The following is a 72089-nucleotide window of genomic DNA, read 5'->3' as shown; positions in this document are numbered from 1 at the left end:
TCGGAATGAGAATGTTAACATGATATCAACAAATTCTGAAAAACCAATACCAGAAGTTGGGGAGGTTTTAGATGTAAGTAACAATGAAGAAGTTACACCACCACCACCACCCGAGTATGTAAAGCCAGTGGTGGCACCATACAGACCACCCATCCCGTTTCCAAGAAAAGGAGTTGAGTATGAGCAAGTAATAGGTAATAAAGTTTGTGATACCTCTGGAAAGAAGAAGAAGAAGAATAAAAAAGTGCAAGAAACAAAAACAGTAGAAGTAAACCCGGTGAAGACAGTTCCACCAAATCCTCCACCTAGGGTAGGTGATCCGGGTGAATTTATTGTTCCTTGTCTACTTAGTGACTGTGTCATGTATGATGCACTAGCAGATTTAGGTTCAAGTGTGAGTGTTATGCCTCTTTCATTATATAAGAGATTAGGTGTAGGTGAGTTAACTCCAACGGATATGAGTGTTCGACTCCTTGATCAAACCATTAAGCACCCAGTTGGAATTGCTGACAACCTACCCGTTCAAGTAGGTAATTTAACCTTTCTAGTCGAATTCATTGTCATTGACATAGAAGAGGACTCAAACGTTCCTCTAATTTTAGGTCGACTATTCTTAGCGTCCACCGGGGCGTTATTTGATGTAAGAAAGGGTAGAATGACACTTAGTAATGATGAGAAATCGATCACCTTTATGATTCGACAGTCTAAATCTCCACCAACCAAAACTGTTGAACCAGCGGAAACGATTGGTAAGAACCATGTTGTTTTACCAACTCCAACGGTAGTACTTAGCAATAATAAAACGCCTAAGTGTGGGGAAGATGAAGTAACACCTAATGATGACTTGATAACAAAGAACCCCGTTATTGATACGAAATTAAATGACCCCGTTATTAATAGTTCAATGAAGAAACTTATTAAACGGATTCGCGATGCTAGAACCAAGGGGAACTTTAAGTTATGTAACCGGTTAGTATCCAATCTATCACCTAAAGAAAAGGAGAAACTAGTTGAAATTGTGGATATTACACAGGAATCCGACCAATGGCTTAAAGAAAAAGTCACGGATATGCAAGTTGATTATGGACCAAGAGAAATTGACGATGAAGCTAATCACAATTTCGACACCACAGCTACCTAAGTGTGGGGAGATTTAAGTGTTCTAAAAAAATGCTATCTAGAATTAGTTGTTCTGTTCTCGTGTAGTTCCGAGAATGGAATCCGATTGGTCTTTTCCGCTAGCAGACACTAAAGAACTAGTTTTCTCCCTCCATTCTGAATTTTTGTTTTGTAGGTTTTTTATGAAATTAATATGCATTTTAATTTAAGTTTTTAAAAACAAAATTTACTTTAATTCATTAAGTTGAAAAAATGATTTCTAAAATTCGTCGTGAGTTGAAGACTAGGTCATTAAGCCGAAATTACTTTACCCGAGGGCGGGGCGACAAATTTTGTTATCATTATTTTTAATTTTATTGATTTAAAGTATGCCAAAAATATTATACTTTATAAATTTTTGAAAAGTGGGGTTATAAACCAAACTTCAAAAATATATATATATATATATATGTTTGTATTTTATCTTATGTACAAAACAGGGTAAAACAACGCACTTTCAAAGACTGTCATTAAAGTTCAGCAAAAGGTACTAATTTTGACGACAAGACGCAAAACAACAAATATGATATAACAAATGAAGGAATGAACGATGAGGCGCCATCTATCATTCGACGAGCTTTGTAATTACAAACTCGGTATTTTTAATCACTTTTCTACGCTAATCACCCTCATGAATTTAAATTATAGTCTGATTTCATGCAAATGAGGGCATTGCATGATCTTAAGTGTGGGGAAGGGTTATAAATTCTCTCAGGTTTATACTTGGTTTATTTGCCAAATTTTGTGAAAAATTGAAAATTTTTCAATTAAATGAAGTCAAAATCATGTTTATACATATTTATGAACGGTGAAAACTAGGTGATAATACCGAAATTATCGGAAAGGACATAAATTGAGAAACAACCTAAAACGCTTGAATTCATTTAAAATGGGATAGAAGAGAATAAAAAGGCAAAGAAAAGAATAAATAAAAGCTAAGTGTGGGGAGAATGTACCAAGTTATTCAATTAAAAACTATCTATCACATTTTTGTATAAGAATTATTGCAGGTACTTTTGCTTTGGACGATACTAATCAGTTTTACCCGGTTTACTGTAATATATTTTAAAGAAAGATGGATCTACACGATGAATCAATTCCATCATTAAAAGGAAGTAAAGTCTTCCGAAAAAGACACGCGCTTCTTGATTTAGGTCATGAAGTTGTCGTCCAGACCAGCTGTAGGTTGACGAAAAATCTAGAAAAGTCATCTCTAAAATCAGCAGGAAATCCACGGACCTCAGCATCAAACAGGGTCGCCATGTGGTCAGATTTATCCTAACCATGAGAAGGATTTATCTCGCATAATGGGGGGCACCGTGCAAATTAGCTTGATAAGACTAATGAATCAAATCCCCAGAAAGGATAATCTCCTTAAAGATCAAAAATCAGCTTTTAAGACTGATATTACTCAATCCTAGAGATTGACCTTAAAGATTGAGAATTACAAACTCATGGAATTCAATGATATCTAAACTCGAGCTTGAACGAGAAAATATTTTGATCAAAAATACAAACCGATTTATTTTCTGAAAAACCATTTTCAATGCGTTCATTACCATTGAACGTAAAATTCTAAGAAATTCACCTGAAATTCATTAGGTCACCTGAACCAAATCGGGTGTCAACCGTAAGAACGGTGGTTGCATAGCATGGTCGGAGACAGGACCTTGTGCCAGACCGAAAAATCATAGGATGATCTTTACTATCGCTCCTACCAAGGATAGTTCTAGCATCCGACACGTTAAAAGACCATAATCATCTGCATGTCACGGGACATTGCCTTAACAGTTTCTTGTTCATCGCTTTCCTTTACAACCGGACGGTAGTTTACCGAAAGGTAATATACGGAACAAGTAAACTGGATGTGTGCTTTCCGATACCGGGATAGCAGTGGATTACACGAACCTAAAAGTTTTAGCCAAAATATTGATCCACAAATATATTTTGCAACACCGATGATGGATCAAATCAGAAAACTTATCTAGGGTAAAAGCTAGAATGAATTTTCAAAAGATCAAATGTTTTCATAAAGATCCAATTTCCTTAATGGATCTAAATTTTTATAGTCATGTGGGACTGTAAACCATATCGTTACTACCATTGTTTATACCGCCATATCAAAATCACTGATGTACAAAGTGTGAAGAATAAAGAAGTGATTCTAGTATTTCAAGACTATATTGCTTGAGGACAAGCAACGCTCAAGTGTGGGGATATTGATAAGGCTAAAAAGGAACATATATTTCATAGCATTATCCCCCAAGAAAGACAAGATTTTAGTTGCAATTGTTCCATTTTCAAGTGATATTCGTTTATATTAAATAAGTGCGAAGACAAAAGGCAGATTCGACAAATTGAAGACAAAAAGGTCCAAAAAGCTCAAAAGTACAAGATACAATTAAAAAGGTTCAAATTATTGATGAAGAACGTCTAAAAATGACAAGAGTACAAGTTACAAAACGCAAAGTACACGATATAAAATAGTACGCAAGGACGTTCGAAAATCCGGAACCGGGACATGAACCAACTCTCAACGCTTGACGCAACGGTGTAAAAATTACGAGTCAACTATGCACAAGAATAAAATATAATATTTAAATAATTCATAATAAGAATAATATTAAATAATAAAAAGTTGTTAATTGAGCATAGTTCAGGGGTCGTAAATGAAAATTCAATTTCATATTTTGCCTATAAGGCGATGATTTACGATCAAAATGAGGGACGACCCTTTTCTATCAAAAATCTATCTTTCTATATTTCTATCGATCCATCTATCTATTATCAATATCAATTATCAATATCTATATTCTATATCTCTATCATAATGTTAACTTAATAAGATATAACAATAATCTTAATTTTAAGTTTAAATTATGATAATAATAAGATTTATGATAGAGATCGTTTGAGTGTGTAAGTCGAAATTTTGTCCGTGTAACGCTACGCTATTTTTAATCATTGTAAGTTATGTTCAACCTTTTTACATTAATGTATCGTAACTAAGTTATTATTATGCTTATTTGAGCCGAAGTAATCGTGATGTTGGGCTAAAATATTAAGAAGGGGTTATTGAACTTTGGACCATAATTAAGGTTTGGGCAAAAGACCGACACTTGTGGAAATTGAACTATTGACTATTAATAGATGGGGGGTATTGTCTAATTGAGTGACAACTCATTGGAGTCTGTCGAACCTATCTTCAAATTAATTAACCTAATAATTAATAATGATTATAGTTGTCCTATTTAGTGATGTTCATATGGAATCTGTTATAATCATTTAATTAATCAATTGGGTTGGGTAATTGATTATTCATTCTGATCAAGTGGATGAATTAATATTCATAAACTAATTAAAACAGGGGTGGATTACATACAGTGATAACTGGTGTAATTGTTGACAGAAGTGATAACTGCGTCACAGTTTAAATCCTTAATCAGTTGGAATATTTGACTTCGGGTATAAGGGTAATTTGACGAGGATACTCGCACTTTATATTTATGACCGATGGACTATTATGGACAAAAACCAGATAGACGTATCAAATAAACCAGGACAAAGGAAAATTAACCCATGGTAATAAATTAAAATCAACACGTCAAACATCATGATTACGGAAGTTTAAATAAGCATAATTCTTTTATTGTATTTCTCATCGTATCTTTATTTACTGTCATTTTATTACTCGCAATTTTATTTACTGTCATTTTATTTATTGTCATTATTTTACGCACTTTAATTATCGTCATTTATCTTTGCGCTTAAAATATAGAATCGACAAACTGGTCATTAAACGGTAAAACCCTCCTTTTATAATAATATTACTACTTATATAATTATATATATTTTGTATAAATATAGTTTTATAAAAATATAGTACGTAATCACTAGCTCCCTGTGGAACGAACCGGACTTACTAAAAACTACACTACTCTACGATTAGGTACACTGCCTATAGTGTTGTAGCAAGGTTTAGGTATATCCCATCCGTAAATTAATAAAACTTGTGTAAAATTTCGTCGAATTTCGTATTAAAAATAAACACTATTTCGTACCCCTCGTGACACACATCATAGATTAATGTTAGTTATGTAATAAAAAATTTCATATATATATATATATATATATATATATATATATATATATATATATATATATATATATATATATATATAAAGGTTCTAATGTAGGCTTTGATGATAAGGAAAATAGTAATAAACTGTTTCGTTTAAACAAACCCGTAATTTCACGGGTCATTTTACTAGTTAATTATAAAATTATAATGTAATAATGATAACTCTAATATATGTCTAGTGCAATAGAATAGAGGTTCTGGTTTGTTTACACATTCCTCTATTACATAATTGCGCCGTCGAATATTTTTATACAATTTGGGCTCTCTTTAATGTACTAACTGCTATAATAACTCTGTAAATTTTGGAGTATCTTTTATTTGGTTTTTTTGTTAAATGGAATGGGGTGAAGTTTAGAATTAATATAAAAAATCAACATCAATTACTGTATAATACTACATGCTAGCAAAAAATTCATTGGTATCAAATGACCCCATAGATTCACATGTGGCTCTGCCACTGCACATAACATCGTTCGTCGAGATCACACAGTGATATAGTGTCTAGACTGTTCATCGAATTCACTATATTTCGTACGTCGATAACATTGAGGTGGTTGGTTGTGACCAATTGTCGGTCCACTTAACATCGTGCGTCGCTGGTCGCCCCGGGGATATAGTGTTTGGGATCGTTTGTAGTGACCCGAACTTTTTCATGTTTATATATATTAAATGAAATTGTTATTTACATGATTAAGTGTTTCCAACATGATAAGCAATCAAACTTGTTAAGACTTGATTAATTAAAATAGGTTTCATATAGACAATTGACCACCCAAGTTGACCGGTTATTCACGAACGTTAAAACTTGTAAAAACTATATGAGGACATATATATGGATATATATATATAGTTAACATGATATTATGATAATTAAACATATCATTAAGTATATTAACAATGAACTACATATGTAAAAACAAGACTACTAACTTAATGATTTTGAAACAAGACATATATGTAACGATTATCGTTGTAACGACATTTAATGTATATATATCATATTAAGAGATATTCATACATCATAATATCATGATAATATAATAATTTAAAATCTCATTTTATATTATAAACATTGGGTTAACAACATTTAACAAGATCGTTAACCTAAAGGTTTCAAAACAACACTTACATGTAACGACTAACGATGACTTAACGACTCAGTTAAAATGTATATACATGTAGTGTTTTAATATGTATTCATACACTTTTGAAAGACTTCAAGACACTTATCAAAATACTTCTACTTAACAAAAATGCTTACAATTACATCCTCGTTCAGTTTCATCAACAATTCTACTCGTATGCACCCGTATTCGTACTCATACAATACACAGCTTTTAGATGTATGTACTATTGGTATATACACTCCAATGATCAGCTCTTAGCAGCCCATATGAGTCACCTAACACATGTGAGAACCATAATTTGGCAACTAGCATGAAATATCTCATAAAATTACAAAAATATGAGTAATCATTCATGACTTATTTACATGAAAACAAAATTACATATCCGTTATATCTAATCCATACAACAACGACCAAAAACACCTACAAACACTTTCATTCTTCAATTTTCTTCATCTAATTGATCTCTCTCAAGTTCTATCTTCAAGTTCTAAGTGTTCTTCATAAATTCTACAAGTTCTAGTTTCATAAAATCAAGAATACTTCCAAGTTTGCTAGCTTACTTCCAATCTTATAGACTGATCATCCAACCTCAAGAAATCTTTCTTATTTACAGTAAGATATCTTTCTAATACAAGGTAAGACTCATATTCAAACTTTGATTCAATTTCTATAACTATAACAATCTTATTTCGAGTGGAAATATTACTTGAACTTGTTTTCGTGTCATGATTCTACTTCAAGAACTTTCAAGCCATCCAGGATCCTTTGAAGCAAGATCCATTTGTCTCTTTTCCAGTAGGTTTATCCACAAAACTTGAGAGAGTTCATAACATCATTCGATTCATACATATAAAGCTATCTTATTCGAAGGTTTAAACTTGAAATCACTAGAACATAGTTATGGGTAAAACAAGATTGGATATTTTTTGATTTTTGTAGCTACGGGAAATATTAACAATTCTATACAAATCATATCCTAGCTAACTTATATTGTATTATACATGTATTCTAATATATTATGTAATCTTGGGATACCATAGACACGTATGCAAATGTTTTGACATATCATATCGACCCATGTGTATATATTATTTGGAACAACCATAGACACTCTATATGCAGTAATGTGGGAGTTAGCTATATAGGGTTGAGGTTGATTCCAAAAATATATATACTTTGAGTTGTGATCTAGCCTGAGACGTGTATACACTAGATCGTGGATTGATTCAAGATAATATATATCAATTTTTTTCTCTACATCTAACTTTGGACAACTAGTTGTAGGTTACTAACGAGGACAGCTGACTTAATAAACTTAAAACATCAAAATGTATTAAAAGTGTTGTAAATATATTTTGAATATACTTTGATATATATGTACATATTTGTTATAGGTTCGTGAATCGACCAGTGGCCAAGTCTTACTTCCCGACGAAGTAAAAATCTATGAAAGTGAGTTATAGTCCCACTTTTAAAATCTAATATTTTGGGATGAGAATACATGCAGTTTTTTAAATGTTTTACGAAATAGACACAAGTAATCGAAACTACATTATATGGTTGAATGATCGAAGCCGAATATGCCCCTTTTGCTTGGTAACCTAAGAATTAGTAAACCGATCTACTAATTGACGCGAATCCTAAAGATAGATCTATTGGGCCTAACGAACCCCATCCAAAGTACCGGATGCTTTAGTACTTCGAATTCGTTTTTATCATGTCCGAAGGATTTACCGGAATGATAGGGGATGTTCTTATATGCATCTTGTTAATGTCGGTTACCAGGTGTTCACCATATGATTGATTTTTATCTCTATGTATGGGATGTATATTGAAATATGAAATCTTGTGGTCTATTATTATGATTTGATAACATATAGGTTAAACCTATAACTCACCAACATTTTTGTTGACGTTTAAAGCATGTTTATTCTCAGGTGATTATTAAGAGCTTCCGCTGTTGTATGCTAGTATATGGACAAGATTTGGAGTCAGCATGCTTGTATAATATTGTTTAAAACTGCATTCGAAATTTACTTTGTTGTAACAAATTAATATTGTAAACCAATATGTATTGGTAGTGTGTAAGTGTGATATTTTTAGATTATCATTTCTGATAATCTAGGTGGTGTCCTTTTAACCTTGTCGATAAAATAAAGGTTATGGTTTGTTTTAAAAAAGAATGCAGTCTTTGAAAAAAAACGTCTCATATAGAGGTCAAAACCTCGCAACGAAATCAATTAATATGGAACGTTTATAATCAATATGAACGGGACATTTCAGTTGGTATCCGAGCGTTGGTCTTAGAGAACCAGAATTTTGCATTAGTGTGTCTTATCGAGTTTGTTAGGATGCATTAGTGAGTCTGGATTTCGACCGTGTTTACTTGAAAAATGATTGCTTAACAAATTTTGTTGGAAACTATATATTTTTAACATGTGAATATTATGTGATATATTAATCTCTTAACGTGTTTGATATTATGTGATAGATGTCTACCTCTAAAACAAGTCCCATTGACTCACCTAATAATAATGAAGAGTCAAATGCAAATTGGAATGATTCGCGAACTGATTCACAAGTTCCCGAAGAGGAACCGGAAGAAGAGTCGGAACCGGAAGAAGAATCAGAACCGGAAGAAGAAATAGAACCAGTGGGGGAAATAATAAAACGGTTAAGTAGAAGAAAATCCTCAACCAACCGACCAAAGTTAATTATGGTCAATGGTGTTTCCGCCAAGGAAGCAAAGTATTGGGAGGATTACCAATTCTCCGATGAATCGGATCCCGACAAGGATTCCGATGATGTTATAGAAATTACCCCAACACAATTTAATAAGGCAAAAGAGAACAATAAGGGAAAGGGCATAAAAATAGAGAAATTTGATTCCAAACCCGATGAACTTTATATGTATCGTCAACACCCGTATTTCTTAAGTTGTGACAATAACCCGGGAACCTCTAAACCACCAGGTTTTTCTAAACCAATGTGGAAAACGACGGCTCGTATTAGGGGAACATCATATATCCCTAGAAACTTGGCAAAACGAACCAAAACCGAAGAAGAAGAAACTAGCGAGTCCGAATAAGATAGTTGTATTCGTGTGGTGTAATATATGTAATATAGTGTGCTTATGCTTTATGATATATGTAAAAATTGCTTGTATTAATAAGTATTTTTTTATGAATCTAATCCTTATCTATTTTACAGTATAAAAACAAAATGGACGTTAAGGGTAGACAACTGAATATTTTAGAAGACCTACCAGAGGATATGATTGAGGAAATCCTGTCTAGAGTCGGTCAGAATTCATCAGCACATTTAGTTATGGCGAAATTAACTTGTCAAACATTTGAAAGACTTTCCGGAAATGCCATAGTTTATAAAAGGCTTTCCTTTGATAGGTGGGGTATATCACATTGGGGAGACCGTAAGTTACGCCGTATTTTCTTTAAAGCATTAAATGCGGGGAACCAAAATGCAATTTTACGCTACGTGTTAAGAACCTATTTTGACTCAACATATCCCAACATATGATTTCGTGAATTAGAAAGAGCTTCTAACATGCAACATAAAGAAGCATGTTATGCTTACGGGTTAGTGATGTTCGCTTCTTACCAAAGTGAGAAAAAGAATATCGAATTGCAACTTTTAAATAAAACCTTCCCACAAGTGACGGATTCAGTAGTTGGGGTGAGAAACAAGGTTTTTAGATTATTACGGGGCTGTTGGACATTACGAAACCCTCGTCCTTTTGACAACGTTACAACATGTTGCCTAGCCAATGGTCATAACAGTTATTTTCCACAAGACCAAGGATGGGAAGTCGTCTTAGTAAAACCAGAATGCATGACTTGTTTCTGGACTTATGAATTACGTGTCTTTATTTCCTTTGCTGAACAACTTGCGTATTAACTAGATTTATCTTCAAAACTGTCCTGTATCATAGTGTACTATATTTCATGTTATATGTAATATAGCGAAGTTGTAATTTGAAGAATATTTGTATGTGATATATTATTATAATCAGTTTATCATATGGAATTGTAGTAGTTGAATTGTATATTAGCTAAAAAGTATGAACTTAACGGGTAGGTAGTACCCGAATTTAAACTTATAAAACGCTAATATGAAGAAAAAGCTTTTATAAATGAGTTCATATTATGCTACGAAATACTATTGGCTACTCTTAATATTCTGTATGATTAACTCGATTTAGTTGTCTATTTTGAAGGAAATGGCACCGACTACTCGACACACCATGAATATGAATGAAGAGGAATTTCGTACCTTTCTTGCTGCAAACATAGCCGCAGTACAGGCTGCGCTACATACCAACAATAACGCTGAATCTAGCAATGCAGCTAAAGGCGCAAGAAATCGTGTAGGATGCACCTACAAAGAATTCACTGCCTGCAAACCTTTGGAATTTGATGGAACCGAAGGACCAATTGGATTGAAACGGTGGACCGAGAAAGTAGAATCGGTTTTTGCCATAAGTAAGTGTACTGAAGAGGACAAAGTTAAGTATGCTACGCATACCTTCACAGGTACTGCGTTAACGTGGTGGAACACCTATCTTGAACATGTAGGACAAAATGTTGTTTACGCACTACCGTGGTCGGCATTCAAGCAATTGATGAACGAGCAGTACCGTCCTAGAAACGAAGTCAATAAACTCAAGGCAGAACTTAGAGAGTTATGAACACAAGGGTTCGACATTACCACATATGAACGATGATTCACAGAGTTGTGCCTATTGTGCCCGGGAGCATTCGAAGATGAAGAAGAGAAGATCGACGCGTTTGTAAAAGGGTTACCAGTAAGGATTCAAGAAGATGTAAGTTCACACGAGCCCACTTCTATACAGAAGGCAAGTCAAATGGCTCATAAACTCATAAATCAGATTGAGGGAAGAATTAAAGAGTAGGTAGCCGAAGAAACCAACACGAAACAACTCAAGAGGAAGTGGGAGAAAAACGGTGACAAGAGTCACCAGTACAATAACAATAACAATTACAACCACAATCGCAACAACTATCCCAACAACTGCAACAACAATCGCAACAATAACCGCAATCCTAACAATAACTACAACAAACATCCCAACAACAACAACAACTACAACAACCGTTTCAACAACAATAACAATCCCAACAACAACCTCAATAACAACAACGGCAACAAAAACCAAAAACAGCCATGTCATAGGTGTAAAGAAAATCACCAGGAGTTTTGCACGACATTTTGCAACAGGTGTAAAAGAAATGGTCATAGCGCGACAAAGTGTGAGGTCTATGGACCAAAGTTTAACAGAACTAAGGGAGCAAATAATGCCGGAACAAGTAATGCCGAAACGAATAGTGTCGGAGCAAGTAATACCAACGCTGTTTGTTATAAATGTGGAAAACCGGGCCACATTATTAGAAATTTCCCGAATCAGGGGAATACTAATGGGCAGGGCCGTGGAAGAGTTTTCAATATTAATGCGGCAGAAGCACATGAAGACCCGGAGCTTGTTACAAGTACGTTTCTTATTGACGATAAATCTTCTTATGTTTTATTTGATTCGGGTGCGGATAGAAGCTATATGAGTAGAGAATTTTGTGCTAAATTAAGTTGCCCATTGACGCCTTTGGATAGTAAATTTTTACTCGAATTAGCAAATGGTAAATTAATTTCAGCAGATAATATATGTCGGAATCGAGAAATTAAACTGGTTAGCGAAACATTTAAGATTGACTTGATACCAGTAGAGTTAGGGAGTTTTGATGTGATAATCGGTATGGACTGGTTGAAAGAAGTGAAAGCAGAGATCGTTTGTTACAAAAATGCAATTCGCATTATACGAGAAAAAGGAAAACCCTTAATGGTGTACGGAGAAAAGAGCAACGCAAAGTTAAATCTTATTAGTAACCTGAAGGCACAAAAACTAATAAGAAAAGGTTGCTATGCTGTGCTAGCACATGTCGAGAAAGTCAATTCTGAAGAAAAGAACATCAATGATATTCCAGTCACAAAAGAATTTCCCGATGTATTTCTGAAAGAATTACCGGGACTACCTCCACACCGATCCGTTGAATTTCAAATAGACCTTGTACCGGGAGCTGCACCAATAGCTCGTGCTCCATACAGACTCACACCTAGCAAAATGAAGGAACTTCAGAGCCAATTACAAGAACTTTTAGAGCGTGGTTTCATTCGACCAAGCACATCACCGTGGGGAGCTCCTGTTTTGTTTGTCAAGAAGAAAGATGGTACATTCAGGTTGTGTATCGACTACTGAGAGTTGAACAAACTTACCATCAAGAACCGCTACCCACTACCGAGAATCACGACTTATTTGATCAACTACAAGGCTCGTATGTTTATTCGAAGATCGATTTACGTTCTGGATATCATCAAATGCGGGTGAAGGAGGATGATATTCCAAAGACTTCTTTTAGGACGCGTTACGGTCATTACGAGTTTATGGTTATGCCATTTGGATTGACTAACGCACCAGCTGTGTTCATGGACCTCATGAACCGAGTGTGTGGGCCATATCTTGATAAGTTTGTCATTGTTTTCATCGATGGCATACTTATTTACTCGAAGAATGATCAAGAGCACGAAGAACACTTGAGAAAAGTGCTAGAGTTGTTAAGGAAAGAAAAACAAGTTTTCAAAGTGTGCATTTTGGTTGGAAGAAGTTCAATTCCTCGGTCACATAGTGAACAAAGAAGGTATTCGGGTGGATCCAGCAAAGATTGAAACCGTTGAAAAGTGGGAAACCCCGAAAACTCCGAAACACATACGCCAGTTTTTAGGACTAGCTGGTTACTACAGAAGGTTCATCCAAGACTTTTTCAGAATAGCAAAACCCTTGACTGCATTAACGCATAAAGGGAAGAAATTTGAATGGAAGGATGAACAAGAGAAAGTGTTTCAGTTATTGAAGAAAAAGTTAACTACGGCACCTATATTGTCATTACCTGAAGGGAATGATGATTTTGTGATATATTGTGACGCCTCAAAGCAAGGTCTCGGTTGTGTATTAATGCAACGAACGAAAGTAATTGCTTATGCGTCTAGACAATTGAAGATTCACGAACAAAATTATACGACGCATGATTTGGAATTAGGCGTGGTTGTTTTTGCATTAAAGACTTGGAGGCACTACTTATATGGGGTCAAAAGTATTATATTTACCGACCACAAAAGTCTTCAACACATATTTAATCAGAAACAACTGAATATGAGGCAGCGTAGGTGGATTGAATTGTTGAATGATTACGACTTTGAGATTCGTTACCACCCGGGGAAGGCAAATGTGGTAGCTGACGCCTTGAGCAGGAAGGACAGAGAACCTATTCGAGTAAAATCTATGAATATAATGATTCACAATAACCTTACTACTCAAATAAAGGAGGCGCAACAAGGAGTTTTAAAAGAGGGAAATTTAAAGGATGAAATACCCAAAGGATCGGAGAAGCATCTTAATATTCGGGAAGACGGAACCCGGTATAGGGCTGAAAGGATTTGGGTACCAAAATTTGGAGATATGAGAGAAATGGTACTTAGAGAAGCTCATAAAACCAGATACTCAATATATCCTGGAACGAGGAAGATGTACAAGGATCTCAAGAAACATTTTTGGTGGCCGGGTATGAAAGCCGATGTTGCTAAATATGTAGGAGAATGTTTGACGTGTTCTAAGGTCAAAGCTGAGCATCAGAAACCATCAGGTCTACGTCAACAACCCGAAATCCCGGAATGGAAATGGGAAAACATTACCATGGATTTCATCACTAAATTGCCAAGGACTGCAAGTGGTTTTGATACTATTTGGGTAATAGTTGATCGTCTCACCAAATCAGCACACTTCCTGCCAATAAGAGAAGATGACAAGATGGAGAAGTTAGCACGACTGTATTTGAAGGAAGTCGTCTCCAGACATGGAATACCAATCTCTATTATCTCTGATAGGGATGGCAGATTTATTTCAAGATTCTGGCAGACATTACAGCAAGCATTAGGAACTCGTCTAGACATGAGTACTGCCTATCATCCACAAACTGATGGGCAGAGCGAAAGGACGATACAAACGCTTGAAGACATGCTACGAGCATGTGTTATTGATTTCGGAAACAGTTGGGATCGACATCTACCGTTAGCAGAATTTTCCTACAACAACAGCTACCATTCAAGCATTGAGATGGCGCCGTTTGAAGCACTTTATGGTAGAAAGTGCAGGTCTCTGATTTGTTGGAGTGAAGTGGGAGATAGACAGATTACGGGTCCAGAGATAATACAAGAAACTACCGAGAAGATCATCCAAATTCAACAACGGTTGAAAACCGCCCAAAGTCGACAAAAGAGCTACGCTGACATTAAAAGAAAAGATATAGAATTTGAAATTGGAGAGATGGTCATGCTTAAAGTTGCACCTTGGAAAGGCGTTGTTCGATTTGGTAAACGAGGGAAATTAAATCCAAGGTATATTGGACCATTCAAGATTATTGATCGTGTAGGACCAGTAGCTTACCGACTTGAGTTACCTCAACAACTCGCGGCTGTACATAACACTTTCCACGTCTCGAATTTGAAAAAATGTTTTACTAAAGAAGATCTCACTATTCCGTTAGATGAAATCCAAATCAACGAAAAACTTCAATTCATCGAAGAACCCGTCGAAATAATGGATCGTGAGGTTAAAAGACTTAAGCAAAACAAGATACCAATTGTTAAGGTTTGATGGAATGCTCGTAGAGGACCCGAGTTCACCTAGGAACGAGAAGATCAGATGAAGAAGAAATACCCGCATTTATTTCCAGAAGATACGTCAACACCTCCAACTACTTAAAATTTCGGGACGAAATTTATTTAACGGGTAGGTACTGTAGTGACCGGAACTTTTCCATATTTATATATATTAAATGAAATTGTTATTTACATGATTAAGTGTTTCCAACATGTTAAGCAATCAAACTTGTTAAGACTTGATTAATTGAAATAGGTTTCATATAGACAATTGACCACCCAAGTTGACCGGTGATTCACGAACGTTAAAACTTGTAAAAACTATATGAGGACATATATATGGATATATATATAGTTAACATGATATTGTGATAAGTAAACATATCATTAAGTATATTAACAATGAACCACATATGTAAAAACAAGACTACTAACTTAATGATTTTGAAACGAGACATATATGTAACGATTATCATTGTAACGACATTTAATGTGTATATATATATATATATATATATATATATATATATCATATTAAGAGATATTCATACATCATAATATCATGATAATATAATAATTTAAAATCTCATTTGATATTATAAACATTGGGTTAACAACATTTAACAAGATCGTTAACCTAAAGGTTTCAAAACAACACTTACATGTAACGACTAACGATGACTTAACGACTCAGTTAAAATGTATATACATGTAGTGTTTTAATATGTATTCATACACTTTTGAAAGACTTCAAGACACTTATCAAAATACTTCTACTTAACAAAAATGCTTACAATTACATCCTCGTTCAGTTTCATCAACAATTCTACTCGTATGCACCCGTATTCGTACTCGTACAATACACAGCTTTTAGATGTATGTACTATTGGTATATACACTCCAATGATAAGCTCTTAGCAGCCCATGTGAGTCACCTAACACATGTGGGAACCATCATTTGGCAACTAGCATGAAATATCTCATAAAATTACAAAAATATGAGTAATCATTCATGACTTATTTACATGAAAACAAAATTACATATCCTTTATATCTAATCCATACACCAACGACCAAAAACACCTACAAACACTTTCATTCTTCAATTTTCTTCATCTAATTGATCTCTCTCAAGTTCTATCTTCAAGTTCTAAGTGTTCTTCATAAATTCTACAAGTTCTAGTTTCATAAAATCATGAATACTTCCAAGTTTGCTAGCTTACTTTCAATCTTGTAGAGTGATCATCCAACCTCAAGAAATCTTTTTTATTTACAGTAAGATATCTTTCTAATACAAGGTAAGACTCATATTCAAACTTTGATTCAATTTCTATAACTATAACAATCTTATTTCGAGTGAAAATCTTACTTGAACTTGTTTTCGTGTCATGATTCTACTTCAAGAACTTTCAAGCCATCCAAGATCCTTTGAAGCTAGATCCATTTGTATCTTTTCTAATAGGTTTATCCACAAAACTTGAGGTAGTAATGATGTTCATAACATCATTCGATTCATACATATAAAGCAATCTTATTCGAAGGTTTAAACTTGAAATCACTAGAACATAGTTTAGTTAATTCTAAACTTGTTCGCAAACAAAAGTTAATCCTTCTAACTTGACTTTTAAAATCAATTAAACACATGTTATATATCTATATGATATGCTAACTTAATGATTTAAAACCTGGAAACACGAAAAACACCGTAAAACTGGACATACGCCGTCGTAGTAACACCGCGGGCTGTTTTGGGTTTGATAATTAAAAACTATGATAAACTTTGATTTAAAAGTTGTTCTTTTGGGAAAATGATTATTCTTCTGAACATGAAACTATATCCTAAAATCATGGTTAAACTCAAAGTGGAAGTATGTTTTTCAAAATGGTCATCAAGACGTCGTTCTTTCGACTGAAATGACTACCTCTTACAAAAACGACTTGTAACTTATATTTCCGACTATAAACCTATACTTTTTCTGTTTAGATTCATAAAATAGAGTTCAATATGAAACCATAGCAATTTGATTCACTCAAAACGGATTTAAAATGAAAAAGTTATGGGTAAAACAAGATTGGATATTTTTTGATTTTTGTAGCTACGGGAAATATTAACAATTCGATACAAATCATATCCTAGCTAACTTATATTGTATTATACATGTATTCTAATATATTATGTAATCTTGGGATACCATAGACACGTATGCAAATGTTTTGACATATCATATCGACCCATGTGTATATATTATTTGGAACAACCATAGACACTCTATATGCAGTAATGTGGGAGTTAGCTATACAGGGTTGAGGTTGATTCCAAAAATATATATACTTTGAGTTGTGATCTAGCCTGAGACGTGTATACACTGGGTCATGGATTGATTCAAGATAATATATATCAATTTTTTTCTGTACATCTAACTTTGGACAACTAGTTGTAGGTTACTAACGAGGACAGCTGACTTAATAAACTTAAAACATCAAAATGTATTAAAAGTGTTGTAAATATATTTTGAATATAATTTGATATATATGTACATATTTGTTATAGGTTCGTGAATCGACCAGTGGCCAAGTCTTACTTCCCGACGAAGTAAAAATCTGTGAAAGTGAGTTATAGTCCCACTTTTAAAATCTAATATTTTGGGATGAGAATACATGCAGTTTTTTAAATGTTTTACGAAATAGACACAAGTAATCGAAACTACATTATATGGTTGAATGATCGAAGCCGAATATGCCCCTTTTGCTTGGTAACCTAAGAATTAGTAAACCGATCTACTAATTGACGCGAATCCTAAAGATAGATCTATCGGGCCTAACGAACCCCATCCAAAGTACCGGATGCTTTAGTACTTCGAATTCGTTTTTATCATGTCTGAAGGATTTCCCGGAATGATAGGGGATATTCTTATATGCATCTTGTTAATCTCGGTTACCAGGTGTTCACCATATGAATGATTTTTATCTCTATGTATGGGATGTATATTGAAATATGAAATTTTGTGGTCTATTATTATGATTTGATAACATATAGGTTAAACCTATAACTCACCAACATTTTTGTTGACGTTTAAAGCATGTTTATTCTCAGGTGATTATTAAGAGCTTCCGCTGTTGCATGCTAGTATATGGACAAGATTTGAAGTCAGCATGCTTGTATAATATTGTTTAAAACTGCATTCGAAATTTACTTTGTTGTAACAAATTAATATTGTAAACCAATATGTATTAGTAGTGTGTAAGTGTGATATTTTTAGATTATCATTTCTGATAATCTAGGTGGTGTCCTTTTAACATTGTCGATAAAATAAAGGTTATGGTTTGTTTTAAAAACGAATGCAGTCTTTGAAAAAAAACGTCTCATATAGAGGTCAAAACCTCGCAACGAAATCAATTAATATGGAACGTTTATAATCAATATGAACGGGACATTTCATCGTTCGTCGAATTCACTATAGTGCCGTTCGTCAGCCGTCCACCACAGTTTATGGTTAACCATAAATGTCGTGTTGTTATGATTGTTGTAAGTAGTGTGTTCGTGTGCCAAGGTGATATATGATTGTGATATTATTCGTTGCTTATGTGATCAAATGTTCGGTTGTTGTATGCGGTAGTCATTTATCTGTATGTATGTATATAATCGTTACATCCACTAAGCGTAAGCTTACATCTCGTTGTTTACCTTTCATAGGTACCGGTTGATATGGCGAAGGTATCTAGTTGTTAAACTAGATGTTTATGTGTTGCTTGAGCTCATGGCAGGATAGCTTTTGGATATTCAGACTGTGTTGGGGGATAGATTAACCCTCATAATCATGCTCTTGGTATCGGTTTGGATCGTTGAGTCTTAAACCGGTGAATTTTTTTTATTTGGGTCGAAATTACACTATTTAAGTCATATAACGGGTTATAGGTCACGCGAGTAGTATTTTAACTTGGCTAAGTGTTGGATGTTATATTTTGAAGTGTTATTTGATATTAAACAGGTGTTAATCGAATTCTGCAATTTGGTGTCGATTACGTAACTGAAAATGGGTCAAAGAGGGGTTTTAAGGCTGAAATTGATGTTTCAGCAAGTGGCGCCGCACTTGAAAAGGTGCGCCGCACCATAATGTGGCATTTTGCTACTGAATTTGTGGTGTCAAAAATTAGTGTTAAGGTGCGCCGCACCAGTGTTGTGATGCGCCGAATCTGCAATATGGTGCGTCGCACCTGATGTTGTCTATTAAAAAATGGTCGTTTTTCGTAAACCGGTTTGAGTCGTTTCACCCACTCTGCCTCAACTTTTTTTATGTGGCGTTCAGCTCCACGTTTCATGTCAATTTTCCAAATGTAGACCTTAATTGAACAAAGTTTATGAACATTAATTTTCTTTTTTGATTATTGTTTGTTATTGTTATTTGTTACGGAGTATTAATTCACATTTATATTTATTTTTATATTTATATTTATATTTATATTTATATTTATATTTATATTTATATTTATATTTATAGACCTACTTTAAGACTTTTGACACATCGAAGTGAGACAGGTGTCGGGTTGATTTGGTTTTCAAAAGAAAGCTTGTAAAATTAATGAAGTGAGACAGGTGTCGAGTTGGTTTGATTGAAAGTTGGAATATGTGATGGGTTAGGCCCACTGTATGCTTTTGAATGGGGACAACACGCATTACCAAACAAAAAAGTACTTACTCAACCCATTTTTACTTTTCCAAACCATCAACGTGTCAATACGTCTTCAATGTCCGGGTTCGATTTCATAAACAAACCTTCTTTCTTTCTTTTATCTTCGATGTTGTCTTTCTTTTAATATTGAAAAAATGATGATAGGAAAAATGATTATCTTCTAAATCGTAACTTCACAAACCACATGTATATATATATATATATATATATAAACAATATATAAAGAAGCTTAATAATGTTGTAGCATACTAGTCTTTACAATAAGTTTCGAATTTAGACCTAACTAGCAACGTGCCAACGTATATATTTTGAGTGATTAGAAAATGTGTCGAAAATGATTAGTGTTTGGATTAGTGGCGGAATCAGAAATTTTTTTATTAATTTTTTTTCAAAAAAACGTAGTTAATTTTTTAAACAAAATATGGAGTTTTTTTTAACAAAATGTGAAACTTTTGAATAAAATATGAAAGTTTTTTGATCAAAATATGAAAGTTTTTGGTTAAAATAGAAGATTTTGGGAAAATAAAAAATCCACTAAAGTCAAATGAAAAAATTCAAAAACTTTGCACTAAAATTTTGAAATCGACCATTTAATCTAATTAGAAATAATTGCTCCTCTTGGACAATCTGAACACCATTTGTAGACAATCCGTTTTAACGAGAATTAAACCCTAGTTGTAGAAAAAGGATTTGGTAGGAAATATGAGAGAACTATTGTTTGTCAAAAAAGGTGTAACATGTTTGATGAGATGCTATATTCTCTCAACACGTCAATGCGAAAGTGATACTAATATATCGTCGTTATCTGCTTAAATACAAGGTAGGTAGTGTAGTCTCCTTTTTATTTTTAGCTTACACGACATGGGTTTGAACTTTGAATAGCAAATATATAGCAGAGTTGATTATTGCAATGTCTCTTCATGTTAATTTTAACTCGCAACTTATCAAAAATAATATCATTAATAAATTATTACTAATATTTAATTAATTAAATTACAAATATTTTAATATCTAATATAAATAGAATAATAAAATATAACTCTTTTATTAGCAAATTAATAATTGAAAATTCATAGTCCCTCATTCCATAATAAGTGTCGTGTTTGACTTTTCAAGGTCATACTTTTAAACTTTTGACTTCAAATATTATTGATAGTTGATTTAACTGTAGTTTCGATCGCATCATTTATTCTCGATAAATGCTCTATCAAGTCATGCACAGCCATTTTGTGGTTTCAACTGACTATTGTTGAGCTAGTTCATTTGGGTGCTAACACTTCGTTGAGCTATATGATTCGTTGAGCTGGTTCAACTTGAAGTTAGTTCTTTACAAGTTGGTCAACTTGGAGTTGGCTTTTTGTTGAGCTGGCTCTTCGATTGAGCTGATTAAACTTGGTGTTGACATTTCCTTAAACGAGGAGTTGGTGCTGCCTTTTAGTTGAGATGGTTCAATTGCTTTAGCTTCAGAGGCTAATTTCGTTAAACGGAATTCTTATTAAATGTCTTACACCTCCGTCCAATATTTATTGTTCAATATCTTTTTTCGAGATTTTCTAAATTTATTGTCAACTTCCATAAAGAGGTAAAAATTCATCAACACCCCCTAGTGCATAGGGATTACAATGACCGCCCTTTCCGGTAGATATCCATCTGATTCATGATGAATATGGATATATTCATGATGAATATGGATAATCTAAGTGGATATGAATACGGATATGGATGAATCTATGTAGATATGGATATGGATAAAAAGTTTCATTCATGCATATATCCATTATGTCACATTATATTTTTTTATATTACGTTTTTATTTTTTATCACATATTAGGAATATTATGCTAACATTTTTTGAATATCCAATAGATATTTATTAATCCGCTTAATCCACTGGATATAAATATGGATGCATAAGCTAGCTGTTGGAATATCATTATCTTCGCCACTCCGCATATAATCATGGCATTCATTAAGCGCTTCAGCATAAGTTGTTGACACTGTATGGCGCAGACGCCTTACCAGCGTTGGATGACGCTCTGTACTTATACCATGTATCAGCCCAGAAATCTGCTTTTCTGGCTTTAGGTCCGGTATGCGCAAGCACTCATTAGTATATCTCGTGAGAAATTCTCCCAAAGATTCCTTGGGTTTCTGCACAATATCGTGACATTCAATGTGAGTGCGTTTGCGCGGCCTTTGATTTTGATACTGCAACAAGAACTTCGTACGTAAATCCATGAACCCGGATATGCTATCTGCTGGAAGTATATTGAACCATTCACGCGCCATGCCCTGCAACGTCATGGGAAATATCTGACATGCAACTGGATCAACCCACCCTTGGGTGCGCATCGCGCCTTCGAAACGCTGCAGGAAATCATCTGGGTCAGTCAAGCCATTGTAGGTACCTAACGTGTGAGGTATCTTTGGTGCTGATGGAAACGGATACGTGGTTATATGCGGAGGAAACTTGTCAAAAGTGGTTGGTAGCTCAAAGGGCGGTTTAACAGGATCCCCTTTTAGTCCTGCGAAGAAACGCTTCATCATATCCTAACAAAATCAGGTTGCGAAAATAAGTGGACCATGTCAGGAGGTTCCGCCTGCATAAATTGGCTTGCGAGATTCGCCTGCCCCTGAATATTTTAACAAGGTTGCCCTGGCGTCTGCGGATATAGCCAAGGCTGCTGCGTTGGAAAAGAAGGCAGGCTTGACGGCGCATAGTATACGGGTAGCTGAAAAGGTGCCGAAACCTGTGGCGCAGATGCCTGCGAGACCTGAGGATATGCCGTTAAGAGCCCAATTGTATGCGCAGTACTTTGCTGTTGCGCAGTGATTGGCGTCCAATGAGAGTTTGCGTCTGGAATGACACCAAACCCCCAACTATTAAGTAATGCCTGCGCATCCGCAGGGGTCAGAAACTGCGATACTGGACGCGGCGGTTGCCAAGGTTGCAATGGTGTAAACGAAGAATTTTGCTGAACACTCTGCGTCTGCAGAGGGATTGAAACCGTGGTACTGTAAATAGGTACCTGGCCGCAGCATACCACATGCGGACCTACTGTTTCACCGCTAGTGCCTACCAAGATGACCCTTGGATCCACCGAGGGAAAATCCAGCCGCGTGGTTGTGACTGGTGAGTTTGCCCTTGGCGGTGTAATTCCATCCGGATATATCGGCTTGTACCTTTGGAAATGCTCGCCGGACACTGGTGGAGGGTAAGGCGTATATCCCGCCCCCGTAGTCATAGCTTGCGTCTGCTGATTACCAGACAGCGTGTTTTGATTGTCTGTTTGAGTACGTTCCGATGAGTCCCCGGAAGTCATGATACTGTAAAAGAGACAAAAAATTCAGAAATTTTGTGAATAATGAGCCTTATAATTCAAAACTTTTTAAAAGAAAAAACAATTAAACATGTCTTGAATTAAGTCGTCTCTCAATGAAAGCACCACTTGATCATGCATATATTTTCCATAGGGTTAATATGCATGTTCAATAAGCTAAGGGGGGTTTAAGGATCTTAGAACTTGGCTCTCCGGTCCAGCTACCGTGAATAACCCTGGCTGACATGATGATGTCGGCGGGGTGGCCAAGTGATTAAGTCCACCTTCGATAATGGTCGTTGATCAGAAGGCCCCATATAAGGTTGTAGGTGCTAGTTAATAAGGAACTAACCTGTAAACCTTGAGAAGATGAAAGATGATGCTTGTTACGTGAGATGTGTAGCAGACAATGGTTACGTGACGTGATCGTCTCTAGAATGATAATTAGGGTTAGTATATATAGGCAAACCTTAATTCTAGAACCGTCTAAGATTGTGATAATCCTGTCCATAACAAACTCCCCCGAATCTCGGTTGTAATTATGGAAAAGATATCGACTTGATGACCAAGTAACCGCCGTACCGGGAACAAAGGCATTCGATACATCACCGCATGCCGCATACAAAGTACACGCATACGCATGCTAGCGAGCGCCCGCATACGTATAGAATGCGCATGCGGGTTGCGGTATCATTAAATATGAATATGAATATGAATATGGGTGAACAAAAACGAAATGAGTATAGATATGGATGCGACATCATCCGATCCATTGTCATTACTACTAAGAGCACTGGGAGTGGTGACTGAGGTCAGTTGGCATGTCAGGCCTGACTTGCTGAGTCAGAAAAAGTGGGGAGTCGTGACCTATGTCAGTTAGGCATGTCAGTTTATATTTTATTATTATTTTAATGATTTTAAAAATAACATAAATTGATAAAATTATAAAAATTAACATAAATGGAAATAACTTTCATTAATAATAAAAATAAAAACATTACACGTTATTTCGATCATGTGACGATCGCTCCAAATCCATATGGACGAACACGTCATTCATTGATTTCATTGCGAGATATTTGACCTCTATGTGATACGTTTTGTAACATTGCATTCGTTTGAAAAGGTATTTCATAAATGAATATATAAATTCCAGGTTTTTTTACATCTGATGATTCCTACGTATAGACAATCACCATTTAAATGGTTTACAATAATACATCTGTTGACAATACAGTCAAAATAAGATACATGGTAATGGTTTGATGAATGCAAGTTTCTTGTATATAGCATGTATGACTCCAAGCACATAACTTGTATCACGTATGAGCAAACAGCAGAAGACTTCTAGAAACCTGAGAATAAACATGCTTCAAGTGTCAACACAAAGGTTGGTGAGTTCATAGTTTTAATATTACACATAATCCGTATATCAATGTGGATTACAAAAGTTCAGTTGTTTCATTCAAAACGTTTATCATTATGTTTTAAATAAAAGGTGGACCACAAGATTTCAGTTGTTTCATCCGAAACGTTTATCAATCGGTTCTACAAAATTGAGCACCCTGGTAACTAAACTTTAACGTTTATATAATTTGTACCCTCTGTATAATCATCTTAATAATACACTCAAACCAACGTGTACGCTTCTCAAATAGCATACGTCCGTTAAAAGGCTAGCGCTCTAGCTCGGACGGGGATGTCAAGCCCTATGGATCCATATACTACTACTCGCGCCCACCAGTTCTTATAACTGGCAGTTACTAGTTACCAAAGTTAAGGGATTTTCGGTTCAAACTCAGTGTAGAATTTAGTATGTACTTGTATCCATTGCGTTTAAAATAAAATGCATGTATTCTCAGCCCAAAAATATATTGCAAAAGCAATTAAAAAGGGATCAATGAAACTCACGCATATAAATATTGTATATCGGTTAATAAAACATTTGCATGTATTCTCAGTCCCAAAAATATAAAGAGTAAAAGGGAATCAAATGAACTCACTGTTTAATATTGATATACAATATTGCAGGAAAGCACGTAGACGCATCGGAGATGATAAACACGAGGTTTGATTCAGAAAAAAAAATACCCCCGAACATTACCCATAACCTCCTTGGCAATAACCCATAATTTCCTTAGCTCTAGCTTGCTCGAAAACTCATTTTGAAAATTACTTGGACAGCACTCCGTCGTAATATTTGATGTACATTATTATTTTTGTATCGCAAAAATAATAACACTAATAATAAAAAAAAAATAATAAGATTAATAATAATCTTATTAATAATAATAATAATAATATAAATAATAAATAAAATAACTACGGAGTAATATGTATGTGTGTGTTTTTTTTTCTTTCTTTACTCGGCAGAAAATGTTGCAATTTATAGAACCTGGCCTGAAATCTGGAGTCATGCGACTCGCATGGAAATGGCCTTCTGGCCATGCGACTCGCATGAGGACCAGGGACAGCTCACATTGTTTTGGCTCCTAGCTTGTCGACATAATATAAAATAAATATAAATATATAAATAATTAATATAATTATTTATATATTATATTTTATTCTTGTGCATAGTAGACTTGTAATTTTTGTTCCGATAAGTCGTACGTCATCACTCGACTTATGTCCCGGTTCCGGTTTCTCGAACGCATTTTCGTACGCTTAGAAAACTTGCATTTTACATTTCGTGACACGTACCTTTGTCAAAATATAGCCTTAAATTATCCCTTAATTATATCACTCAAAGTGTATCTTAAACTTTCGAGTGTTTTGGTCATTTACTTCTATAAATCATCGTCTCGCTATTTGTTAAAACACATTTTTATAATAGTGTTTTACTGTAGCAATTCACTGTAGCAAAGTCAAGTTGAAACACATTTTTATAATAGTGTTAAAACACATTTTTATAATAGTGTTTTAATGTGGCAAGTTGAAAACACTGTAACAAATTAGTGTTTAACTGGTTCATCTTAAACGCTTTAGTTAACTTATCTAAATATCAATTGAATCAATAAACGAATGTTACTATCGTTTATTATATATATGTATATATCTTTTTAATATACATAAATCAGTTTTTAAATACACATTGGAAGTTATTTATAAATAAATTTTAATAATAAATATTTCAACTTATCATATACATTCGAATAGATATTTAAACCAATAAGTTTAATGTACGGTATCAAACAATTAATACATTGTTACCTTTTCATGTTATAGTATATATGTATCTATTTACATATAATTGTTCGCGAATCGTCGAAAACAACCGAAGGGTATTTAAATATATAAAAGTAATTCAAAAATTTTGAGATTCAGTTTTACAGACTTTGCTTATCGTGTCGGAAATGTTAATCATACAAAGATTAAGTTTAAATTTAGTCGAAATTTCTGGGTCATCACAGTACCTACCCGTTAAAGAAATTTCGTCCCGAAATTTGAGTGAGGTCGTCATGGCTAACAATAAAAATGTTTTCATGACGAATATGAGTTGATAAATAGAATTTTATTACCATTGAGTAATATGGATAAAACAATCCAATTACTCAGAGCTTATAAGAGAAGTTATCGTAATTGAGTGAAATGGAGAATAGAGATGCGTCTTATCTCTTGATGTAGTAACGATTGATTTCCGGAATTTAAGGAATAGAAAATCTTCATTATCTAAATAAGATTTGATTCTTCGGGAATTAAGGAAATTATGATTTCCTTTGATTAAATGCGTAATCTACCTCGATTGCTATGTCTGATATTTCGCTATAAATTGACCTCTTCCGTTTCATTTATTTTCACCACTTCTACTTTCTTTCCCAATTAATACATTCAAAAGATTGTGAAAATGTTTAATCCAGTTCTGGTTCTTGACCTAATATTGACGTTTGCCACACTCATCCTTCTTTTCCAGCTCCCACCAGAAGAATCTGTTTATTTCTATTATGCTCTAGGGATAGTTGTATTTATCATTCTCCCGTGTCTTTATATTGCTATACGCATTGATATACACGGTTTGTAAATTTATGTGTTTTTATCTGGCTTTTATTTTCCATTATATTTCGGAGCTTCATGCTTTCGTTTTCTCTTCCCGACCTTAAGTCAAGCGGATACTGGTCCAGAATTCGTAGCTATACATTTCAGAATGAACATAGTTAATGTTCTAAGAAGGTAATCGTAATGGCACGATCTTGATTTGTCAAATTACCAGAATATCCGGAAAAGACCGAATCATCAAGAAAATATTTTCTTGATATGTTTAGAGGTTAAATAGAATAAAAGAGTTATGTAACATGGTTCATTATGAGGGTGGGATCTGTGAACCTTTATCACGTTCCATTAGAAACTCAGCATGACTTACTGTAATATAATCACGTTGATCAAGTGTCATTATATTATACTAGCTCATGCTTCAGTTCCCAACACTACTTCAAAAACATCCATTTTTCAAAATTTTCAGAAATTAGAAACTAAAATAGTTTCTTTTATGATGTAACACAGATAGCGTGAAGAGATAAATAATTTCGGATGATAATAGTTATGAAGATATCTTCAGAAATATCGAAGATATTTATAATGAAAGATATGATAATATCTTAGAATTTCTAATATCGAAGGATGATGAAGAATATTGTCCGTAGGGGTTTAGTATCAGGAGCAAGGTATTCGTTAATGACTTCAGCAGACACTGAATCATTTGTATTCTTTGAAGGCAGGTTTAGTCTTTGTGATTTATCCACAACCCTCCTTCATACTTTGCTCAATCCGTTTTCCAGTTTCAAACCTTCTCTTTTTCTCAGCTTTACCACCATATTATTCTTTATCATCAAACTTTTGACTGTTAAGGTCGTTTACAGTTTTTGCTGCTTCATCAGCATTGTTCCAATTTCAGAGAACTAGTTTCATAGTTTGGGGTGTTTTTCAAAAACTTCACATTCGAAGTATGTAATTCGAGGAGGTAGACGTTATATGTACACATATAACTGTTGGCGTAGACGTGCTGCAAGATTTCAAAATACTGATTGCAAATTCCCGATAGTTGGAATGGCAACTATTGTTACAAGATGTGGATGAGTACATGATAGGGTTTCAATGTATATATAGTGATTTCCGGAGAGTTTCAAATAGCAGAGTGACGGAGTCGCTGGTACATTTACTGCTAATATGGTGGAACATAAAAGGTTCCCCAGTAACAAAAACGTATATGCCAAAGTTATAAGTCTGAAAGGTCGTCGTTGACTAGTTGAATGGGTGATAATACTGGATACTTTTAAAAAGGAATTGCAAGGTTACTTTCAGTAATAATAATGCCGAAGGATTTATCACAGATACGTGTTAAAGTTTTACTTAGGTTTCGAGAGCTTTCCAGATATATGATTATAAGTACAAATCTTTCTTCTCGTAGATATCGTGTAGTTGGTTTGTCTTCTCGTTTGTTCATTAGTTGAAGTGTTTCCAAGAATTTCGATGGGTTTAAACGCAAAATATAATCATATGATGTTCTAGTACTGTTCTGAATTCAAAGCATGGGTTTCGAAGCATGGTTTTGAAAGATGTAGGAATCTAAGAGTGATGTTTTTCGTTTAATCTTGACTTGGATTCTGATCTATCGAAATTAGAATATGAAATTGAATGAAAATGGTTATTCTGCGATGAACAGATACGTATATCTATAGGTTTGAGCAGTATAGTTAATGATTGCTGAATCAGAATTGAAGAATGTATAGTGTAACATATTAATGTGGAATTTATATATTTCTAGGGTATTACCTACCCATTAAAATATTCTCATCATTAACAGTTTGTACAAAAGGATTTTCAATTACAATCTTTATGAAAATATATGTATGTATATTTCCTTCAGATGTAATATAGATTTAATGAGTTATTAAACTCATTTGATTTTCGGTTGGAACTAGAAACGAATAATCTCATCTATATTAAAGATTACATAATCGTCGCAGGATATTTCTCCAATGAAGTTATGAATTAATACTTCATCGTTTATGGTTATTAGTATTCTTCGGTGCCTACGGTGCGTATGAGGTTGATACTCGTGGGACAGATTGTGAGGTTAAGGTTTACGGTGCGGATGTTGTTGTTGGTGGTGCTGGTACTATTATTGGTTGTGCTGCTGGTTCTGGTGGTGCTACCGGTGCTGCCTGTGATGCCTGCAAATTGTGCATCATATTCTCCAAAGCCACAACTCGAGCGCGAAGCTCGTTAACTTCTTCTATTATTCCGGGATGATTGGCGGTTGGTACGAGAGGATGAATAAAGTTTAAAATTCTAGTTATCATATAATCGTTGCGAAATATCCTGGAAATTAGGGTAAAGATAGTGTTTCGAACGGGTTCGCCGGTAAGTGCCTCAGGTTCCTCACCAAGAGGTGAATTCGGTTGGTGGAAAGGATCGCCTTCCTCTTGTCTCCATTGATTAAGTTGATTACGAACTCATCCCCAATTCATCCAGAATTGGTGATGACTGATTGGTTGATTCATTCCGGTTACACTGCTTTCGGAACTCAGGTGAAAATTCATATCGGAATCCGAAGAACTCGAATTACTTGCAGAATTCATCTTACACGGTTAGATAAATAATTTTCGATGTGAAATGATTTTCGGATATCGGATGATATTTTAATTACATAGAATACCTTTATATAGTACAAAGGATCCGTAAATTATGGAGAAACTTTCGGAAACTGTCAAGTAAAGGTAACAGTAACAGATACGCTAAGATATTCATTTTGTATATACACTAGTCATGCAATCCATGCAATAAGGTGTGTCTAGACTACAAATGATAAGCAGGTAATTTTCCACACAAGGAATGATAAGCAGGTAATTTCTAACAAAAAAATTATAAGCAACAACTTTTATCATGCAGACATGGTCGAAGTTCAGACTCACTAATGTATCCTAACAATAACCAGTTAGACACACTAATGCAAATTCTGGTTCGCTAAGACCAACGCTCTGATACCAACTGTGACGATCGCTCCAAATCCATATGGACGAACACGTCATTCATTGATTTCATTGCGAGATATTTGACCTCTATGTGATACGTTTTGTAACATTGCATTCGTTTGAAAAGGTATTTCATAAATGAATATATAAATTCCAGGTTTTTTTTACATCTGATGATTCCTACGTATAGACAATCACCATTTAAATGGTTTACAATAATACATCTGTTGACAATACAGTCAAAATAAGATACATGGTAATGGTTTGATGAATGCAAGTTTCTTGTATATAGCATGTATGACTCCAAGCACATAACTTGTATCACGTATGAGCAAACAGCAGAAGACTTCTAGAAACCTGAGAATAAACATGCTTCAAGTGTCAACACAAAGGTTGGTGAGTTCATAGTTTTAATATTACACATAATCCGTATATCAATGTGGATTACAAAAGTTCAGTTGTTTCATTCAAAACGTTTATCATTATGTTTTAAATAAAAGGTGGACCACAAGATTTCAGTTGTTTCATCCGAAACGTTTATCAATCGGTTCTACAAAATTGAGCACCCTGGTAACTAAACTTTAACGTTTATATAATTTGTACCCTCTGTATAATCATCTTAATAATACACTCAAACCAACGTGTACGCTTCTCAAATAGCATACGTCCGTTAAAAGGCTAGCGCTCTAGCTCGGACGGGGATGTCAAGCCCTATGGATCCATATACTACTACTCGCGCCCACCAGTTCTTATAACTGGCAGTTACTAGTTACCAAAGTTAAGGGATTTTCGGTTCAAACTCAGTGTAGAATTTAGTATGTACTTGTATCCATTGCGTTTAAAATAAAGTGCATGTATTCTCAGCCCAAAAATATATTGCAAAAGCAATTAAAAAGGGATCAATGAAACTCACGCATATAAATATTGTATATCGGTTAATAAAACATTTGCATGTATTCTCAGTCCCAAAAATATAAAGAGTAAAAGGGAATCAAATGAACTCACTGTTTAATATTGATATACAATATTGCAGGAAAGCACGTAGACGCATCGGAGATGATAAACACGAGGTTTGATTCAGAAAAAAAAATACCCCCGAACATTACCCATAACCTCCTTGGCAATAACCCATAATTTCCTTAGCTCTAGCTTGCTCGAAAACTCATTTTGAAAATTACTTGGACAGCACTCCGTCGTAATATTTGATGTACATTATTATTTTTGTATCGCAAAAATAATAACACTAATAATAAAAAAAAAAATAATAAGATTAATAATAATCTTATTAATAATAATAATAATAATATAAATAATAAATAAAATAACTACGGAGTAATATGTATGTGTGTGTTTTTTTTTCTTTCTTTACTCGGCAGAAAATGTTGCAATTTATAGAACCTGGCCTGAAATCTGGAGTCATGCGACTCGCATGGAAATGGCCTTCTGGCCATGCGACTCGCATGAGGACCAGGGACAGCTCACATTGTTTTGGCTCCTAGCTTGTCGACATAATATAAAATAAATATAAATATATAAATAATTAATATAATTATTTATATATTATATTTTATTCTTGTGCATAGTAGACTTGTAATTTTTGTTCCGATAAGTCGTACGTCATCACTCGACTTATGTCCCGGTTCCGGTTTCTCGAACGCATTTTCGTACGCTTAGAAAACTTGCATTTTACATTTCGTGACACGTACCTTTGTCAAAATATAGCCTTAAATTATCCCTTAATTATATCACTCAAAGTGTATCTTAAACTTTCGAGTGTTTTGGTCATTTACTTCTATAAATCATCGTCTCGCTATTTGTTAAAACACATTTTTATAATAGTGTTTTACTGTAGCAATTCACTGTAGCAAAGTCAAGTTGAACTGTAGCAATTCACTGTAGCAAAGTCAATTTCACTGTAGCAAATAGTGATTTTCGAAAACACTGTAGCATTTTGAGTAATGTGGCAATTTGAAAACACTGTAACAAATTAGTGTTTAACTGGTTCATCTTAAACGCTTTAGTTAACTTAACTAAATATCAATTGAATCAATAAACGAATGTTACTATCGTTTATTATATATATGTATATATCTTTTTAATATACATAAATCAGTTTTTAAATACACATTGGAAGTTATTTATAAATAAATTTTAATAATAAATATTTCAACTTATCATATACATTCGAATAGATATTTAAACCAATAAGTTTAATGTACGGTATCAAACAATTAATACATTGTTACCTTTTCATGTTATAGTATATATGTATCTATTTACATATAATTGTTCGCGAATCGTCGAAAACAACCGAAGGGTATTTAAATATATAAAAGTAATTCAAAAATTTTGAGATTCAGTTTTACAGACTTTGCTTATCGTGTCGGAAATGTTAATCATACAAAGATTAAGTTTAAATTTAGTCGAAATTTCTGGGTCATCACAGATCACGACGAATGTAGCGACATTTTCGTCTTGAGCTTTGAGCCTCATTTTGTTCCTCGACCTCTCTACGTATTACCACGTTATTTCGATAAGCAAAAATACTTTTCATTGCGTTCACCAAACTTTCTTCGTCGGAACTACTTATTTTTAAAGAAATATTTTTATTTTGATGAGAGAATTTGGATTTGATTGTGTGATATGTTGAGTAAAATGGATGTATATATAGAATATTTAAAAAGAAAAAGAAACAACCAACGGCTAGAACATTGATTTAATTAATTTTTTTTTGTTGTAACGGTCGATTGTTGCGTCTCGGGGGCGACTGACCCGTAGCCGACGAGCCAGGGTGACGGGGTACGGGAGTGGGGGGACACGCGACGAGCAACCCGACGAGGCCGTGACTGACCTCCACTCCGGGTGCTCTAATGTATGTATGTAAGACAAAAAAATATAAGTAAAAAGTAAGGAGTAAAACTTCAAAGTACAAATGGTACAATATAATGATTAAATTTAGGAAGTTGTGTTTTTTATCATATGATAATTAATAAGGGACCGAGAGAGAATGTGTGTGTTAATCGTTTGTTAGAGAAATTTAAGTTTATGATCTTTGCGTGTTTACCAAAATCATATAGACACTTAAACCTGTGAGCATTATCAAAATGAAAAATTCTATTTGAACATAATGTTGGTATGTGATCAAGCATAATTTCGCCTAGGGCTAGAAACATACTTGAGTGCAATAGAAGGAGGGTTTTATTAGTTCAGCGGCGTTAACCTCCGGTCCGGATACCGTGATAACCCTAGCCGAGATGATGATCTCGGGAGGGTAGCCAAGGGCTGACCGCCGGCCAATGGATGGTGCTCCGATTGGCGGCGAGGGAAAAACCCTACCAGGAGTGGTAGGTAAAAACCCTAGAGTGGATTGTGTAGAAATCCCCCCTAATTGCTTAGATCACCCCTCTATTTATAAGAGGGAATTAGGGTTTATGAGGAAGACTTGACTGCGGCCCATGGACCAAGTCCAATTACTCGGCCCGATGGGCTCCGCACATCATCAAGTCCCCCAAGTTCGGTGTGACATAGTAATGTCATATCGAAGTTACAAATATGCCACCGCAAATAACTCATCACATAACCCGCACCGACTACGAAGTCAAGCGCAACGCATAATGAATAATAATGTGATGACGCGATGTAATAATTCCGCACGCCATGCGGTCGTGCGATGAGTAAGAATCCGTAGGGTGGAACCCTGCACAGTACGGCCCGCACATCATAACTATGCGCGACATAGCCCGCGCATTGAATTCATGCATGATACGACCAAATGTGACGCATGCATATTAACCACAGCTACTCGCGATGCGTCCTTGCGCTTAATGCAATGCAACGATGTGAGCATGCTAACTTCCACTACCACCCGCAGTGCACAAAGCAGCGATGTATAAAAAACAAAACTGAAGGGATACTGATAGTATACCATCACTCCCCCCAGTTTGGTATGAAATGTGAAAACATGTCATGGCGAACTGTAAATAAGACCACGTCAAAGTGACATCTTGAAACAACTAGCTGATCGGAACTTGTAGTATACAAGGCATCTCAGACTCGCGAAGTCCAATCTCAGAGTCATATTGAGGATCCTTACCACATATTTGTGAGGGGTATCAAGTAACCATGCGCTTACGTAGCGTAATCATGGATATTTATGCATTTGATTGTAATTGCCTATCATCGCGAATTAAGACAATTCACACAATGTGCGCAGAAGTTAACCAAAACTTATGCACAATTTCGGGCGCTGCGTAAAATAAACCAATATTTTAACAAAAAGCCCGTGTGCGAGTCTGCACGAAAAAAGTTTATACTCATAAGTTACAGCATCATTTGCTCTGTCACGTACTAGGGGTGCACTTCGTTGTGTGGTAAAGCAATGCTAACTAAAAACAAACCAATGTTTTTATACTTAAGAGTTTCCCCAAGTAAACCAATACTTAGGATAATTTAATATGCACAAGCAAACCAATGCTCGTATTTTAAGTCGACTTGGCAGCCTTCTAGTCTGCGTGGCGCTTGGCTAGGGGAAACCCAATTCCCTTCACCTGCCGTTATATTCTAGCCTTGTAACCAAACAGGCTTCTGCCGCGCGGGGGCTAGAGGACACCCCTTAAGTAGGCAGGAACCGCGCGTAAACTAATGAAAAAATATGCGCGAGTAATTTGGCATTTAAAGTGTTACATCCGCTACGAGTTAACGATTGTAGGCAAGGAAATAGGCAAGAAGCCATATGAAGAAGATGTGTATCATGATTGTAAAGAACATAAGCTAATAATTTGGGTGATCAAGTCCAACTAGCTATATATTACCTCTACTAAATGTCGTCCCATGCCAAATGAGGTGTTGCCATGGGTTTATGCGAAGCCATGGTCTTAAGCAATGTGTGCAATGCACAAATGAAATGCCGACATGGGCTTACGCGGAGCCGCCATGGCGCAATATAAAATGCGTAAAAGTGTTCTCGGCTTAGGGTCGTCGCCAGAGGAAACAAATATTCCCTATTAGTTAAAGCCATATATCATAGTATCCCCCATTTCAATATTACTAAGTATTTAGTGGTGTTAAAATCCAACATTAAGTTGACACCACCATCAAGGGTAATACATACACACATATGGAAACTTACGCAGATGGAATTCCAATAAAAAAGAAGCATGGAAGGCATCGCGTCAAGAACTTTGTTCAAATGAGCGCGCCAAAGGTCAGCCGAAAAGACCGCCAAAAGCATTGTGCGAAAGATTGCACATATCAATGCACAAATAACCGTTTAGAAACGTGCAAGGTGTGCCACATAAACTGCGGCCATAGGCTTATGTGGAGCCGTCATGGCGCAATGTGCATGAAGTATGAACAAAACTGCGGCCATGGACATACGCGGAGCTGCCATGGCGCAACGTAAGGCTGCGCTAAGCATGAATAAACGCAGAAATGAGCCGCGAGAAACGTGAATGGTGTTATGCGAGATTAATGCCATGAATGGAACTCAACGCGTAAAAGTTACAACAGAAAGATACCATATATTGCTGAAGCGTGTTGCTGAATATTTGCATCACAAATCTATGCCCTAACCATAAAGAAGGTAATGAACAAACTAGTATATAGTCAATGGCGACATTACGGAACAAAAACCAGGAGCGACCCGGTGCTATCCAGAGGCATAATGACGCTCCTCCAAAAGGGAGATAGTCCTGAGAAAATATATTGAGTAGACGGGCCCACCCAAAATAGGTTGCATGGCCGCGCATGACAATGGAACACGTCTTTCCCGTTAAGAACCTAGTATCAGGCTAGCCCCTATTTCAATACTACTAAAGCAGTTTGCGATGTGGAAATCCAACATGGAGTTGACACCACCTTTAGGGGCGATGAACGCGTATGAAAATGTAATAGAACTACCACAATTTAACATTGTAGAATAATAGGAATGTATAAAGGACCGCACAATGAACCGCGCGAGTGACCTTTAAAATATGCACTTAAATTAAGCGGGCCATGAATTATTATGTTAAGTTGCCATGAGCAAAACTTGAATAACTAATCAAAGCACATACGCATAACCCTTTATTATTATATAATTGATCAAATCGGCATATCTATGCCTCATAACCGTGCACATTAATCTTGCATGCATGCAAATAAAATATTAATGTTTCCTTTGAAGTGTTGTATTTACACATGCTTTAATCTCGCATATATGACATCAGATCAGCTCAACAAAAATAATAAGTGATTGCCAAAAACAACCACAAATGAAATGTGAATGGAACCTGAACAGGGTTGCAATTGAGCATGGGGGATGTGGCGAATAACATGTGTAAAAGGGCTGCGCAAAGGGCTGAACAAATTAGCCATGAAGGCTGTTATAAATTAACTGTGAAATATGTTGTGAATCAGTCGTGAAGGCTTCACTAAAACAACCGTGACGGTTTCCGCAAAACGTTGCGAAGGATACAACAAATCGGCTGCGAAGGCTATTGTACATCGCAAAAAACTATTACAGACCAGCCGCGAAGGCTGCAGCGAATCACGTACAAAGGCTGCCGTAAATAACCGCGTAAAGCGTATAGAGTGCGCAAATGTACTCCAATCATAAAACGTCAGCAATTTGGAGCTGGCCCAATATAACACTGTTGACAATTCGCGGATTGACCAAATCAACTATTGCCAAGCAAAAGACCACAACAATGTCCAAAGGATCATCTAAATGGACGCACAAAGATTCATGCAATGAACCATGCAAATTAACCACAAAAGTTGCTGCAAATTACCACAAGGCTCCCGCGAAGCAGCCACCAAAGCTGATGCAAATTTACAAAGACTGCTGCGAACCAAATGTGAAGATGCAATGAATTAGCATCCAAAGCTGATGCATATTTATTTTATAGTCTTGGGAATATAGCCTTGCGTATTTATTTTATATTAGTCTTAGTCAAGCAAATTTGTACTTGGCTAAACCCCAACCTAGTGGCATAGTACGTTAAATCAAATGAGCAAAAGCCCACGACCGATAACAGATTGAGTATCTCTACAATGATCCCACATGATAAAATTAAACATGTTTGTCCCACGCATGTATATTCAGCAGTGTGCTTAAGCCCATGTGAAACTCAAATCCTTTATGTAATCAACAAAACAAATATTGATTCCCACTACGTATGCCCGAGAAAAATGCAGGAAATTAAATCAAGAAAATAATTTTCCTTTTCGTACGTAGGATGCAATGTGCGCAAAGCACAAATAAACTGCGGATAATGCAAACGGAGATGCTTCACGAGTAACGCCGCATAATGGCACCGTGAAAAGATATTATATAGACATGGTGTGACGGATACCTTGTAGGTAAATACTTGGATAAAGGCCACGACTACAAGTTGCCGCGTATATGCTTGCAGTTATGATAACGGAGCTGTAAAGGAGCTACAACCGTTCATAAGATATGTTGAACTCTTTAACAGAATTGTGCGCAGGACGGCGCCAAGAGCTGCACAAAGGGCCTCGCAATGGGCTGCGCAAAAGGCGTGCAAAGAGCCGCAAAAGCTGTGATCGGGTATGAATGACGATAGCCAACCGAGCATGCACGTAGCACCAACGTGTAACAATACGACATATATTGTAACCACGTGTTGGTAATTAATATATACATGGTTTATATATGGTATATATCCGATAAATGAGTATGTATAGAAACAGATTTGGACGTGATTTATGGAATAACATCGAAACCCATCAAAGGTGAATATCCAACTTCCATCTAAACCACTGACGTAAACAATATCGTGCAAAAATAAATATCTCATTATCATTTTTACCCTATATCGGATCTTACACCTTTTAGGTGCAACAATGATACCCTGGATCCCGGAGTATCTTAACAGATCTGCCATAGGGGTTTAAGAGTCGATACGACATGCCGGGAGGCGATACGGCCTTGCCCGAAAGTGTTATGATCTGGTCGGGGTCGTTAAAATAGATCCGAAATTATATTCACGCAAGAACCCACCAAAAATTCCAACGGCCACGGTACTACTAAGACGTAAATGGTTGTAGGCAGATTAATATATTCCATGTCAAATAGCGACAAAGAAACGAATATTTAAGCGTATTGATTTCATCACTCAAGACCGGCAAATATTTAATCATGTACTTTTTTTTTTTTAAATAGAACATAATTATAAAGCAATTAAATATTTAATGCCTAAATATTGTTCCCACAATGTGATCACACACAGATTGAAAAAAGTCAGAGCGTTCACGTGTGTATTGTGTTTGTCAATTATTTAAATGATATCATAAAAGAAGACTTACACTATTAAGGGCGCCATAGGTTTGTAACCGCAACCTCTTTGAGAGCGTGAACACCAGACGATTCATCAAGTTTGAAATTAAGCAATATCAGTATTTAGCCACAAATATTAAACCACCCCGGACACGAGGCGAGTCATTCACAACTGAGCTCACACTGCAATAGATTTTGTTCCGTTGAATGCTAATGGTGATCGTAAGTTTATTACTTGAGAGTGGCATTGCCCGAAGGCATTACGATCTGCCTAGAGTCGTTAACATCTGCCTAAAATGCGATCTGCCCGTAAGCATTTAGGTTCCGCGCCTGAGCGTATCCGTACCGCTTTGTTCAATATTCATCTATGAAATTAACGATACCATCGAATGCGAGGGTCGACATATGCGGCCAGACAAACCAGTGCCAATGCAAAACACTGCACGAAGTGCCGCGCGAATGGGCGTGCTAAAAGCTGCGCAAAGGATCGTGCAAATGGGTGTAAAGAGCTGCGCGCAAATAGATGCGCAAAAAAGCATCTCACATGGGCTGAGCAAGAGGCGCCCAACTCGACTGCGTAAAATGGGTTCGTAAAGGGCTGCACAAGGATCTGTGTAAAACACATACATTGTGGCGCATGGTGCAAAGTGTGCGCGACTCATACGCGACTCATAGTGTTGCGCAATGCTACAAATAACCTTGCAACCGTGGGCTTACACGTAGCTGCCATGGTGCAAACAACCGTGCAGAGCATGCACATAATCGCTGTGAATATATGCGCAAAGAATCACATAAATGTGTGCGCAAAGGGGTGTGAAAGTAATGCGCCACGGGTTTACGCAAAACTAAAATGGCGCAGAGCGAAGCACAAGTAAACTGCAGCCATGCTCGTACGCAGAGCCTCATGGCACAATGTGCGTGAAGCACTAATGAAACTGCAGCCATAGGCTTAGTGGAGCCGCCATGGTCTTATGCAACGTGGACAACACCTATAAACTCGGGATAGCACATATGAAAATGCTTCGCGACTAACGCCGCTTAATGACATCACGAAAAGGTATTATAAAGGTGATGCAGATATATTGTACGTGGTGAAATAACTAACATCACATGTATTGCAACTATATCCGCGCCTTTAATCGATTATTTCTTATCGAGGCCGATTAAGTCCAAATTCCCGAAACCGCTGTCACCGGAGTCGTAACCGCCCCCACAAAACAAACATAAACACGCAACAGTCATGCTAAGAATGCAACAGATTTGATCTAATCAATCATCATAAATCTCTGGTTGCCATCGCTGGAAATAGATTTTAGTGTCATGACCGTTCTGCGTGGACGTTAGTAGTCACGAGGCTTGCCCGGTGTAATCAATGTAGATGGCACTGCGATCTATCCGGAGATATTATAATCTGCCCGGAGACACGCTGCGCAAGGAATGCGAAAAGAATGGGGCATATATCCACGCAAAGCGTGTAGCGTACATAAGCTGCAACCATGGGCGTAAACGGGACTGCCATGAACTTATGAAAAGTATCACTGAAAGTGATATCGCGTCACTGTATCGCAAAAAGGGCATTTGTGAAAGATCACCCGTGACTACATTGCTGAAAAATAAGAAGTTAGATACGCTAATCGTTTAGCAAAACATCTTTCAAACAGTTTCTTAAAATAGCAATCTCATATTTTTCGCATAGTGCTTATGATAAACTGAAAATAAATCAGGTAAAATAGGAAAAGATCCGAGCGTAATAGATAAAGATATGTTTAACAGAACGGATCTTGCTTCTCAGTTACGTTTGTAAGTATATCATTAGCTAAAACAATTTATTGACCGTGATCTCATAGGATCATGCGTAAGAAATATAATTTATAGTCAGATCACAAATATTCCGCCCATTCTTTTACGACCTTACGGTGAACGTAGGCTAAACCATGATGAATACTTACAAGTGATATTGCATAACAAAAAATTTGAGCACGTAAAACGGCATATATACGTGGTGGTCAGCCCGAATTGAAGGCAATATTGCCGGTATCGTTGTGATATGTCCGTAAGCATCGCGATCTGCGCGCCGAAAGGTGTATCCGCGAGGTTTTCGCTACTTGAAATCAAGACATATCAACCGAATATCCCAACACCGCCGTCACCCAGAAGCGATGATCGTTAACGGTGGGTAGTGAAGTCGTTGAAAAATAAATATAAAACAACGAATACGTAAGTATGTTATGTTTCTGTGTAAAGTATATATGATCAATATCTTGTCACATGCTTTTCTTTTTAACATACCATACAACAAATATGTACATATTTTATTAAGAAAAATAAAAGTCCGTGATGTTTAATTGAAAAAGAAAATATCATGGTGTTCGAATGATCTAAAAGTACACGCTTTTTACTAGATCATACATATGTGTACGATTTACAACATGAATCCCATGACCAGATCCCTATATTACTTTTAGTAACCCATTATATTTTGAATCCAGATGTCATGTACTATATGGTTGATGGATAAACGCAGATCATATTACATACAGACATTGGTTTCCTAGATTTCAAACGTAATGAAATAAAAATTAAAAACTTACAGCCGTTCGTTTGATTGATGGAAGGAATGCGAGATAGGTTGTATCTCTCAATGAAAGCACCAATTGATCAAGCATAATTTCGCCTAGGGCTAGAAACATACTTGAGTGCAATAGAAGGAGGGTTTTATTAGTTCAGCGGCGTTAACCTCCGGTCCGGATACCGTGATAACCCTAGCCGAGATGATGATCTCGGGAGGGTGGCCAAGGGCTGACCGCCGGCCAATGGATGGTGCTCCGATTGGCGGCGAGGGAAAAACCCTACCAGGAGTGGTAGGTAAAAACCCTAGAGTGGATTGTGTAGAAATCCCCCCTAATTGCTTAGATCACCCCTCTATTTATAAGAGGGAATTAGGGTTTAGGAGGAAGACTTGACCGCGGCCCATGGACCAAGTCCAATTACTCGGCCCGATGGGCTCCGCACATCATCAGTATGTGACCAACAATATTAATATACTTAAAATAAGTAAGTTAACTTTATTTGTTCAAACTATCAAGTATTTTTTTGGTAAATTGTACGTATAACATATTAATAGTCGTATTTTAATTTTAATTAATTAACTAAATAATACAGAGTATATTACTGTAGTATATATGATAGGAATAGGGCCGTAGGATGGCACACGAATATAAATAAATAAATTTCACAAATCACTTGATTTCAGCGTGATAGATTTTATTGTTATTCAAGAGTGATAGAGACAAATGAAGCAACAACTGTCGTTGATCAACACAACGTCGCCGGTGAAGACCGTCGGAAACAACCTCAAATATTCCTCTCTTTTCAGTTCCGATCATCGTGACTATCTTCTGTCTCCTACCGGTGCTAAGGTCCCCTCTTTCTTTCCTTGATCTATAAATAAAATATATATTTAATATCCTGCTTGACCAGAAAATGCTTCCTATTATCGGGCCTATATTCGAGTCGTCACACATGATCATTGCAAGTTCGAGCTACACATCCATTAGAAAGCAAAGAGCTCGTAACTCAATGCTAGCTCATGTATTTTTGAGTTCGAGCTTCAGCTAGATTCATTCTTAATCAAACTTGAACCTATACTTATGAGCTCGGCTCGATTGACTATCAATCAATATTGTTATGATTAATGATGTTAATAATAATAATAATAATCAGTTCAAAACATTCCAAAATCGCTGTTCAAAAAAAAAAAAAAAAAAAAAAAAATACATTCCAAAATCAACTCGATATTGCTAGACTAGACAAAAAAGATGTTAAATATGTTAACATAAATTAAGGTCGAGTCGGCGAGTTTTTACTTGACTCAACTTGTACCGAGTTGATTTCGAGTATTTCTCGAATAGAGCTCAGCTCGTCTCATTTACACTCTTACGTAAGTATGAAACAAACAGATAAAAATTGAAGGATTTCAAAATTTGTTTTAATTTGGATTTTTTTTTTATTATATACTCCGTATATCTTACTATATAAGAATAATATTCCTAATTAACATGTACCTATGCGAGGTTATGCGCGAAGCCCGGTTAGCTCTAAATGGAAAATTTTGTATATTTAATTTGACAAATTTGAAAGGTGAAAGTGAAATATAATAAATATTTTTTATTGTTGAATTATATGGTTATCAAAATCAAATTTTACATAACAATTTATACTGCTAGTGAAATATGCCAGAAAATTGTTAAAATTGCTTTATGTTGTAAAATTAATCCCTCAACCCATGAATTTTTTTTTTTTTTTTTTAGTTAATTTATTATGTTTGATAAATATTAGTGTGGTCTTTACATCTGCTCGTAGTCAACTCTGTGGTTGTGTGTGGTTGTGTGTGGTTGTGGCTTCACCCACCACACGACATACCGGTACAGGTGGCTCCTAAAGGACAATAGTTCTAACCAAACATAGTTTCCATCACGAAAGATAGAGGCGTATTCGTTTTAACCTTTTATTTTCTGGTTTGAACAGCGAATGAACGACATAGACAGAGAACCGAATTAATGGATTATAACATCAGAGATTTTGGGCCAAGCTAAAAAAGGCTTTCCTTTGTAGGATGAGAAATAATTTTACAAACTTTTGGGCCAAGTCCTAAGTACCAAATTTAGGTTTGCAAAACATTTTAAAATTTGGCAATGGATGTATTAAAGGTAAAAATCAATATTTTCTTTTTTTTAGTAGGTTTTTCTTACATTTATTTGAATTTTAACGTTCAGGAAAACACTTTTATACGACATTTGCTACCTTTTAATGGGGAAGTGATCCGTATACAACTATTGTTTATCAATACACAACCAAATAAACTTTACGATGTTGTACAGTACAACGCATTAAAACTTGTTAGATTGTGTATGGATAAAAAATAGTTGTATACAAATTAGTATCCTTTTTAATACTAGCAGTTATTGATGTAGAAGTATTTACTGCCCGCCCGAGTCCAATGTGGGTAGCTACTTCGGCTACCTCACTCTCTGTGTACATTCTTTTCTATTTACTGCCCGCCCGTCCTTAGCAAAATCCTATTGAATAAACACGTAAATAGATGACTTTTTAATTTAATTTTAATTAATACTTAATTTATTAAATAATTAATAAGTAAATAATATTTAGTACTACAAAATATTAATTAATAATTAATTAGGATGGGTACAAATAATTAAGTTGGAGGGGGAAAAAATACTTTGTAACTAATTAGGAGGGAGGCCATTCCTAATTAGGAGACACATAGTGTTTTAATTAGAATTCAAATCAATGGATGAAATTCAAATCAATGGTTAAAATTCAAGTTTTAATGTTTTAAGAATATGAAAAACACAAATATGACATCATCGCCCAAATCAATCGTGAAATTGTGATTTAAAATGATCATTGAGAAGCTTTTCTTATACTTTCTTTTTGTGCATAGCTAGATTAGATTAGATTAAATTAGATTGAAAAATTTAACGTTTATAAGTGCTATTTTTATATCTCAAGACTTATAAATCAATGACACCACACTCTATATCATATATTTTCGTATACGTAAACTTTATTTTCTTACTTCAGGTTGAATGGTTCATGAATATGATTGTCCTAAAAAGTATACCTTGCAGGGGACTCACCAGATTTTAAGTCCTCAGAGGGACGATCAAAAAAAATCGGTTATATTTAACGATATGATGATAAGATATGTTTAACGTGTAGATAAAGATTTCGGATCTTGAAGGCAAAATAGTGGGAATTTACTTTTCAGCAAATTGGTATCCACAATGCCAAACTTTTACTAAGCTCTTAGTTAAAGTATACGAGCATATCAAAGCGAAATACGGATCAAATTTCGAGATAGTCTTTGTTTCATCTGACGAAGACTTGAACGCATTCAACGAATATTATCAATTACACATGCCATGGTTAGCAATTCCCTTTTCAGATTTGGAAACTAAAAAGGCATTGAACAAGATGTTTGATGTTGAGGGGATTCCATGTTTGATCATCTTGCAACCTAATGATAATGCGAGTGTTTTACACGATGGCGTTGAGTTGATTTACCGTTATGGTGTTGAAGCATACCCGTTTAGTAATGAGAGGTTGGATGAATTATTGAAGCAAGAGAAGGAGAAGCATGAACGACAAACTTTGTCAATTTTGCTTACGAATCAAGATCGAGATTTCGTTTTGACTCATTCCGCATCCAAACAGGTTAGTCTTATTAATATTGGTTTTCATAATAAGATCTAGTCGATCATGATATATCCAACATACTTTTTAATAGATTCACCTATATATATTACAAGCTCTTAATGTATAATTTTAGTGAATTTATCAAAAGGTAAACCGGATATATCACTAACCATTTTTGTTAGTTCATATGTTCTTTACAAGGATCCACGAGTTGTTAAACTTCGGGATGTGTATGTTTCGATTTGGCTAGTTTGAATATAGACTACTATACCAACTGCACTAGTAACTACGCTATAATATTTCTTAAAGCAAAGCTAATATTGCCTAGCTCACTGCATCTGAACCCCATAGAAACAACCGCTTAGTGAGTCAGATATATTTTCACATTATAGATAGACAGCCAATTTAATGCAAAGAATCGTGGCCAAAAAGAAATAAATCCAAAATATGGAACAGAACGAATAAAAAAATAAACAAAAGCCTCTGCTTTTTTTATTCACGTAAATATTCAAAACAAAAGCTGACTTCCAATAAACTAGAACCAACTTTAAATAGGCTATCAAGTTTACTAGGAAATAGGAACAAACTAGATAAGCATAAAAAATAGATAAAACGCAAGGAAATAATTTCCTTATTAAACTATTTCTTGAATCATCCGATCCCTTGCTTTCATTTGTTGGACTCGGTCTTCAAACCCATTAAGAATTCAAACAAGGTTCTGGGTTGAATACCACTTGGGCCCAATGTTTAATCCGTATCTGCATCATCCTCCCCTTCTTCGAAAAGACTCGTTCCCGAGTCTATAACGTCAATCACCGAAACATTTAACCGAACCCCGAGAACAACACTAGTGTTTTCCAAATCACTTTTCATAAAAACATTAGCATCTTCACGAAAGAAAATTTTACCCTCTTCATTGGACATATGTTGTTAGTAACTACATCCACATCACTTTCATAATCTAATTCAAAAAAAGAAAAAGATACATCACCATCAGTATCATAGATGGGTTCGGTATCATAGATGGATTCTCCATCTTCACCATCTGTATCATAGATGGGTTCAATATCATAAATGGATTCTGAATCGATTCTTTCCGAATCGTAGCGCGCAGGGAATCGTTGTTGGTTCAGTTCCAACTCGGCGATTCGCTTATATAATCGTTCTACTTCTGCGTCTCGAGGGTCTTCGTTGCCTCTTTCGGCGAGTCTACGATTATCCCCATCGCTGCCTCGATCGGCGGTTCTGCAATAGTCTCCTCGATAACCACCACGAAACATTGTTTGGCTAAAACCTGAGCTCTGATACCAAATAATGCAAAGAATCGTGGCCAAACAGAAATAAATCCAAAATATGGAACAGAACGAATAAAAAAATAAACAAAAGCCTCAGCTTTTTTTTATTCACGTAAATATTCAAAACAAAAGCTGACTTCCAATAAACTAGAACCAACTTTAAATAGGCTATCAAGTTTACTATGAAATAGGAACAAACTATATAAGCATAAAAAATAGATAAACACAAGGAAATAATTTCCTTATTAAACTATTTCTTGAATCATCCGATCCCTTGCTTCCATTTGTTGGACTCGGTCTTCAAACCCATTAAGAATTCAAACAAGGTTGTGGGTTGAATACCACTTAGGCCCAATGTTTGATCCGTATCTGCATCACAATTGTGAGCCAGTCTGAAGTTAACAGTTAAATACCTTTTGTCACCAAAACGGCACAAAGTTTTTTTTTTTTTTTTTTTTTTTTTTTTTTTGTGAACAGCAGTACGGGATCACCCAGGGAGGACTAAACCACTCACGCGTTCATATCCCACATTTGCATAACCCGCCCCCAAATGCTGGCCAGGAGGAAACCCGGCCCAATCCGAGGGCATTGGCGGTAAAACCCCCTCCCCCGCAACGCGATGTGCGGAAAACATCTTTGGGTGGAATTCAAAGGCTAAGAGGCAACCTTGTGTACAATGCTGCATTTCACGGGAGTCAAACTTCTGACTTCTCACTAAGAGAGGCAGACTACTACCACATAAGTACAACACAAGATCCAAAATGGCACAAAGTAATAATGATGTACCAAACTAAAAAGGAGTAAACCAAATAAAACATGTTTGGTGACTTGAGATAAGCATATTGTTTTGTTTTTACATATAACATGTAAGATGGACTATATTGTTTTGTCTTTTAACGCCCTAAGGCTTGTTTTATAAATATTTTACATCACAATCATGGGCGAAAATTAGAAGGGACAGAGGGCACTTGTTCTCAGTAAATTTGTAATTTTTAGTGTAAAAATTTTGGATATTCAATTTTGTTCTCAATGGATTTTTTTTCCCCCCCCCAAAGCCTCCATATTTTACCCAAAAACCTTTATATTTGGTCAAAAAACTCCAAATTTTGTCCCAAAAAGAATTTATACGCTTTTAAAAAAATTCCGCCCCTAGTGAAAAATAATCCTGCCTCCGCCACCGATCAAAGTGATGATCATAGCTGAACTACCAACTATTAAAATCCTAAAAATAACTATAAAGTACAATCTCGTTAAACATTTAAAACATCTCTGATGAAAGGCGATATGGCAAATTTCTTATTAAAAAGTAAACAATTTGAGTTCCTTATGTGACTATACTATGCAGGTGTCCATTTCTTCATTGATTGGCAAAACAATTGGGCTCTACTTTTCAGCCCAATGGTGTCTCCCAAGTCACAAGTTCACTCCCAAATTGATTTCCATTTACCAAAAGATAAAACAAAAGCTAATTCAACAAGACTTCAATGAAGAAAACTTTGAAATCATTTACGTGTCTAGCGATCACAACGAGAAAGAATTTGAATCGTCGTTCAATTCAATGCCTTGGCTAGCCTTACCGTTTAGGGACCCAACCAATAAGGATCTCACCAAGTACTTCGATATCCGAGGTATTCCTAGTTTGATCATTCTAGGTCCAGATGGAAAAACCGTTACAAAAAATGGTAGAAGCTTAATTAACTTGTATGAAGAGGAAGCGTATCCGTTTACTATGGCCAGGGTTGAGACGTTAGAAAACCAAATGGACGAGGACGCAAAGAATCTTCCAAGCATGGAACTACATTCGGGCCATCATCATGAACTCTCCTTGGTATCTCAAGGGAACGGTGGGGGTCCGTTTATATGTTGTGATTGTGATGAGCAAGGTTCGGGTTGGGCTTATCAATGTATTGATTGTGGGTATGAAGTGCATACCAAGTGTGTTAGACCAGTGATTCGGGTCTCTAGTGCTTGAATTTACATATCTTGATGAGTCTTATTACAATTATTTTATATTTTCTTGATTACCAAAAAGGTAAGAGCTTTGATGACTTAATGGTAGATTATGGAATCATTAAGTGTGTATAATAACCTTTAACTATGTTTTAAGATTATTTGTTTACGGGATATGATTGTAACTTCCGACAGCTTTGTTATCGGATAAAATAATAACAAGGTTATGTTAAGATGCTAATATTAAATAGACATGTGCTTGCAATTTTCAGATGTAACATTTGGTGATTAGCATCCTAATATCCTCACAAGAAGTATCAGGTTCAACCTTACTGCCAACAAATTTTCGGATGATAAAGAAAAATGATCGGAAATGGTTATTAGATAACCTGATTAGGCCGTGTACTTTGGGCCGTGATTCAAAACCAAACACATGATCAGCATTTTTGGTTTAATTCACTGTTACATAGTTGGGTTTGATGTTTAGCCCAAATTGTGTCAAATATTTTATAAAATGCATGTATATGTTTCCCGTTTAAATATTTTATTACTCCGAAAGCAACTTCAAATCAAGAACCAACAAAGGCGTGTACATGAGAAAAGCGCAAAAAGTGAAAGAAACAAAACATCTTAAAGCAAAGCACCTTCAATATTTATTAATAATCCAACTCACTTCAAAGTTTATATAAAAAACCAAATCGAACACAAACTCATTCCATAACAACCCTCAAGCTCCAATGGGTATTTGTTGGTCTATACTAAAAGCACGTAGAAGTCACGAAGTTCCGATTTCATCCCCATCACCCACTCATCATGATCAATATCTTCCCGATGATCATTACGTCCCTGAAGAAAGAACATACTATCCGATACAAAGAAATTTCAACCCACGAAAAACCATGAAAAAACAAGAAAATGAATCCATCTTAGGAAAGGAGTATGTTGACCTTAAAGAAATCTATGATATAGGTAAAGAATTAGGGAGAGGACAATTTGGTGTCACATATCTTTGCACTGAAAAAGCGACAGGGTTAAAGTATGCATGCAAATCGATATCGAAACGAAAACTTGTGACCAAGAAGGATATAGAAGATATAAGAAGGGAGATTTTGGTGATGCAACATTTAACAGGACAACCGAATGTTGTGGAGTTTAGAGGTGGTTATGAAGATGAAATGAATGTGCATTTGGTAATGGAATTGTGCAGTGGTGGTGAGCTTTTTGATAGGATAACAAAAAAAGGAAGTTATTCTGAGAAAGAAGCAGCTAAAATTGGGAGACAAATTGTGAATGTGGTACATGTTTGTCATTTCATGGGGGTTATGCATAGAGATTTAAAACCTGAAAATTTCTTGATGGTTGGTCATGATGAAGATGCTCCATTAAAAGCTATCGATTTTGGACTTTCTGTTTTCATTGAAGAAGGTTAGTGAATTAAATACTTCATTTTTGCTTGAAAATGTTGCAAGTGAACTCTCAAGATTGGATCATAATCTTGAAAAATTACTAATGTTTTAAGTATTTAATAAATACTCCATTCGTCGCATTTTAAGGGGTGTTTGGGGTTGCGATTTGAGATTGATTTTTTTATTATCACGTTTGGAAATCATAAAAAGTCAGATAATAGTGTTTGGGAAATTAAAAACAACTATCAATTAATTGCAACATTAAGGGCTCTAAACGCAGTTTTCAAGAAGTAATGTATGTCATATTGTTGCAAAACGCATTATTCAATTTTCAATTCTTTGACCATTAATTCCCTATATACCCTCCTATAATTCTCATACCCTATAACATTTCGGAGCCCATTTTTTTTTTTTACAAGTACACCAGGCTGCAATGTTTGCCATGTATTAGTAATTTAGTATTTGATTCTTTGATTTACTCGTACCTTTTTGTTATCTGTTCCGTATTATGTTAGCACATAGATATATGATATTATGATGATCTACTTTAGAATTATTACTGTACAATTAATCCACTTCAAATTTATTAGCAATACATTGACAAACAGATTTGTATTATCAGTTGTTATGAGATATATAAATGAATTTTTGTAGGTTAAATTAAGTAGTTCAGTAATTTATCATTTTTATGAATGTCTATATTAGTAATTTAACTTGTTAAATAATCAAATAATTTAATTTGCCAAACACCGAGATAACTGATTATATGATTATTACGTTATCAAATCACATAATCAAATCCAAACACATTTTCTCTTTGGCACGTTTTGTTACAGCTGATTATTTGATTATAATTATTCAAAACGCATAATCAATTTTCTAATCGCAACCCCAAACACCCCCTTAATCGACAGTCTTACCTTTTTATCTGTTAAAAAAAATCCACATACAAAATATGTATGGAGTAATTAATTGGATAACAATATTAGATTTTCATTGCTTTAAGCTTTTGTAAAATCCACCCTATTTAGAATTTCATGTAAGGATCGTATAGCTCAAACACAATGTCCTGCAATATAAACTCAAGAGTCCATCCTTATTCTAAAATCTATTGGTGATAGAATGACTTTCCCTTAGACTTATATAAGTACATTTGTTTTGTTCCATGACCGATGTGGGACTTTGGTTTGCACTCTTACAAACCTCCCCTCAAACTCAAGTCCATCTGGGCCTCCCCTCCAATGATTGTCCGGATCCAACCTTTACCGCCGCCGACTCAGAACTCTCAACCCAGTGGGAGTGGCAGGGAGATTTCGATACAAGGCTCCAGGATCAACTCATCGTGCCAGGGTGCTCCACGTTGCACCGCCGTGCGCTCAGGGGTGCGCCCACTGCGCCGTCCACCACATCGGGGCTATAACCTAGCTCTGATACCAGTTGTAAGGATCGTATAGTCCAAACACAATGTCCTGCAATACAAGCCCAAGAGTCCATCCTTATTCTAAAACCAATGGGCGATAGAATGACTTCCCCTTAGATTTATATAAGTACATTTCTTTTGTCCCATGACCGATGTGAGACTTTGGTTTGCACCCTTACATTTCAAACCGTATATTAGTTAGTAAGTCGACATAATTTTCTTATGTCACTTTTACATAGTTTTTAACTTAAAATTCGTTGCAAATGTATTATTTTTAATGTGGTAAAGTATAGATTTGAATATTCTTGGTTTGATTCACGCAAGAGATTGAGTAAGCATTTTATGTCTTGATAGTGTACTCAACCTTCGACATATAAATATTGCTTCTACACTAGATTGAATCTGGTCACATGCCGACGCCATGATTGAATCTGGTCACATGCCACTTGGGTTCACCCCACCCAGCGAAATGCCCGTTTCAAATCAAACTCAGCTAGAGTTCGCAACAGCGGGGACTATCACTCAAACGCCAGTCACCTTGCTGCATTCATTTCCACAATTTCCAATGGTTCGAACTCAACAGAACCACCACGTTAATAGATAAAACTTTTGTTAAACAACTACGAACATATTAGAACAATACTGAGGGATTTACAAGCAATCGGCATCCTCCAAAGCCGACGCACTTTAACTTACGAAAGTGATGAGTATGACGAGGAAGGGAAATGGAAGCTCCGCCACACCGGAGCCTTCCTCCAACAATCGAACCAATGAATCCAGTTGCACAAACAACGACGCAGCATGTAAGTGTCATGAATACAGGCTAACCACCAGTAATTTCGGAAGGTATTCTCACACCTCTTTATACTCAAAACATGGTAACTACCACCACTTCCTCAATGTCTCATATACCAAATAGCTATGTTCCACCCCCACACCACAGTTGGAGTGGACCAACCCAATAAAGCCAACCCATCCTACCCCAAGGGACACCGTATATAACTCTAAATCTACCTTTGTAGGGAACATGCCGGTGTTAACCCCACAAGACATACCTTTACCGTCGGCAATCCATCCCTACCATTACCAAGCGTGGAATGCCTCGTCGAACACGACGCAAACAACTTGGACACATCCACCCAACCCAGGTCAAGGAGGATACCTTTATGCCCAAAATGCCTTTGGCGTAAAACTACAAATCCCCGTTACGCCAAACCTAATTTCTGGAGAAACCAAAAAACACCCTTTGTGCCAATAGTGTGCTAGTCAGTGGCGGAGCCAACAATTTTTTTCATCCCGGGCGAAATTTTTTCGAAAGCGTAGAAACCCTTTTTGGTCAAAATATGGAGTCTTTTGGGCAAAATATGGAGTCTTTTGGGCAAAATATGAAGGTTTATGAGGCTACAGATACTTTTGGGCAAAATAGGAAGACCTTTGGAGAATATTTGGAGGCTTTGGGGACAAAATATGAAAACTTTTGAAAAAAAAAATATACTGGGGGCAAAATGAAAAAAAACTAAAATTTTTACATTAAAAATCCACAGGGGGCGGCTGCCCGCGCTTGCCCCATACTGGCACCGACCCTGGTGCTAGTGTGTTGTTTTAGCAATGCTTGTAGTGTTTTATGTAACCTAAGATAGTCTAGTAATAATTGAGATTATGATATCCTCACAAAAGGTTTCAAGTCAAAACCTGATCATAAGTAGTGTATCTTGAGGTGTTACGGGTAGGCATGACAATGGATCAGATATAGATCGGGTGATGTCATATCCACATCCATATCCATTTAGTTTTTGTTCTTCCATATCCATATCCATATCCATTTAGATTCAGTTCATCCATCCATATCCATATCCAGTGGATTAAGCGGGTTAATGGATATCCATTGGATATTTAAGAAATGTTATAATATTTTCTAGTATTTAATGAAAACAAAAGCGTAATACAACAAATATAAATTTAACATAACATAAATTAAAATCCTTCCAACCAGAATGTGTAATATTTTTCGAAGATTCAATACGATTTGTTAAATTTACCATCAAACATGGATTATGCCAAATTATATGTCTAATATTTATGTTTATTAAGTTAGATTTACATGTTTATGGTTGCAAACAAAATGTATGTGTAATGGTAAATACATTTGTAATAGTTATTGTATATGCATATATCTATATATTTATATTTGTATATGCATTTCGGGTGTAAATGGATATATTCATGGATGAAATATGTCATCCATATCCATATCCATTTAGTTTTATCCATTTAAGATCATCCATATCCGCATTAAGCGGATCGGATCGGGTGAATATTCATCGGATCGGATGATCATTGTCATCCTAGTTACAGGATATCTTGTTAAGCCGCATACATCTAAATAAAATACAAGATAATCAGTTAGGCAATATATACATCTAGTTGCTTGCCGTTCAAAAATATATATATATATATATATATATATATATATATATATATATATATATATATATATATATATATATATATATATATATATATATATATATATATATATATATATATATACATCTAGTTACAAATACTCCGACTTCTCTCAACATATAAAATCTTATCCAAAGTGTATGTATCTGCATGAGACTATACTTTTAGGCTTTAGCGCAAGAAGCTGGAATCATATATATGGATATACTATTGTAATAATCATTAAATCTGTGCATCTTTTTGCTAAACTAACTGATATAAAGACTCTTAATGAGATCATTATGTTTAAAAACATGGGTTGTCTACATAAAAATTATTGTTTTTTTTTATAGGCAAAATTTACAAGGAAATAGTTGGAAGTGCATACTATGTGGCACCAGAGGTGTTACGACGTCATTATGGGAAGGAGATAGATGTATGGAGTGCTGGTATCATTTTGTACATTCTTCTTAGTGGTGTCCCTCCTTTTTGGGGAGGTAATTAAATCTCTAAACCTCCCTCTTTTCATGTTTTTAAGTATATAAGTAAAGTATATATACTTTACATTGCTTGTTCAACAAAAGTTTCTTAAATTTTAACATATTAATTAATTACTTCATGAAGAACATTGGTATAAAGTGTGTTCTGTTGTGTAAATGAGTATATGAATTTAGGTAAGTCGAACAGAAAACAAGTTCAAGTCCAATTTTTATATTTATCGGAAAGATTAATTATTAAATGTTATTCATTCACTTTTAAAAACGAATAAACGAATTAGTAAATTATTCAAATTACACAACAACATCATATTATTCAATCTCACTGGAAATGAAAAAAGTAAAATGTATACGGTCATACTCATACCTATCCGGATGAATGTAGACGGTAGACACACGATCTTTCTTATATTAGCATATTATCAAGTCTATTTTATTAGACATGTTTTTCTTTTTCTTTTTTTTCTTTTTTTTTTTAAAGGTGAACTAAAAACATGTATCAATTTTTCTTAGAGACCGATAAGGTCATATTTGAAGAAATATTAGATGGTAAACTCGACCTTCAAAGCCCTCCGTGGACATCAATATCTCCCGGAGCCAAAGATTTGATCTCGAAGATGTTAACGAGAAATCCTAAGGACCGTATTACTGCAGACCAAGCCCTTGGTTTGTACATATTACAATTTCTATTTCTATTATTTACAATTTTGTGGAACTAAATAGACGTTCATCTTTTATTTCGAACGGCATTAGATATTATTAAAACAAACTAGCAAAAAGCTACAGCTTCATCTGGTATATGTTTTATTTGTAGCGAGTCAAATGGGTAAGCCAAAAGTCTAACACATCAGGAATGTTAGAAGTCATAAAAAGTATTCAAATGGAAGCTCTTAAATCTTATTGATTTTTATAATAAATATGACCAGATGAAAATGATGTTTGTAACTTGTCTGCTCATTTTGCCACCTCTAGAACTAGAAAATAAAATAATAAAAGAAGAGTTCTAATTACCTTTGATTCAAGAAAGAAATACACATTTCAGAACACCCATGGCTAAAAGAAGATGGCGAAGCATCAGAATTGCCTATGGATAATGCAGTTTTGATTCGAATGAAGCAATTCAGAGCAATGAACAAATTGAAAAAGCTCGCGTTGAAGGTATCTGTTCTAGATGTGAAATCAAGTTACTCTTTATCGAGGAAAGGATATTTGCATTAAAATCAGTTTCTTTAGGTTATTGCAGAAAACTTAGAATCAACGGAAGAGATTAAGGGCCTGAAACAAATGTTCAATAACATAGATACCGATAGAAGCGGTTCCATAACATACGAAGAACTTAAAACGGGGCTATCAAAACTTGGATCGAGACTTTCTGAGCCAGAAATACAACAACTCATGGAAGCTGTAAGTTCATAACTACATGGACACTTTGACTTTTTTAAGTCAACTATCTATTTCAAATAGTTATACGGATACCACTGTTGAACCGATTACATCGGAGTAAAACAAGGAAAACCTTATTGATTTACTCGTTTAATTCATTTGACAAGAAAAGTCAAACATATCATTTACCAGGCTGATGTTGACAAGAATGGAACAATCGACTACATCGAGTTCATCACTGCGACAATGCATCGGCATAAACTTGATAGGGAAGAGAATCTGCATAGAGCCTTCCAATTTTTCGACAAAGACAATAGCGGGTTTGTTTTCTCAAATCTTATTTGGTTATATGAAATATTTATAGTATTATACTATTTGTTTGACATGAGTTTTGTTTCAAGGTTTATCACCAGAGATGAACTGAAACATTCTATGACCGAATACGGAATGGGAGATGAAGCAACCATTGATGAAGTTCTTGATGATGTAGATACTGATAAGGTTAACAGCACTCAGCAACTTAATAACTCAATATTTTAATGCTAATATAAGCCATAATATTAATCTCCTTTTTTGGGAACAGATGAGAATGTATGAACAGTCCACCATCCCTGTTTTTTATATCTGTGCTGACAGTGGCGGAACTTGAAACAGATGGGGGGCGAGTGTAAAAATTAAATAAATGTTTCATTGTCAGAAGGGGTAAACACTAAAAAAAAACCTTATTTTTTAGTAAAAAAAAAAAAAAAATTAGTGTAAATTTTTTTCCCCCATGAAATCCAGGTGGGGCGAATACCCCCTTTGGGTTATACTAAGTACCGCCACTGCATGCTGAAATAACTTGTTTAAACCGTTATATTCGACCCCAAACCACGTATGTTGTCACTTCGATACCTTACGTTATGCATTTATATACGATGGTTTTGGCTGACCTAATATGTGGATTATTTGGACCTAATATGTGGAATATTTGTACATTGGTTGAACGTAGGATGGGAAGATCAACTATGAAGAGTTTGTGGCAATGATGAGGAAGGGAACAGTGTCAACAGGTGAAAATGTTAAAATACAAGAACTTGGTTTCTAGTGTTATTTTTAATAGCTCCAAGGCTTCTGGAGTTAAGTATTGTATAATAAATAATAAAATTTGCAAAGGGTAAAAAGAATAAGAACAATAATAATATTTTAACCCTTTGTAGTTTGCTTTAGTCATGCGTGTCTATACATATATATTTGTGGGCATGATCTTAGCTTAGATTCGATGGTTACATTTGTACTTCATAGCAGAAAACCTATGCAAGGTTTTCCCTGTAAATAAGGGGTAAATTTCAATCTCATTATATATTTGATTTCTAAAGAAAATTGTGACCGCTAGCTGTTGTGAACTGTGAAGTACAAATCATTTTTAACGTGACACAAATTTTCAATATAAGGAAGGTGTTTGGCTATTAATCACTCATCACATTGTCTTTATGGAAAACCAACATTTAGGCTCAATTTCACGAGCTTGCATAGGGCTGTCTAGTACTACTTTGGGTTCACAAAAATATAATCATAATAATCAGTCCTCTCTAAAGTTATGTTAGTGACAATAATATATCAAACAAATGAGACACTTAGATAAGATGTACAAAACACAAACTTAACTTACTTGGTTGGCATGAGTGACAACGGTATTATTTGCAAGTACAATACTTGGTTTCTAAACATTCAGCTTTTTCAGATCTCAGCATCCTTCTTTTTCCGTATTCAAGCGCTATTTCATCGAACCCGATAGCTCTCCATCCACAATATCAAAAGACCAAAAACCCTTCAACAAGGTTGTTGCTGTATCGAAAGTGTCTCATCATTCACAAAACTAACTAGTATTCCAGAACTAAGTGGAATACAATAGCCACTTCTAATCAGAAATTATCACCTTCACGCATCTTACAACACCAAAACCCATCTGATATGGCAAAAATAAATCACTATTAATTAATGCCAAATAAAAGAATAACATGAACTATTGATACCTTACCTCGTCAAAAAAAAAAAAAAAACTTACCTCGTTGATACATGAACTCATCTTCCAGGTACGATCCTGTAGTTGAGGGTAAGATCTTCAGGCTTTTTCCAAATATAAGCACGGACAGTCGCTAAGCTCATGTCAGGTGTTAAAACCTGGAGATTAGTACATTTATAACACAAATGAAATAAATAAATATATTAGAAAATTTAATTTGATCATAGATAATGAAATTAATTTGCCTGATTATTGCATAAGATTTCTATAGACGGTTTAAGCTTTTGCCAAGGTTTAATTCCAGATCTAAACGATCCATCTCCTCTTTCAGATAACCCAGGAGCAAATGTTCCATCGATACTCAAACTATCCAACGGTTTGTCTAGAACCAGTTTCTCCACAACATAATTAACAACCTTAAAACAACAACAAAACAAACGCATAACTTTCTGTTTTATAACTTTCAAGTTATAGACATTAATCATGGTATTGCACATTAATGAACATTTACCTTGTGTATTCTTAAAATACGAGGTGCACTTAGCTTCCCTTGTGTCACAGTCTGTGTAGTTGAACCTTCGTATGGCTGTAAATAGAAGCTGCACCTGCAAGTTTGAACAATTTTAACTAACATATTTATAACAGAAGTACGTGTCTGTTTACTTTCCACTTAATGATCTGTTTATGTACAGCTCTTAATTCATTAAGTACAATTGTTGTTTCTTTGTCACTTAATCAGAAAATTGGTCTATTTATAGGAAATATAAAATCAGACACTGCTTCCCAAACAAGGCATATGGAAGACTTAATAAAAAAAACAAAAGTAAGCAGTTATTTAGTTTAAATACAATATTAGAAAATGTAGAGGATGATTTATTACTTGGTATGTTCTCGTGGAGGCATTCGATTATGCAGGATACAATCTAAAACCCACCACGGTAGGTCTTTTTCGTCTTCGGTTCCGTCCATTTCAGTAATTTTCTTCCTCCACGGTCCGTTTTGGGAACCCTCGGTAATGATTGAAGGAGGGGAAGCCGTTGAAAAGTCAAACGGAGGATATACCACACAATCATTTTCAGCATTACTGTCAACATCAGCCTTTGAAAACGCGATACTTCTAGAAGCTGGAATTTCTCCATTTTGTGACCCAGGTTTATGCTTTTTCTTTGATAGCCAATGAACCAATAGTCCCTTGAGCGTTTCTCGTGCCAAGTTAACCTATTTAACATAAAGTAAAAAAAATGTAATTGTTCTCTACATGTGTTCATATAGATAAGAATAAGTGTTGCAAAACTCAGAATTACTCGGCGAGTACTCGGGTTTTGCAACTCAGGGGTACTCGGAACGTACTCGATCAAACTAAGTCAAACTCGGTCAAACCAAGTCAAGCTCGGTCAAACTAGGTCAAACTCTGGGATGCTCGGAAAGTTGGTCATAAGTCAGCCAAAACTCAGGAATAATCGAAAAATTGGTCGAAACTCGAACAAAATCGGTCAAAGTCAAACTTGGTCAACATCCAAGTACTCCCCAAGTTTCCGGGTACTCCACAAAAATTCCCAACCGAGTACTCCCCGGGCAGCGATTTTGTAACCTTGAACAAACAAGAAAGTAAAATATGCAGACCTTGTCATCCTCGGCTTTCTCAGTAATGTTAAGATCGGAGGAATACATTTCTGCTGAAAAGCATTGTGGGGTATCCAAATGTACAGACAAGTTCCCGAGCCTACTATCTATGGTGAACCAAGCAGGAATGCTGACCTAGAGAGCCATGGTTAAAGTCAAAGTCAACGAGAAGTTGTATGAAAAATGGTCAACAAGTTTGTGAGATACGTACCATCTCAAATAATTCTTCTTTCTTCTTATCAAATGAAACCTGCCCATAGTCCTCAATCACGACACCTCTAATGATCTCCCAAAGTTTCACAGAACCAGCATTATCCTGATACATACACAAGTTTAATATTCTACAACATACTAATTACAGAGGATGTTTAATTACCAGACAACCCCTGTAAACAGCAACGTTCACAGTTATTATCACAGGGATATTTGGTAATATTACATTCTTTCATTTTATAAAAAAGTTTTTACCCATTTCTTTACAACTTTTTTTCCTGCAACCTTTTTTTCTTTTCCTTTCTTACAAATTTATGTGGGCTAGGTAACATGGACAGTTTGATTGGTTTTGTTGGGGGTGCAAACCAAAGTCCCACATTGGTCATGAGACAAAACAAATGTATGTATATAAGTCTAAGGGAAAGTCCCTCTATCACCAATTGGTTTTAGAAAAGGGTGGACTCTTGGGCTTATATTGCAGGACATTGTGTTTGGGCTATACGATCACAACAAATGGTATCAGAGCTAGGTTATAGCCCCGATGTGGTGGACAGCGCAGTGGGCGCACCCCTGAGCGCACGCAGTGACGTGGCGCGACACTGGCACGATGAGTTGATCCTGGAAGCCTTGTATCGAAATCTCCCTGCCCTCCCACCAGGTTGAGAGTTCCGAGTTGACGGCGGTAAAGGTTGGATCCGGACTATCGTTGGAGGGGAGGCCCAAATGGACTTGGGTTTGAGGGGAGGTTTGTTGGGGGTGCAAACCAAAGTCCCACATTGGTCATGAGACAAAACAAATGTATGTATATAAGTCTAAGGGAAAGTCCCTCTATCACCAATTGATTTTAGAAAAGGATGGACATTGTAAAGGGTGTAGGCTTCAATAATACGGCAGCTTGTTTACTTGGTGACTAAGTTAGGGTTTGGCCAGCCCTAATTAGTTTGGGCCAATTTTAGGGTTTACCTAGACTAGGGTTTATTTAATCCTTGTCTATATATACTCTCTCATTTGTACATGTTTTGCATCACCTCCAAATGTATGTATATAAGTCTAAGGGAAAGTCCCTCTATCACCAATTGATTTTAGAAAAGGATGGACATTGTAAAGGGTGTAGGCTTCAATAATACGGCAGCTTGTTTACTTGGTGACTAAGTTGGGGTTTGGCCAGCCCTAATTAGTTTGGGCCAATTTTAGGGTTTACCTAGACTAGGGTTTATTTAATCCTTGTCTATATATACTCTCTCATTTGTACATGTTTTGCATCACCTCCAAATTAATAATACTCTCTAGTTCCAAAGTGGATGTAGGTTTCACATCGAAACTGAACCACTATAATTCTCGTGTTCTTTTCTTTTTTCTGTGTTTATTATTCGGCTATTGTGTTTTGTGATTATTAGGGTTTCTAGTCTGATTAGGCAGATTAAGCCATAACAGGTTTAGGACATTAAACATTAAATTGTGCGGGTTATAGTCTTTTTTGGTTCCATTAGGCCCACTACGGGCAAAATATTCTAAGGCGAAGCATATAGTTTTGTAATATGAAAACCGTCCTGCCGCAGTACGCGGACCTAGGACCCTAGTTAAAAAAACAATCTCATTTTTTTCACTTAAATAATCAAAATTGTAAGAAACGGAGAATTTAATGTCAACCTTAGTCAAAACATGTCTTCTGTTGTTCAAAATTTCATACTGAATGATCCCTGGAATACCATCAACACTGCAGGTTGGTTCTTTATAAACAGGAACCTACATGTTAATTCGGTTTAGCAATCTCATAATGAAGGTAATGAATCATTTCTTTAAAAAAAAGAAATAAATAAAAAAAAGATGTATCTCACAGGTGTAGATCCTTCTAATGAAGCTCGTGCTCTTGAAAACGACAAATTCCCAGCCAAGAACGAACCGCCTCTTTGAAACACTTTCTGAGGATTTCGCCCTTCGGCAGGCCATTTATGAACAGATGAATCAGTTGTTGCAACCCATATACCATCATCATGCATTGCTAGTTTTTGAATAGGGTGCTCCTTTGTGCACAGTAATATACTCTCCCTTGTTGAAAGGTCCGTTAAGTACAACTAAAAGTACACAACATACAAATATCACATACTGAACTCAAATGCAAAGACTATAAACATGACTGAAAGTGCTCTTACCGATAGATCACGCCCACCACTATAAACATGACTGAAAGTAGGAGTACTTGCAAGTGCCCATACAGAATCTGTATGAACAGCATATGAATGCACACACCGTTGCTGCCCAAGATCCCATAATCTATAACCAATATTAAAGATTATAGTACCACGTTTAGCCGATAGAACAGTATAATGTTTAAGTTTAACCTCGTATTCAGATGTTTACCTGATCATAGAATCTGAAGATCCTGATAAGCAGAATCTGCATGATAGATATTAAAAAAAAAAAAAAAAAAGTCATATTAAACCTACATATTTCATCTGTACATGAAAACACATATACACAACGGAACGAACCTCCCGGTAGAGTCAAGAAGCAGAGCCCTAATATTATCTGTATGTCCTCGAAGCTTCATCATCTTCGAACCACTTCTTGAATCCCAAATACGAACAGCCTGCAATATATCAAACACTTTAAGAAATAAACTATCTCAACTATAATATTATTCTAACAATTAAAAATAAAAAAAATAAACCAGAGTTACCTTCTCTGTTCCACCAGAAACAAGAAGAGTTCCGGTATCATTCATTGCTAATGCATAAACAGACTCTTTATGTCCTTTAGCAGCAATTGGAACATAGCCTTGAGGTACATTCGTTTGCAATGAAATATTGTTACTCGAACTCACAGTACGTAGGCTAGTAACAGGCACCGAATTTCCAGACCCATTTGAACCAATTGGACGATCCACCTCAGCTGGCTCGATAGACTTAGTAACCGGACTAAGTGCAGCTTCAAGGTCCCAAATGAAGACCTCACCACCCAGCCCACCAGACGCAAAAATATTGCTCTAAAAATCATAAGCAGACAAAAAAAAAAGGAAAACTAATTTTCAATATCTTATGCATAAAAGTATAAAACCTAGATATATTTGGCGTAAATTTACGTTTCTTTCGGGCGCAGCAAGACAAGTAACGTAATCTGTGTGTTGACGAAAAGTTCTTGTACAAGCTCCATTAGAATAGCAATCCCATGCCTGATAGTAGAACGAAAGATGCTATATTAAGTTCAAAATATTCGAACGGGTATTGAATTTATAAAAATGTTTAATCTTACGATGATGACAGACCTTGACCGTGGTATCCGATGAGCAGGATACAAGAGTATTCCCTCCTGCGAGGACTGCATCATTTACCTGTACTCTCCAAGACAAACCACCATATTCCATAAATTAAATTCTATCTATAAATAAATTATATAAGTTGAAGTATTGAAGCCACAGTTATCAAAATTTAGTGTTTGTATAAGCAGATAGAGCTTCAGACTATCTTGTATTTTCGGGGGTCCAAGGTTGCAAAACTACCTACTCGGGGAGTACTCGGTAGGGACTTTGAAAGGAGTAATCGGCAACTCGAGAAATAATCGGGGATTAAGATTGAACATTTTATACAATTAAAAAACAAATTATACATACAGTTAAACATAAAAGGAAAATCATAAACATAAACGTTAACATATATGTCTAAGACAAACATAATCGTTCATTTGTTAAAAACTATAAAGATCTAGTTTAAGTTTAAATTTAAATTTTTATTAGAATGTTGACAAATGTTAGACAAATGTTGACTTTGACAACTAAATCCGACTTTGACCAACAATTACCGGCGATTTCTTAAAAAGGAGTAATTGGGGACTAATAGGGAATAATCGGAGGACGGATACTCAGTTTTATAGAAGCTGTAACAAATCGGATTATAGAGTAAAAGAAGTTATTTTGTTACATCTATTTATAAAACAGACTATCTGTGATCTGAAAACGTCAAAATCTAGAAAATCAACTTTAAGCGCTACCTAAACACCTCCGACATCACTTTAACATACATAACAAATTACTCACACATCAATTGTCTATGTTACAGACTTAGGATGGCCCAGTTGGACCATGTACATCCGAGTAAAAGTACTCCCCTCCGAGTAGCCTGAACAGGAAAACCTTATCTACTTGGACTTACTTAACGTGTTCCTTATGTCAAAGGTCAACGATTTCGGACAAACCAAGTAGTCACTACCTAAGACTTCCTTATAAGTCAAAAAGACCTAGTTCTAAATTAGCAATATTGACTAGTAGTAAAAGTTACAACAAATGAAGAACCATACCCAATCAACATGAGACTCAAAGGTGGCCGAGCAAGTAGCATCATCCTCGGTCAACTCCCACCTCTTTAGAGTTCCGTCACGACTCCCAGTAAAAAGATAACTTGAGTTATCTGGTTTTGATGGCTTCGATACAGCCAAACAGTTCACACCTGCACAATGCTGCAGAAACAGAGAAGTTTTTTTGAGTATTAACCTATGAATACCTTTACCTATTAACAAAAACAATCACAACTGGATGCCGATTATAAACATCGGTTCCCTAGAATGCCTAAATGTTCCCTGGACTGGTGTACATGTAACTAAATATATCTAACATGTTATATATGTTTGTGTCCATTTCAATTACTTTTTAATTACGTTAAAGCTCAATTTAATTAAACACAAACAAACCTTTGAGTCATCTGCAGCATTCAACACATAAGTAAATCTCTTCTCCTTGCGAGGACGAACCGAATTAGAGGAACTGCCTGCAAGACCAACCCGGTGCATCGCAGAATTACCTGAAGCAGATTAAGACAGTTGAGGCATAACTCTCATGCTATATCTTCCAATGAAATTTATAAGAACTAAAATATGTGTTCTTATACAGTTGTGAAAAATATGTAATTCTCTTCATAAATTTTTAATAAACTGTAAATTGAAATAGTCAGATGTATATGTTGAAATATATCAATCAGAACCCGAAAGAGAAAAGGAATAGCACCGCAATTTCAAAAATATATTATGAGTAATTTAGATTTAGAATAATATACACCGCAAGGTTGAAAAAGACGCAAAACGGAGTCGAGACGGTCGGGACCTTAACACGTCAAGACGGGGTCAAGACGGGGGTCGAGACGGACGTTGACTGACGTTGACTTTTATATATACGCATAATTTAAAGCCTAAAAACTTTCGTTGGCCAGTTTGTACATATAATCGCTCTTATCGTTAATATAATACAAAAGGTAACACTAAACTACGTCAATTTTGATCGATTTGACCGTCTTTTGAACGATTTTAACCGAAATTTTGACTTTTGACTGCGTTGACCCGACCTTTCCCGCATTTGACCGGACTTTTGAGCGTTGACCGACTTATTAGACGACAGGACGGGGTCGAGACGGGCTAGTCACCAAAACATCGCAAGGGGCGTCGCAACGGCGCCGTTTACAACACTAATACACCGTGTGAATAAACATCGGTCCTTGATATATTACAATAAACATCAAGGCCATTATATATCGTTTCAATATGAATGCCACCCTAGTTGAACTTAATAAACGCTATAAATCATATGAATTCTCCTTCCAGTATAATGTCCTAGAGCCCTAGATATAGTGCATTCCAAATATATTATGGGAAAAAAATTTAGGATTTTTCAAACTCAAAGCACCAACTGAAATAATTCGATAATTGGATCGAACACTATCTTCAATGAGTTCAACACAAAACGGAACAAATGTTTCAAAAGCCACATATAAGAAGGCAACTAATTCAAAACCTAACCAGAAACTAGTGGCTAAATACGAAACCCTAAGTAACATAACTATCGAATTAAACAAAAAATAAATCAAATTCTAATAAATATAAATATAATAAAATCGGAAATTAACCTCGATGATTGAAAGCTAACCTTACCGAAACAAGAAAGGATTAAATGAAACTTATAAGCGTGATCCTTTACAGAATGAGTTGAAATTCATCAATTGAAGTAGTGATTGCCGTATGATAGACACTCGTATGTATCAAAAGGCGTCAGTAGGTTTCTAATGTTGAAACTGAAAACACTGGTTTTATATTTTATATATATAATTATAGAAGTTGAATAATAAATAAATAGATAGATGAATGAAAAAAATAGGAATCGGATGAGATTTAATTTGTGGTTGGAAAGGAATGGAATTGAAGAAAAGGGGGTTGGGGTTTGGGTTTGTTTGATGAGACGAAGAAAACGAGAATGATGTTAAACGTTGAATTCGATTACTACGTTGTTGGTCCAGGGCTTGGAATGGGTTGACCCGTTTTTTCTTATTACCATGAAATCTTAATCCATGAAAATCAATCAATGGACGATGATTTGAGATTTTGGGGTGTAACTTTTTTGGGTTGGGCAAATTTAAATTTAGGGTGTGGATAATAGAATTGAATGATAATGATAATAATCTTTGACTTTGATCTTTGAAAATGATTTAAAGTATTTGAATAATGTTCGAATAAGGCAGTTTCATTCTCATAATCGTAGACGAATATAACATGTATCAGGAGTACTTTCATAATTTTTGTAAGCTCCCAACGCCATTGAAACACAGCTTCAAGCAAACCAAGTTGTGGGTCAAAACCCACTAATCTGTTATGAACTTGGATTGTAAGTAATCTTCGTGCCTGAAACGGAACCGACTCAGGATTGATCTTTGAATCGTGTGAACACTTTCCTAATCGAATATTTCGTCCCAATTAGCCACGGGTTACACGAAGTTTCGATTGGGATAAGACAAAGACTAGATTGTTGTCTTGGCTAAAAGAAAACAATCAAAACAATTGCAGAGATTTATCTTCTAATTGTTTAAGTTGAAAATGTGTGTAAAAGGTTAAATTTCTAGAACCTTTTTCAAATACACAAAGGGTGTATTTATAATGGGTCAAAAGGTTTCTTGAAAAGCCACAACCTTTGATTCATACCCATTAGTGACTTGGAAGTTTACATTCATGTATTTAGACTTAAAATGGTCTAAAAACATGAAAAAACGCAGTTAAAAATGCCCTGGAACAACCCCAAAACGTTTTGGGGTTCGAATGTGCCTTTTGGGTTGAAAAGACACATTTTCAGCATGCCCAGTGTTAAGCCGCGCCGCGGGCTAACAAAACACTCCTAAATATGCAAAAGTCTCGACCTTAAAATCATGCTTTAAGCCGCACCGCGGGACCAGGAGCCGCGCCGTGGCTTAAAGCTACTGCACACCAAAATTTTGTTTAACCTTATTTTCAAGTGTGTTTAGCCTTTCAAGTCGCGTCTCGCATTCTTTCAAGTCCAATTCGCATTTCTTAAGTTCCAAACATTATTTCCAAGTCCAAAAGAAACCTCAAACCACCTCACGCTTTATGAACGTGTACTCCACACTCTCCGGATTCGTGTAACGTATCAATGGTTCGAAAACACTTTCAACATAGCAATCCAATCCCTAAAATGTATGTTGGATCATGCTAAAATCACCAACAAATCCCCCCCCCCCCATTTTAGTATGATCCTTGATTACTGATATGGCCGAAACGGACGGTTTTTATTTGCGCGGTGTCGTTAGGCCGCTGCTCGCCAGGATCAGCCACTCGTGGGAGAGGGTACTGTTTTAAATTTATATTTAGCGGGGCCTAAATCTTACTACTCCTTATAAGTAAGAGAAGTATGACCTAGAGTCGTATTTTTGAGATATCAGTAACATCGAACCTATATTGTAGCATAAGATAGTTAGGGAGTAGTGAATATTTATTTTGGGATTTTCTAATTTAAGATAGATAAAGTAAATGCGATAAAATTTGTAATTCAGATAAGGTTAAAGTAAGTGCATACTATGACTTCATCAGTTATTCTGCCGAGATTATGGAATGCTGGCTCATGAATAGGCAGAGGCCCTGTATTCATTACACTGGTCCTAAACGCCCCTGTCATAAGACATGTCACTGGGTACTGCGTTAGGCTTGAAGATTCTGAATAGACAGCAACGTCCCTTACCCCCGACGCCCGTGCAGTCTGACTACAGGCATACACATTCAGACGGCTCATCCAATTGAGCGACTCGGTTGGGTGACGTATTAACATTCCAAAATGGTCTAAACTTTCTTAAGCATAATAGAATACATGGTTTACCATATCCGAGAGACGTGATGTGTTTCAATGCTTTCGTTAATGATTGGTAAAAGATAGTTAGGCCCTTAAAAAGAGTTCAACATAAAGAACACCATGGCCAAGTCAAGTCTGACTTCCATGAACACGTTCGGTTATCCTAACGGTCCAATCCTTTATGTGTCTAAACAAACAGTTCCTTAATTAACTAAGAATCCCTCAAGCGGGGTGCAATGCTTGAGACCGCGTTATGGTGCAGTGTACTGGTCAACACTAACCGTGTTCCATGGCCTTACTTAGCAGAGGTACAGCTTACAACAACTGCTGTGCTTCAGCGTGCACGTACGAAGTTTATATGCTTGGTGACTACACCAGCATGGTCTAGGACCGACAATGTACTAGGGGTCTAGTCAGATGTTTCACTACGAAAGAGTCCTCAGTCCGAATCCAAAGCTCGATAGACTTACTACAACCGGTGTGCCTCGATCGATCTTACGTTGTATCCGATAGACTTATCTTACCAAGGGGTGACACAGATAGTGTACTCTGAATAGGGGTTCGCGACTTCCCAATAACAGAGCCTATAACTACGTTCTATTAGTTGGAAAAGCGATTGAGTTTAAAGCATAATCAGAAAGCATTTCGACAGCATACACAGACCATAATATTATTATGGCATTATAACTGCTTACATCATAGCATACACTAAAGATAACTACTCGCTAATCATGGCAATAATATCATAAAACATTATATAAGATAAAGGATAGAAGTACCAGTAGATTAAACGAGTTCCGAATACAAAAGTGACAACTTTAAGACTCCAGACCGCTCCTAATACAATCTTCGGCGTTCGCCTCCGGGTACTTAATTTCCCGCTCGGAGGTGAGAAGGCCTTGAAAGTATGACTAATATTGTACAAGAGAGAGAAAGAAGTGAACTGAAGTGTGTGTTGGAATGAATGACAAAGACCCTTTTAAATAGACTTGAAAATTGCCAAATACGCCTGGCAGGCCGTTTGGCAGGCCGTATGGCAGGCCGTATTTGGCAGGCCGTATGCAAGGTAGGCCGTTTGGTGGCTCGTGTGTTGGCACGTATATGGCAGGCCGTTTCCATACTGGCAGGCCGTATGGCTTGCTGGTCAGCCTAAATTCCCTGGATCGCAACTTGATTTCTTGTCTTTCACCGTTTTCGCTCTAGAATCTTCGTTTTAGCTCCGATTCTCTTGATTCTTTTTGCACCGTCTTCGTAATTACTTGTTCTTCAATTCTAACCGACGAAGTGGGTATTTTGCCGAAAAAGTTTGAATCTTTCTTGTTTTTGGGCCTTAATACCGGGGTGAAAGCGTGACTTTTTAGCAGATATCAAATATCCCACACTTAGACTTTGCTTGTCCTCAAGCAAACTCTCATTTTAAAGAATCTTTTCGGCGTTTCTTTTCTAATAGCCTAAGTGGTTTGCTTTTATTATAAGAGCAAAAAGATAAGGTGGGTCATCTATGTTAGGTTTGAAATTATCTCTGCAAGCATGCGAGGAGGTTACATGACATAGGCTAGCTTTCACGGGTCACTCAAATCACTCAAGTATTTAGGGTTCCCTATAGATCTAAGAAATGAATACACTCATAGCCAGTCATGCTGCACCCATCGTCATAGGCTTGATAAAGACTCAAATCCTTGCTGCTAACGCGAGAACGGTAGTAATCTCAGCTTTATGGGTTATTTGTCAATGATGGAAAGGAATTTTGGAGTGGTAGTGAAGTTGTTTTTGAAGGGTGAGATAAAAGGGTAATGTAGTCTTTATACAGACTTTTATTCGGATAGATAGGAGTGCTGAAGTATTTTGAGAAGCACTTTTGAACTTTTTCTTCATTTGATAATCATTTTCGGTCGAGTTCTCTTCGGCATTTCTCTTATTTAGTTCTGCTCCTTCATCAATTTTTTTTTTTTTTTTGGAGACTTCATCTCGAGAAACTTTTTGCCGGTAAACTTTTTCAAGACCTTTGCCATGATACTTGAGAGGTTTATAACATTGGATTTTCGGAAGGAATCTCATTTTCTGGGTTTTCTGAGAAATAGTAAAGGTGATATGGATGTGGTGGTGGAGTAGAAGTAGTGGAGGTGTGGAAGGCTTATGTTTGACAAATGGGTAGCTATTTTGATTACAACCGAACCATGCTTTGCTGCTTGGAGATGTAGATCTAAAGCAAGTTCTGATTCTGAGCACAGACATCGGCAATCTCAACGGAAAATAATGAAGCATTAAAGATGAATGCTGGTCTTATTTGGGGTGCCTCACCATAATCAATTTAGGTCGATAATGCCTTAGTCATGCAATGCTCTATTAGAGATTTCAATCTAACAAGATTTCTACCTTACTTAAGCCTTATTTTTATTGACAAACGTTTTAGGTTTTCAAAAATACTTTTTCGAAAAGGGTTTCTTTTGCAAAAAATTTAAAATTTGGCTTAAGGACTTGGAATCTTCGTAATGGTTGTGACGATCACTCCAAATCCATATGGATGAACACGTCATTCATTGATTTCATTGCGAGGTATTTGACCTCTATATGATACGTTTTGTAAACATTGCATTCTTTTGAAAAGGCATACCATAAATGAATATTTAAATCAAAGGTTTTCGACATCTGATGATTTCTACATATAGACAATCACTGTAAATAATGGTTTACAATAATACTTCCGTTGACAATGCAGTCAAATAGATACATGGTGATGATTTTGTGAATGCAACGTTTTCTTGAATAAAGCATGTATGACTTCATGCACATAGCTTGTATAACATATAAGCAAACAGCGGAAGACTTCTAGGAAACCTGAGAATAAACATGCTAACAAGTATCAACACAAAGGTTGGTGAGTTCATAGTTTTAGTGTATATAAAAGTAGATCACAAGATTTCAGTTGTTTCATCCAGAAATGTTTATCAATAGATTCTACATAACAGAGCACCCTGGTAACTAAACTTTAACGTCATAATGATAATTACCCCATTCGTTTTAATACACGCAAACCAACGTGTCCTAAACTCAAATAACACACGTCCGTTAAAAGGCTAGCGCTCTAGCTCGGACGGGGATGTCAAGCCCTATGGATCCATATACTGTTATTCGCGCCCACCAGTCCATATCCTATGTACTGGCAGCTACTAGTTACCAAAGCTAAGGGATTTTCGGTTCAAACTCAGTGTAGAATTAAGTATGTACTTGTATCCATTGCGTTTAAATATATTGCATGTATTCTCAGCCCAAAAATATAGATTGCAAAAGCAATTAAAAGGGAGCAAATGAAACTCACCATACTGTATCTTGTAGTAAAAATACATATGACGACATTACACAAGTGTAGAGTTGACCTTGGATTCACGAACCTATATCGTTTATATATATATATTAAAACATATAATCGTAACTATACAAATTTATTTATTATATCTTAATTTATATATTATATATATTTAATTTGTGTATATATTCAAAATGATTAATATTTATATAGTTATATTAATATCCATATTTATATACATAGTTGTTTAGTGTTATATTTAAAAATCCATAGTTTGTTATATGTAAGTATTTATATAAATAATATTAATAGGTTTGATATATATAGTTATATGAAATATTAATATAATTATAGTATATGTAATAAGTATATTTTATGTACAAAATATTTATCCGTTTAAAAAGATAGTTTTGTTAATAATAATGATTTACTAATAATAATAATAATAATAATAATAATAATAGTAATAATAATAATAAGAATAATAATAAGAATACTACCTTTAAGAGAGTTTATAAGCTTTTCCCAAAAAGAATGTCCTAAACCGGATTTGAACTCAGGACCTCTCACTAACCACTAACATCACAAACCATGGATCCATTTGCTATTTTTCTGTTTAATACATATAACCCATTTATATTTAAACCCGTTATATTTCTATCTTGTTGAGTGGATCCACAAAACGGCCCAAGCAATTGTTTAAACCCAATAAAATTGGCCTAACAGAAACGTTACTCTTCAGCCCAATATTTAATCCAGTCTCACAGGCCCAAGAGTTTTCCAGCATCTTTTATTTAAAAAGAAAAATAATGTATTAGCCTAGTTTCAAACCCATGACCTCTCGTTTCCCACCAACACCCCTAACCATTCGTGTATTCTTGCTTTTCTGGAATAACACACAGATTATTTTCTTTTTACTCTTTTTCTGTCTTCATCTTCTTAATCATCCCATTTTCGTAACAGGAAAAATAAAGAAAAAGACTTGGTAATATCGATCATCATCATCATCTCTGCATCATTATCATACTCACATCATCATCGTCTCCCTATCATCATCATCATATCGTAATCATCATCTTTAATAAATCACGCACTCTATCATTATCAACGGATCATCTTCCTCGTTGTTTAATAGAAACATAAATAATTTCGTACATCATATCGTCATTGTCTTCCTTCGTTCACCATCATCATTATAAACCTACAATTCATCATCGTTTTCTTCGTTCGTTATCATGGTGTTTGGGTGGTGGATTGAACGGAAACAGTAATGTATTAATAATAGCAACAGAAATACAAGATGGCTGCTGCAGTAGCTGTTCTTGTTGATAGAAAATAGAAACACAAAGCAGTAGCGGTACAGTAGGGTTTAGTGGTGGTCTAGGGTGACTCGAGGGTGGTTTAGGGTGTTCATGGTTCGATCAAACAGCAACAGAATAGTAGCAGGTTTGATCCGTTTGTTTCAGAAAATAAAAATAAAAAGAAAGAACGCATTAATAATTACCAGCTTGTTACGTTTTAATGGTGGTGTTCACGATCAACACAAAAAAACAGCGATGGGCGTTCAAGATTATGAGGAAGAAAGAAGGTGACGAGTTTTGGCATAGTTTATGGTGGGAGTGAGGGTGTTTTTCGAGCAACATAAACGATGGCATCAACACAAAGAAAAAGGATAAAATTGGTGATCGGTTTGAGTTGTCTTGAACATGAAACAAGTACAGTGAACAACTAGTTTACTTGTATGAGTGGTTTTAAAACAAAACTAAAATATGTGTATGTGGTAGT

At 35.6% G+C, this 72089-nt stretch overlaps 3 protein-coding genes across 6 annotated transcripts; 2 read left to right on the top strand and 1 right to left on the bottom strand.

The window, feature by feature from the left end:
- The first annotated feature begins 41647 nt into the window (after window positions 1-41647).
- LOC139893802 (probable nucleoredoxin 2) lies at window positions 41648-48096 on the top strand. Its single transcript, XM_071876993.1, has 3 exons — window positions 41648-41850; window positions 44174-44668; window positions 47291-48096. The coding sequence occupies exons 1-3, from the start codon at window positions 41725-41727 to the stop codon at window positions 47915-47917; spliced, it is 1248 nt and encodes a 415-aa protein (XP_071733094.1). The 5' UTR covers window positions 41648-41724; the 3' UTR covers window positions 47918-48096.
- A 536-nt stretch (window positions 48097-48632) lies between these two features.
- LOC139894641 (calcium-dependent protein kinase 29-like) lies at window positions 48633-56329 on the top strand. Of its 2 annotated transcripts, none has more exons than XM_071878044.1 (8): window positions 48633-49320; window positions 53520-53663; window positions 54177-54329; window positions 54706-54821; window positions 54897-55067; window positions 55239-55366; window positions 55448-55547; window positions 56038-56329. In XM_071878044.1, exons 1-8 carry the CDS (start codon window positions 48633-48635, stop codon window positions 56131-56133), a joined length of 1596 nt encoding a protein of 531 aa, XP_071734145.1. In that variant the 3' UTR covers window positions 56134-56329. The 2 variants fall into 2 exon arrangements, with proteins under 2 accessions (XP_071734145.1, XP_071734146.1); XM_071878045.1 differs by having other exon boundaries at window positions 48745-49320; window positions 54706-54846; window positions 54916-55067.
- Window positions 56330-56406: 77 nt separating this feature from the next.
- On the bottom strand, window positions 56407-65107 carry LOC139893801 (uncharacterized). Of its 3 annotated transcripts, none has more exons than XM_071876991.1 (18): window positions 64796-65107; window positions 63571-63680; window positions 63181-63339; window positions 62153-62218; window positions 61970-62059; window positions 61568-61873; window positions 61380-61477; window positions 61249-61284; window positions 61041-61161; window positions 60726-60962; window positions 60538-60633; window positions 58886-58990; window positions 58675-58809; window positions 57932-58269; window positions 57563-57656; window positions 57297-57467; window positions 57094-57209; window positions 56407-56994 (listed from the first exon to the last, which is right to left on the bottom strand). In XM_071876991.1, the coding sequence occupies exons 2-17, from the start codon at window positions 63667-63669 to the stop codon at window positions 57111-57113; spliced, it is 2250 nt and encodes a 749-aa protein (XP_071733092.1). In that variant the 5' UTR covers window positions 63670-63680; window positions 64796-65107; the 3' UTR covers window positions 56407-56994; window positions 57094-57110. The 3 variants fall into 3 exon arrangements, with proteins under 3 accessions (XP_071733092.1, XP_071733091.1, XP_071733093.1); XM_071876990.1 differs by having other exon boundaries at window positions 64801-65107; XM_071876992.1 differs by having other exon boundaries at window positions 56407-56974; window positions 64801-65107.
- Between the last annotated feature and the right edge of the window lie 6982 nt (window positions 65108-72089).

Source organism: Rutidosis leptorrhynchoides, chromosome 2 (genome assembly GCF_046630445.1).
Source record: "Rutidosis leptorrhynchoides isolate AG116_Rl617_1_P2 chromosome 2, CSIRO_AGI_Rlap_v1, whole genome shotgun sequence".
Classification (NCBI taxonomy): Eukaryota; Viridiplantae; Streptophyta; class Magnoliopsida; order Asterales; family Asteraceae; genus Rutidosis; species Rutidosis leptorrhynchoides.
Note: the sequence above shows the minus strand (reverse complement) of the source record. Positions and strands in the feature narration are given on the sequence as shown.

What these genes read in the sequence shown, in the direction of transcription:
- LOC139893802 (XM_071876993.1), top strand. Translation starts at nt 41,725, where the DNA reads ATGAAGCAACAACTGTCGTTGATCAACACAACGTCGCCGGTGAAGACC. An exon ending in TGTCTCCTACCGGTGCTAAG is followed by an intron (nt 41,851 to 44,173) that starts GTCCCCTCTTTC and finishes TTTAACGTGTAG; the next exon opens with ATAAAGATTTCGGATCTTGA. An exon ending in CTCATTCCGCATCCAAACAG is followed by an intron (nt 44,669 to 47,290) that starts GTTAGTCTTATT and finishes TATACTATGCAG; the next exon opens with GTGTCCATTTCTTCATTGAT.
- LOC139894641 (XM_071878044.1), top strand. Translation starts at nt 48,633, where the DNA reads ATGGGTATTTGTTGGTCTATACTAAAAGCACGTAGAAGTCACGAAGTT. An exon ending in TGTCCCTCCTTTTTGGGGAG is followed by an intron (nt 53,664 to 54,176) that starts GTAATTAAATCT and finishes AATTTTTCTTAG; the next exon opens with AGACCGATAAGGTCATATTT. An exon ending in TACAACAACTCATGGAAGCT is followed by an intron (nt 55,068 to 55,238) that starts GTAAGTTCATAA and finishes ATCATTTACCAG; the next exon opens with GCTGATGTTGACAAGAATGG.
- LOC139893801 (XM_071876991.1), bottom strand. Translation starts at nt 63,669, where the DNA reads ATGCACCGGGTTGGTCTTGCAGGCAGTTCCTCTAATTCGGTTCGTCCT. An exon ending in CCTCCACGAGAACATACCAA is followed by an intron (nt 57,657 to 57,931) that starts GTAATAAATCAT and finishes TCAAACTTGCAG; the next exon opens with GTGCAGCTTCTATTTACAGC. An exon ending in GTATTTTAAGAATACACAAG is followed by an intron (nt 57,468 to 57,562) that starts GTAAATGTTCAT and finishes TGTTGTTTTAAG; the next exon opens with GTTGTTAATTATGTTGTGGA.